Source organism: Acipenser ruthenus, chromosome 42, assembly GCF_902713425.1.
Source record: "Acipenser ruthenus chromosome 42, fAciRut3.2 maternal haplotype, whole genome shotgun sequence".
NCBI classification, from domain to species: domain Eukaryota; kingdom Metazoa; phylum Chordata; class Actinopteri; order Acipenseriformes; family Acipenseridae; genus Acipenser; species Acipenser ruthenus.
In genome coordinates this window covers 1,749,265-1,817,500 of record NC_081230.1, presented here as the reverse complement: position 1 = coordinate 1,817,500, position 68,236 = coordinate 1,749,265, and the positions used below count along the sequence as shown (strand labels likewise).

General features: G+C 39.4%; 2 protein-coding genes across 3 annotated transcripts; one reads left to right on the top strand and one right to left on the bottom strand.

Moving 5' to 3' along the window:
• The first annotated feature begins 8,664 nt into the window (after positions 1 to 8,664).
• On the top strand, positions 8,665 to 17,142 carry LOC131709272 (zinc finger protein 239-like). Its single transcript, XM_059011661.1, has 3 exons — positions 8,665 to 9,177; positions 9,873 to 10,295; positions 14,111 to 17,142. Exons 2-3 carry the CDS (start codon positions 10,238 to 10,240, stop codon positions 15,208 to 15,210), a joined length of 1,158 nt encoding a protein of 385 aa, XP_058867644.1. The 5' UTR covers positions 8,665 to 9,177; positions 9,873 to 10,237; the 3' UTR covers positions 15,211 to 17,142.
• LOC131709282 (phospholipase A and acyltransferase 4-like) lies at positions 17,136 to 39,433 on the bottom strand. 2 transcript variants are annotated; one of them, XM_059011686.1, is made up of 6 exons: positions 39,327 to 39,433; positions 38,791 to 38,833; positions 18,730 to 18,773; positions 18,431 to 18,539; positions 17,942 to 18,189; positions 17,136 to 17,403 (listed from the first exon to the last, which is right to left on the bottom strand). In XM_059011686.1, the coding sequence occupies exons 3-6, from the start codon at positions 18,745 to 18,747 to the stop codon at positions 17,326 to 17,328; spliced, it is 453 nt and encodes a 150-aa protein (XP_058867669.1). In that variant the 5' UTR covers positions 18,748 to 18,773; positions 38,791 to 38,833; positions 39,327 to 39,433; the 3' UTR covers positions 17,136 to 17,325. The 2 variants fall into 2 exon arrangements, with proteins under 2 accessions (XP_058867669.1, XP_058867670.1); XM_059011687.1 differs by lacking the exons at positions 38,791 to 38,833; positions 39,327 to 39,433 and adding an exon at positions 18,994 to 19,159.
• Positions 39,434 to 68,236: the final 28,803 nt, after the last annotated feature.

Sequence of the window (68,236 nt, the reverse complement as noted above, 5' to 3'; positions counted from 1 at the left end):
AAAAAGCTGTATTTATTTTCTCCTCATTTCTGGCAGCCCATACTAACGGCGCTCGGAACTTTGGCATTTTTAAATCCTAACGGTCTCTGCTCAGCGGAGTGGAATGTTCAGGAGCCGGTTGCCTAGCAGCGTCTCCGCCTCCTTCTCTGCCCCGCCCCCTCTCTCCCTCTCTCGTTGCTCCAGCTAGGAGTTCACATTCAGCTTCCTTAGATTATATAGCGCCATTCTTTACTAACTTTTACAAATGAGCTTATTGGAGGCTTCGTGTTTTTAAGATGGTTCAGGTGCAGTCCGGGCAGACTGACTGCAGCATCATTACAGTATACCGCACTGCGCTCGGCTTTGTGTGGAGGCTGATGCACAAAATAATGAACGACTGGTAAAGAAATCACATGGATTGCTTTTTAATGGTAAATGTGTATCTGGTATTCTAAGTATTACCTACAATTAATAACTCAGCTATATTCATATTCAGAATGTGATAGAGTATTAAGTTCCTGGTTAACCTGTGATCTTTGAAATTGACGAGGAAATCAGTTTATGGGAAAGTAATCAAGCACTTTGTTTTTAAGGAAGTCTCTCGGAAGTGGTGTTTTGGGATTGCAATTAACCAGTCGGTCTGGAGTAGAGACGGTCCGAATCTGTGGAGGAGTGAATTCCTGGGAATTCGCACTCCTCCAGGGAGCCGCCATCTTCCTCAGCGACATCGTCATCGGAATTGTCACAAACGGACCGCTAAAGTGACCTGGAATACATGAACTCAGCTGCTCGGTTCTAGTTTTGTGAAATCGACAGACGTTGTGTCTCCTTTTAAGAAGTAGGAGTTCATAAAGGCTGGAGTTGAGGGTTTGAAAACGTGACCCAATGAGAAGTCTTGTTTTTGTTTGACAGCGTATAAAGATTTTACTGACAAAAAGGCCTGATATGTTACATTGGAAGTGCTTCGCATGTAAAGAGTTTGATAGTATGTTTACATGATTTCCATTTTTATCATTCAAATTCTAAACAGGTAAGATGCTCCCTCTGCAGATTACAGATTCTCTTCAGATTTCCGTGGTTCTGTGCAGTTTGGGACGGCCTCTAGGCTTGAGGTTTGCAGACATGTGATAGACAGTCTCTGGGTTCGGGCAGCGATGCACATTTTAATTTGAGCTGCTGTGCTGTTATAGATTCATCTGATAGAGACACAGGGATATCTTCAGACGGCACGGTTCAGGTGTTTTGAGACTTGTGGAAAGGATGGAAGTTTTACAAATATTATTCTTTTTTTTTTAATCAATAACTAGAGTAAATTATCAAAATCTATTGTTCTGTATATGACTGGTTGTATGTTAACCTTACAGAGGATTCTATGAAGAGAAATGTAATAAATGAATTTTCAAATTTGACAGGCCCTCGATGTGCGTCTCTTGTTTTGTGTTTTGTTGTTCTTCAGAGCCGGGCTCGCTGACAGGTTTAAAACACAACGCGTCGCTTTCCCTGGCGTTCTGCTGCCTGGACTTATTCCTGCGATATCTTTATCAACACAATCGCCATGGTTTATGTTTTTCTTAACATGTCCCTCGTCATGAATAGTTCTGAGGAGTTGTTTTAGTTTTCCATCAGTTATGAACGGAGCGCGGGAGGGGACTTGAGACAAAAAATATATCTCCCAGAGACACACAGGTACTGACGCACGCATGCGCACACGCAAACACACAAACAGATACACACAGGTAATGACACAAACACGCACACACACAGGTAGTGACCTGCGCACACACACACACACACAGGTACTGACACACAGACACAGGTACTGAAATACACACAGAGGTACTAACCTGCGCACACACAGGTACTGACACGCACACACACACAGGTACTGACACGCACACACACACAGGTACTGACACGCACACACACAGGTACTGACAAACAGACACACACACTGAGACACACACACACAGATAGTGACACACACACTGATACACACAGGTACACACACACACACACACTGAGACACTAAGACACACACACACAGATAGTGACACACACAGGTACTGTCACACACGCACACACACACACACACAGATAGTGACACATACACACAGGTACTGACACAGACACAGGTACAGACAAGGAAACACAGGTACTGACACACACACGCACACATACACTTAAGGTATGCACTATAGCTGCCAGTTAAATATTTAACTAAATGTTAAATCTACCTAAGAGATTTAAGATTTATTTAAATATTTAGCTAAATGTTAAATCTAATTAAGAGATTTAAGATGTATTTAAATATTTAGCTAACTGTTAAATGTTGTAACTAGATTTCTAAATGATATCTGAATGCACACATTTCTAAAAAGCTGTATTTATTTTCTCCTCATTTCTGGCAGCCCATACTAACGGCGCTCGGAACTTTGGCATTTTTAAATCCTAACGGTCTCTGCTCAGCGGAGTGGAATGTTCAGGAGCCGGTTGCCTAGCAGCGTCTCCGCCTCCTTCTCTGCCCCGCCCCCTCTCTCCCTCTCTCGTTGCTCCAGCTAGGAGTTCACATTCAGCTTCCTTAGATTATATAGCGCCATTCTTTACTAACTTTTACAAATGAGCTTATTGGAGGCTTCGTGTTTTTAAGATGGTTCAGGTGCAGTCCGGGCAGACTGACTGCAGCATCATTACAGTATACCGCACTGCGCTCGGCTTTGTGTGGAGGCTGATACACAAAATAATGAACGACTGGTAAAGAAATCACATGGATTGCTTTTTAATGCTAAATGTGTATCTGGTATTCTAAGTATTACCTACAATTAATAACTCAGCTATATTCATATTCAGAATGTGATACAGTATTAAGACAGGGTCCAGTATTAGAAATAAATAAACACGCTTTAAGAGAAACAGCAGAGATGATGTTTATTGACCATTCCCATCCATTCTCTAGATGTCTTGATAAACATTACCTTGTTATAATACAAGTTGCTACAGACAGCACAGTGAGTCTTTAGCGCAAGGGAAATTCTAGCACATCATGATAATACAATCCACACATCTGTGTTTTGTTTCCCCAGAGTTGGAGAGTAATTCATTAGTAGCAGTGAAAGATGAGAGATGCTCCGGGTTCGATAACCAGTTTAATTGAGGGAGCACACAATAAAGGAAAAGCAGGGTTTGCCACAACGCCTCCAGCATCCCATCATGCCTCTTGGTTTACCCAAAATATGCAAATGACCTGGGAAAGAGCGGCGTGCTTCTGAGCGGCTAAACACTCTGCTTGTTCTCATCCAGTTGAAATGTCCCGGCCCGAATATCATGCATGCTGTGACTTGGATGTTGTTTTTTTTTTAAATGTATTCATGATCAATGCATTGCTGAGTTTGTTGCGCTCGCATATCAGGTGGTGTCTGGAATGATCCAAATGCAATTAAAACAGCAAGTGGAGGCGTGAAATAAATCCATCTCTAACTTCTCTTATTCAATTATTTCAATAGCGATTAATAACCCTTTGCGGTCCGTTTATTCAGCGCGCTTCAGGCGCGTCAGGTCCAATTTATTTTCACACGCGCTGTTAAAAAGTATTTTCTTTCACAGTTAAACAGGTTTAAAAGTCTCTGCATATCAACAGGACTCTCAGTACTGCATCTCCAGCCCCGCTCCTTGTTCACTGTATTCATCACATACCTCTTCATAGTCGTGCATACCGATAAATCATGTCCTGATCACTCTCTTTATCACCAAACTCCTCGATCACGCGATCCGAGTCGTTATTTTATTACTGTAACATCTCAAAACGCTCTGCAGATGTCTGTGATGTTCTTTGAGCGCTGGATGCAGAAGCAGCTGTCTTGTTTGTTTATGTCCGTGTTATCTCTGTGGTGTTGAACAGCAGTGAGTAGCCGGCGAGCCCAGCGACCCGGGAATCTTTAAGGCGAGCAAAGCGAGGTGGGAATTATTTAAGACGAGCGCAGCGAGCTGGCAGCAATACATTAAAAGTAAATCAGCTCATTTTTGCTGTTTAATCTACTATTTGTTAATTAAACAAGTACAACTTCAAAGAAAAGTGTTTAGTACCTGGTATTGCCAAACAGTCTCCTATCCAAGTACAAAACAAACACACATATTATTATTAGGATTTGTTTTTTGTTTTTTTAGCAGACACACTTGTCAATCTGACATATATGATCTGATTTCATTATTCATTCAATACATTTAGTTTATTAACCTGCTCTGTCACTCCACTGGGTAGTTATTCATATAATAAAAAGCATTTCATTCAAAGAGCTTTAGTTTTCTAACACCTCTCAGGTGTAGGACAGATATTGGCATGTACTGATGAACATATTGATGAAGGTGCCAGAGCTAACTTGCAGATAATTCGCCATCAAATTCTACGCAGTACCAGTGACGACAGTATAGCAGAAGAGTCTGAGCGGTAGTCAGATGTGGGACGGGGAAATCTGGACGTCCCAAGATATTTTTACGAAGGGAGTCCTCTCCGCACTAGTGATGGGCAGTTCGCGAATGAATCGTTCTTTTTGAATGGCTCACTGAGGTGAACGATGGGAATCGGATCAGAGTCCCCATTGAATGGGTTCTTTTGATTCACCCCAAGAACAAGCTGCGTGGCGCACAGGAGTCGAGTTACCAGCCTATCAAAACTCATGAAGTGATTCCTTACCTCTCGAGTCTGGCTGATTTGTTTGTTGTAACAAGGAAACCGGGTTGTCTCTCAGCTCGTTGAGTGTTATGAAACTGAAGACCGTATGTGCCATGTTGGATCCAAATTCCCACTTACTTAGTGCAGGATAAGAACTCTGTGTGAGCCAAAATGGCGCCCGTTACAGCCTCCAAACCAGAGCTATATAGCTATTATTATTATTTATTTCTTAGCAGACGCCCTTATCCAGGGCGACTTACAATTGTTACAAGATATCACATTATTTTTACATACAATTACCCATTCATACAGTTGGGTTTTTACTGGAGCAATCTAGGTAAAGTACCTTGCTCAAGGGTACAGCAGCAGTGTCCCCCATCGGGGATTGAACCCACGACCCTCCGGTCAAGAGTCCAGAGCCCTAACCACTACTCCAGACAGTGTGTACTTTCTAGAGAGCTGCTTCACGCTGTAAGGAACTCAGATTACAAGTTTGTGCACCATCATTTCTTACAGTTCTTAGTTTACTGTGTACGTAACCTTGTGTCAGTCTGCCAAACAAATAAATAATACAATGAATCACTACTAGTTGTAGCCTATGTGTGTTTGTTATTTTTTATACACATACAAAATGAATCACATCTATAGTTAACTATTTTGCACAAATTATGATTAATACTTCTAAGTCATCTTGAGTAAAGTCAGCCAAATTACTAAAAAAAATAATAATAAAAAAAAAATGTTATTTTATCCGCTCCACAAAGGGTTAACTCTCTCAAGATCCCCTCGTTGCTCCTCCCTACTCCAAAAAACAAACAAAAAAAAACACGCTAATTTGATTGGCTTAGGCACTAGGTTCTCAACCGGGCGGTGAACGTTTGCATAATAACGTACTAGTAATAATAACAGTGACGTGCCAACCGATGCTCCCGATTTCGCCCTTTGAGTGCAGCGAGTTATTAAAGAGAGAAAAAGAGATAGCTTTAAAAAGAATGGCACCCTGGCATTTGTAGGTGTTTGGTGGGGTTTTGGGGTGTAATCAGCAGACAAGAAAACTACAAATTCCATAATGCATCACTGTAACACGAACTCAGTGCGCGGCTGACGTCAGGGATATAAACATAAATTTCAGTGGGGCGTGAGTAAAAAAGGTTGAGACCCGCTGGCTTAGGCTGGACTCTGGAAAGACGCTCATCTGAAGCTGCCGCTTGCCGGTCAGTCTGATAGGAGTGTGAGCCACTGACTGAATGAAAGCCAGGTACCGGGGCTGAAGGTATTGTCAGCTCGTCAGCAACATAGTTAGAGAATAAACCTACCGACCTACCTAATGGGTAGGTAAGTAGGTTTATTACGTTAGCGACCCATTGCTAGCTGCTAACCCCACGTCCTTGGTGGCTAGCTAGCTTGTTTCACAGCTAATCATTGTGTGTGTGTGTGTGTGTGTGTGAGTGTGTGAGTGTGTGAGTGTGTGTGTGTGAGTGAGAGAGAGAGAGAGAGAGAGAGAGAGAGAGAGAGAGAGAGAGAATGTTTTGATATCGTCAACCAACTAACGTTAGCGAATCACTTCAATTTGGCTTTAGGTGACTAAAGCATAATGGCAGCCAAAAAAATAAAGATGGACATAAGGAAGTTTTTTTTACAAAAAGTCAAAGTGTAAGTAGGAAGATGTTGTTAAAGTAATAAACACAATTGATAATGATTCTCATAGCAAATGAAAAAATAATTTACTAATGAAGTTAGCAGAGTCATACTTTCTCTCTAAACAGCATGCATCAATTTATCATTTTATCAGGCGAGTGAAGCAGTGCAACCTGGTAAAAGCAGTACAGAGGCAGGTGAAGCAACAGGGTCGCAGGTGAGGTCTGTAATGGCTTAGTGATTATAACAGTGAAAGTGTTAGACTCAGTTTTGAGATATGTTATTGTTTGAGGCACATTGTGATATGATAGTAGGCTAATGCTGTATAGTAATACTCAGCAAATAAAGTTAGCATAGCCATATATTTTCTCTCTATATGACATGCATCAATTTATTATTTTATCAGGTGAATGAAGCAATGCACCCAGGTTCGAGCAGCAGCACAGACACAGGAGAGGCAGGCAGAGCACGTGAGCGTGCATGTGCTCATGCTTGTAATGGTAGCTTACAGTAAGGCTGGGATAGGTTATAATTCAGGTTATTAGTAATTCTATAGCAGGGATGTCAAACCAGCTTCCAGGAGGGACACTTTATCATAGTGTTTTAAGTGTATACCAGCCAACTTCATGTCAATCAGATTATCCTCGATTCATTCATTTCAAGCCACCAGAAGTGACCATTTAACAGCTGTCTCCTAAAAAATGTCTTCCCGGGGGGGCACGCCCCTGAACCCCCCTAGCGACCGTGACTCCGCCCCCCTAAAAAATTGTGTCCCCACCAATGTTCAAACCAAACCTACGCCCTTGAAGCTGATTTATTATTATTATTATTATTATTATTATTATTATTATTATTATTATTATTATTTATTGGATGGTTCAAGAACAGCAGTGTTTTGGATTCCTTGGATATTTTTTGTTTTATTTTGCTTCCTGTTTTTTTGTGGATTACAAATACGTTTGGTTATTTTTTTGTATCTTAACAATACGTTTATTTTCTGTGTTGGCCTGTTTTTTGATGAGCAGGGTACGAGACTGTTATATTCGAGGCATTGGATTTGTTTTGAAACGCTATTGCCTTATTGATTGCATATACGCATTACTGTATGTAGCGTGGCTGAAGTCATTTAGCAAATATTGTTTTTTCTTTTTCTTTTGTTCTTACCTGTGCCACAATCTTAGTGGTTAATTTCAACCCTCTCCTATTGCGATCTGGTTTATTAGTCTCCATGGTTACTGGCGCTTCTTGGGTGCTTATTGAGTGTTCCATTCGTGTGTATGCTTGTGCGTGCAACAGAAATTAAACTGTTTGCAACCAGCGAGCCCAGCAATCCTATTACTGCTGTCAAACTGCCTTCCTGCCATCTACGTTATACAGTATTATTTAAAGGGTCTTTCGTAGAAACCTGTTCTTATTCTGGGAATACCGGGTTGGCCTGGTGCTCAAAGGTTGATTGTTCCAGTGTAACGTTACAAGCGATCCTTTTAGTGGTAGTAATGAAAGCATATATGCTATTTTAAACTGTAAATGTTATTGTATTGTAGTCTGTGCTTGGCATATATAATGAGTGTGTGTATATATGTGTGTGTGTATATATATATTAATTTCCTACAATAACATGTTTTTTTAACTTTGTCAACATCTCATCTGCTTGTATTTCCAGTTTTTTTGTCACTGTAAGTGATACATTATTCTCTATTGATTTATCCAATTACAAACCCCCTTCTCAAAACACTAACAAAGATGCATTCTCATCCAATTACAAACCAAGATGAATCCCCCTTTCTCAAAAAACTAATAAAGATGCATTCTCATCCAATTACAAACCAAGATGAATCTCTCTACTCAGAACACTAACAAAGATGCATTCTCATCAATTACAAACAAAGAATCCCCCTTTCTCAAAAAACTAATAAAGATGCATTCTCATCCAATTACAAACCAAGATGAATCTCTCTTCTCAAAACACTAACAAAGATGCATTCTCATCAATTACAAACAAAGATGAATCCCCCTTTCTCAAAAAACTAATAAAGATGCATTCTCATCCAATTACAAACCAAGATGAATCTCTCTTCTCAAAACACTAACAAAGATGCATTCTCATCAAATTACAAACCAAGATGAATCCCCCTTTCTCAAAAAACTAACAAAGATGCATTCTCATCAAATTACAAACCAAGATGAATCTCTCTTCTCAGAACACTAACAAAGATGCATTCTCATCAATTACAAACAAAGATGAATCCCCCTTTCTCAAAAAACTAACAAAGATGCATTCTCATCAAATTACAAACCAAGATGGCGGTGGTATGGTCTAGGATTGTTAAAAGGGGCGGCACTTCTGGTAAAATACAAATATGATTGGTTTAAAAGAGTAGCCAGTTAAAGTTCAAAATACTGCATTCTGATTGGCTACTTGAGAGAATGGTGCCACTTAATATGGTTATTGACTACTTCCACCACATAGGGAGCACAGAGTTGCTGCTGAACCTCTGCAAACTTTACCTGCAACCCAAGTTCAGTTCTCACTTCCTTCAATACTAAAGACACCCTGCTAGTAAGATTTTGTGAATCCCTTAAATGTCTTTGATTTGATTAATTTTACTCATTTCATTATTATTTTTTTGCTGCAGCTACTCAGCAGAACCCCCGTGTCTGATGCCAGGGATAGTGTGAAGATGGAATCTGTCCCCATTAAAGAGGAGCTCCCTGAGCTTGAACTCGTCCCCATTAGACTGGTTTTCTCCGGATTGCCTTCCCTCCCCATGAAACAGGAGATGCCATGTGACAGCATCAAGTCAGAGGTGCCTGGTATTAAAGATGAGAGCAATGAACTGGAGATCCCCCAGACAGCAGGACCAGGTCCCATAAAAGAAGAGGTGCTGGAAATGGTATGTATGAAATATATTGTATTGTGTAGATGCCATTAACCTAGTAATGATGTCAAACCCACAAACTTTGCTTCTTTCCTTTGTGCTGTTAACATGCAGAGATGTGTTTCTTAAGTGCCGTCCTCATCAAAAAATGAATAGACTCTCCTCTGTGAGAAATCCGTTTTCAAGCCGGCTCCAGCCTGGAAAGGACCTGGTGTTTGAGGATCCCATTTCTTTACTTCAATGCCTCATTTATAGGTGATGGATATTATTTATCACACGTAAGCACTTCATTTCTCTGGCAGGTTTGTCATTGCTCTCCATAATTGCAATCTTTTTAAATAATGCTAAAATCAAATCTCTTCTACAGTACATTTTTTAAAGTTTGCATTCTGTCTGTCTTGCTGCTTGTCTGTGTTCTCTCTGTGTCTTTCTGTATGTTTGTCTAATGAGGTAAAACACAAAAAATCAAAACTCGAATTGGCTCTCGGTATTGGCCAAGGCAATCTTATCAGGGCACCTTTAATTTCTTTTCCTTTTTTTGAAGTATGAAAACTTGTCTGGATATTAACACTGGGGGTGAAAATTGCATGAATGTTACTCAGCAACAACATGCAGGGACTGAGAACTTCATCTTTTTAAAAACCCAGATAGCCGCTCTTTTTAAACAGCTTTCATAGCATTTTGAATCATTTTTCATTTTCTTCTTGCAGCAGCCACTAAGCAGAAGCATGTGTGATGCCATGGACAGTGTGAAGACTGAATCTGACCTGATTTAAAGAGGAGCTCCCTGAACTTGAAGTGGTCCCCATTGCACTGTTATCTGCACTGGCTTCCCTCCCCATTAAACAGGAGCTCTGTGAGATCATGCCATGCAGTGGCATCAAGCCAGAGGGGTGTGCTGGGATTAAAGCTGAACACAGTGAATTGGAGATCTGCCAGACAGAAGAACCCGTTTCCTTGAAAGCAGCCCCCCCCTGCGCTGGGTCCTGTACGCCTGCGGGCGTGTAGCGTGGTGCTGAAGAGAATCTGCCTGAGAGTGCAGGGTGCTGGAGAGGGAGCCAGCTCTCCCAACAGCATGCGAGGATGTGGAAAGGAAGACGGGGGGAGCTCCCATTCAGAGTGCAGTCCAGCAGGTGAGTAACTCTGAGTAGCTGTGACGACGTCATTCTACTGTGTCATATTATCCACAGCAGGACTGAGAGGCAGGAAGCAGATGGGTTATGCTACAAGCTACTTAATATCACTCCTGTTAATGTCGCACTCCCATTATCATTCAATTACATTGCCCCCAGTATGATTACTGTTATTTTCTTAGATGCCCTTACATTATTTTTACATACAATTACCCTTTTTGTACTGCTGGGTTTTTACTTGAGCAATCTATGTAAAGTACCTTGTTGAAGTGTACAATAGCAGTGTCCCCCATCTCGGATTGAACCCACAACCCTCCAGTGAACAGTCCAGAGCCCTGCTGCCCTATAGTGTGATGTAAGTCAATGGAAACTGAGTCCTGTTTAATCACTTCTTGGTCCGGTCACTGCAGGTAGAAACCTTTTCTATTGACTAACCATAATCGAATTAAACAAAAAACACTCAGTTCAACTATTTGCCTTATCAAAGCTGTTGAATGATTTGAAAGAGATGGATATTTCAGGTTCTGTATGAAAATGAATAGAACTTGAAATCTAATCAACTACTTATGAGCTGAAAAATAGTTTAAAAATGTGATCGACCAAATTGTAAGTTCACTTGAGTGTTCATTTAAGTAACTGAGAGCTCAGTTGGAACAAAACCCAGCAGACACAAGGGGTCCCCAGGACCAGGCTGTGAACCACTGCTTTAGAAGTGAAGAAAGGTCACTGTTTTTTGTGACTAAAAGCATTGACATGTGAATTGTAAAAGATAATCAGAACAATTAGAATATGAACACCTGTGAAGTGAGACCATGGCCATGTTTACATGCAGAAAGTGAAAAACGGGGTCCCTTTTAACTTGCTCTCTTTTGCTAATGACTTCCCTACAGTGCCGTTTGCATGAGAGTTAATTTTATCGAGAGAAATTGTCCTTCCAAATGCAAACGACCCCAAGCCGAAATACCACAGAATGAGCTGAAGCATAGTACTGAGTGACAAGTGAACTCGTTATAAATTTGATATATGTGGCACAGTGATGAGACCATTGAAAGGAGATAAGATACTGTCGCTGGGTTTGTTTCCTTGATTTTTAACTGAAGAGATTCATGTTTATTTTTTGTTGGTTTAGCAATAACAGACTTGAATGTGAACAGACCTTGAATGTGTGTGTAGGTTGCCACAGAATGGTCATCTTTGGATTGGAAATGATCGTTCTGTAATGTTGTTCCTAATGAACAGACACAATTTCACTGGAATACTTGAATGAAGAGCTTAAACAGTCACATTGTCAACAGTCATTAATGCAGTTGTTTTGGTTTTAATCAGTGACTCTTCAAAGCTTCTGAAGGATATCTCCTGGATTGGGCTGTTTCAGAGAGCTTTTCAATCCTCAGCAACCCACTGCCCTGCCCAGTGCTGGTGGTTTGCTATGTTTTCTGAAGTGAACCCGCCTCCTGCACCAGTTGAGCAATGGAAAGTACATCCCTTTTTCCCCTCTGTAGGCCTGTGAGTTTTAGGTTTGCTGTTTTTTGCGAGCCACCTTGGTATTTTGAACATCCTCTATTATTAAAGCAAACCTTTCCGAGTATGATCACATTTGAAATGCATTCTGCACTTGCACATAGACTTCTCATTAATACACAGGGGATTTGCATTGTCTGTTTGCTTATGTGGCGTCTAATGCGTTTGTGACATTTACGTGAGCAGCGCAGCGCCATGTGGGATATCGAGCTTTCTTAAACAGAACTGGGTCACTGCTAATAAAAAGGGGATCGCTAGTCTTGTACATCTGAGTTTTAGAATCGCACTAAAGGGCCGTTCCGCAGTAAAGCAGACATGACTAATAATAAAAAAAAAAAATTCTAACGAATTAGAATTTTGTATTTTGATTATAAAAAAGAATGTATTCTTATTTGAGTTTATTTAGATATGTGTAATTATTATTATTATTATTATTATTATTATTATTATTATTATTATTATTATTATTATTATTACTGTTTCTAGATTGGTATGTGCTCCTTTTCTATGCACTGCGCCCTCAAGTGGTAGTTTTGTTTATAGCTAATGACGCTATTTTAGAATTCGGTTTTGAAAGTAAACGAGTTTTTGTAAGCGGAGGAGCGAATACAGTTTTTGACCGTTGATACCGTTTGATACGTATATAGATTAATAACAAGACTGTATACATAGAAATCATAATGACACTATCCTTCAGTCCTTTTACATTCTTAAAGGATGTAAAGACCTAATGATAAGAAAATAGTTACACTGAAGAATATTCATTTGTGCTTGGATGGAGTTACTGGCACAAGACATATTGCTGTATTTGAAGGGTTCTCCACTCGTCTGACTATTATTGGATGTAAGTAAAGACAAGCTTATTGTTTTCTGAAGATTGGGAAGTCTGTACGCTGGAATTATTCTTTAAGTTAAGAGTTGGAAGTGATGTGTGGAGCACAGTGACTGGATGACGAGTCGTAATGTTTAGGATACCTAGCTTACAAAAACAAGTGGTAAAATTTACTAAAATCCCAAGTATTTACTATCCCAAGGGTTCAATATTAATCGGAAGGCAAGCTAAAGATTCAAAACAGTGAAAAAAAAATTGAATTCTGTCAACATTGATATCCGTTGCCTAAATATCCTAAGAGACATCGGCCCAGACCAAATCAAAACCTGCGTAAGCTGCTCATCTCACTTTATAGAAACAGTGTTTAACAGCATTTATAGCAGTTTGTTTTTTAAAGTGTGATTAGCAGATTGTGCAGGTTTTGGTTTGGTCTGGGCCATGTTCTGCTTTATTTTGACAGTTGAAAGTATGCTTGTTAAAATGTAGGTATGCTTGTTCGAAGATCAGTTAGTTGGTTCTCAACCTGTTTAACATGGTGGGCCTCATATGCAGCTCTCTGTTGTGTGGGCTGTACTTATTACTCACTACCCACACAATAGTACTTATTACCTGTGTCTCAAAACAAAATGTTATCTATTATCTCAGCAGTGCCATACAAATCAATATAATACCTCTCATTGCTACACTGGCAAATGTCGACCAAGGGCATTTAAAATGAGCTGTTAAAATTGAACTTCTGCTTACTCTCCTAATATCTGTGAAGGTATTCATAAAAAGAAGCCAAGTTAGAAACAACAGTTGTGTTAATCCTGGCCCCAGCACCATTCCAGTTGTGCCTATTTGCTTGATGCTTGATAAGATCGGGGGGGGGGGGGGGGGGGGTTTATAACATTCTGCTACCCAGCTGCTGTAGCCTGCCACCCTGGAGACTGAAAACTCCTGGGGGGGAACCCTGTATCATTCATGTGTAATTGTTTGGTGGCTGTTAAGTGAGAGATTGCATTTTAGTGTCTTTATTGAGCTCATGTTTTTGCCTACATGTGTTTTATTTATTTATGTATTTATTGCTTTTGTTTTATTCTTTGTATATTGTGGTTACAGAAGTTTGTGTTTGTTGTAAACTAGAAACCTATTTAAACATACTGAAAGACAAGTTCAACAATATATAGCTTTCAACCATTTCTTATGACAAAACGGGTACAATCTGGAACAAAAGAGATGATAATCTGTACATTTCCTGATTTCTTTTACTCATAGCTTTCCTATTGGCTGAAGTATAATCCTGGCTCCAGAAATCCGCCTGCTGTAATTGCAACCTCCCTGGTGGAGACTACGCTACAGTTCTGTGTTTGCTAATAACCCAATGTAGAAAAAGGTTATGAAACAACAAAATGAGGAAGATACAATTGCAGCATTCCCTACTTGAAACAGTCTGACTTTCTCTCCTGTTTGTATTTTCCAGGTTCCAGAACAGCAGCTAAAGCAAGGGCGAGCAGTGACTGTGGGAATGGTGTCACCAAGTCAGGAGGTTTTAGAATACTCCAGCGAACGCGCAGAGGAAAGAAACCGTATCTCTGCTCTGACTGTGGGAAGAGTTTCAGTTGGTCAGAAAACCTTGCAACACACCAGCGAATTCATACAGGAGAAAAACCGTATCTCTGCTCTGACTGTGGGAAGAGTTTCAGTTGGTCAGAAAACCTTGTAATACACCTGCGAATTCACACAGGAGAGAAACCATTTCACTGCTCTGACTGTGGGAAGAGGTTTAGTCATTCAGCAACCCTTGTAATACACCAGCGAATTCATACAGGCGAAAAACCGTATCACTGTTCTGAATGTGGGAAAGGGTTCAGTCACTTGGGAGATCTTGTAAAACACTGGCGTGTTCACACAGGAGAGAAACCGTATCAGTGTTCTGACTGTGGGATGAGGTTTAATCAGTCAGGACACCTTAAAACACACCAGCGAACACACACAGGAGAGAAACCGTATCGCTCTGACTGTGGGCAGAGTTTCAGTCGGTCAGGAAACCTTGCATCTCACCAGCGAATTCACACAGGAGAGAAACCGTATCAGTGTTCTGACTGTGGGATGAGGTTTAATCAGTCAGGACACCTTAAAACACACCAGCGAACACACACAGGAGAGAAACCGTATCACTGTGACTGTGGGAAGACGTTCAGTTCATCAACAAACCTTGTATCACACCAGCGAATTCACACAGGAGACAAACCATATCACTGCTCAGACTGTAAGAAGAGTTTCATTCAGTCAGGAGGTCTTGTAAAACACCAGCGTGTTCACACAGGAGAGAAACCATATCACTGTAATGATTGTGGGAAGGGTTTCAGTTCGTCAAGATACCTTGTTGTACACAAACGACTTCACACAGGAGAGAAACCATATCGCTGTTCTGATTGTGGGACGAGGTTTAATCAGTCAGGACACCTTAAAACACACCAGCGAACTCACACAGGAGTGAAACCGTATCACTGTTCTGATTGCGGGAAGAGTTACAGTGATTCAAGAGACTTTGTAAAACACCAGCGAATTCACACATGATAAAAAATGCATTGCTGCTCTGACTGTGGGAAGAGTTTTTATAAGTCACGACACCTTGTAAGACGCGAGTGAATTCATGCAAGAGAGAAACCAAAAAAAAAAACACCTTTAGATTTCAGTGATGTTCCGTATGAAATAACTTTGGTCTGTTTTGTTCAGAAGAGCCAGCTTCTGTTTCATTGTCACAGAGCTGCCTAGTGTGGGTGCCTGAGCTGTGGAGACAGACCCTGCCAAAAATCTTTAACCCTTTGAGTAGTACGAATGTACCGGTACGTCATTGAATTAATGGTCCCCAGGGAGTATGAATGTACTGGTACGTTATGCAAATTTTGAGCTTTTGAATTTGAATTTTGAACTACAATTACTGGGTCTACAAAACTGCTGATAATCTGATATTGTAACACTAGGTGTCTGTAACACCTTGTAATGGTCTCTTGCGTCATCTGCCAGATACCGACAGAATTACACACACCAAACCCAGTCAAAAAATGTCCACAATGTCTGGAAAACGGTGGGAAATGCTCTGTGGGAAAGAAGTACGAGAAATTATACTGAATTCCGATTTAAATTCTTCTACTGAATCAGGCGTTAGTGAAAATATCAGTGAAGAATATTTACCTTCCTCGAGTGGCCCAAGCTCAGACAATGTGACAGGGATCACTGAGCTACATTTTCCTCACTGCCTTCACCCTCACCACGTGTTTACCCGGACGTGTTGTTGATCCTGATCGTTGTTTATTGAGTACCTGTTACTTTTGTCAAAACCTTTCGCTATGACAAAATAACGATTCAACTTTATTTGTTTTGTTTATTTACTATAAGAAATAGTTGTTTACATATTTTCATTGTGTAATAAATTGCTAATAGGCCTACCAACAGATGTGTCGATGTGAGGAGTGTAAATATGAGAAATTAAAAAAAAAACTCACTCCAGTGGGCCCATCCAAACATTCTAAAACTTACTACTCAAAGGGTTCATTCATATATTTAGGAAAAGTCAAAAACTGGCTGTGGCAGCACGATTGCCCTGCACAATGGGGAATTTAGTGTTGGTGTAATTTGTATGTGGAAGTGGGTTTATTGTGTATCTTTGTGGGAGTTGATTTTCTGTGATTAGATTATTGTTTACAGACGGGCGCTCCATTGAGACTTGCTGCCTGCTAGGTTTGGTTGAGGGGAAGGAGAGGGGAAGGTTTGGTTGACAGCAAGTGATTGGCTGTGCTGTTCCTCAAGCGGCAGGTGCGCGAGTCTTGACCGAGTGTCCGTCAGTTTAAAAACATCCAGTGGCGATCGCTCTGGGCGACTGCAATGCCATACTTCAGAGGGGAGCTGCGTATACTCAGGAAGAGAGCATCTGCTCTGCAGGAACGGGAGCTACGCAACCCTGCAACTGCAAGCAGTGCTTGTGAAGGCAATGCCCAGCCAAGGCCGTGTGAAGCAGCAGGAGTCGTCATCTGAACACCGGCTCATCAGTAGATTAGTTTAGGGGATAGTAATCCCATGTAATGTACAGCGAGGGTTATGTAGTGTAGCCGGTTCCTGGAGCGGGACGCCTCGTTTATAAGGCTAGCACTCGCCCTGTGTGTACCTTTTATTTGTAGTTTTTATACTGTGTTTTATTTTTCCTTTTGCACAGCTTGCTGTATGTGTTCTCTGTGTGTTACCATGGCTGGCAACATCACATGACCCTTTTGTTTACTTTCTGTTTTGTGAATAAATCCTGCGTGCCTGTGCTGGCGTTTAACTCCACCTTCCCATGTCTGTGATGCTTAAACAGTGGTTACCCACACACGGGAGACGAGCGCCCTGTCACACGGACACACACATACGATTTACAGCGGAAGAGTATTTAACATTTTAAATGCAAAATGGGTCAAACTGACCTGCATGGCGGTTCTACTGTTAAATGACTACAGTGAAAGGAATTTGATGCAACTTGAATTTTTATTGATTTCATTTTTACAACAATAGATTCATTTTGCTCACCATAATTAAAGAAGTAAGAATATTTTAACAAGCATTTTCTATTGTACTTTGTAAAGAGAAATTGTGCCCTTTATCAGAAAGGCAAGGAACACCACAAAAGATGAAGAAATTCATCAGGTGAATAAGCTGTTACTTGGCAGAAAAAGGGTCAATTTCTGCACGGAAATCTGACAGGTTTTTGCCCACGGATTTGGCTGCACTTTCCCCCTACAGAAAGAAAAAAGAAAATGATGAATCCAAACTGCAGTTAAAATGAAATCCAAACTGCAGTTAAAATGACTTCAGCACCTGCCACGTGTTTGTTTGCTAGCTTTGTTTCTGACTATTTTGAACATCTAAAGGCCTGGAAGTTTCCAATTGTAAATCCAAGTGAATCTAAATTCAGATCAGATCGACGGTCATGACATAGAAAACATGTTATGGAAATATACAGTCAGTAAAAAGGTCATGTTTCAAGTTAAGGCTTAAATTATACAGTATATCCCTGCAGAGTGGTTTAGTAAATAGACAGATATTCATGTCCCATAACAAGGCATTCATGTGTTACAGTATTGAAAAAACAAAAAGGCATTTTGTTGTATTTGCAGAAACCTTATAAAATGTAGAACCTTCATTGGGTAAATACGGCTATATGGGGGCATAATTAGTTTCGGGAGTTAAATAATACATTATTCTGCTTATTGACCATGACAGGCATTAATACATTATCTAAAAATAAATACATAAAAACATGAACAAATATTACCTCGGGAGATATTTCCTTGCCGTACCGTATTTGTGTAGCAAAGTGTTGACAGTTCTTTCCAAAGGGATCATACTTTATTTTGGTACCAATCATTTTGTCCATGTCTGCTTTCATCTGCTCAGGACTTCTTGGTTTATTATGTGTGTCCAGTTCTTTGTACACAGAGTAGGCACTTTTTCCAGCCACCTTGTTAAGTTCTTCCTTCACCAATTTAGAAGTAATGGCCAAAGGCTTGCTGTTGGACTCTCCTATATAATAATTGTAATGTTGGTATATGAGCATTACATTATGAGAAAAAAATCAATAGACACTGGGAGAAAGCATCTAGGATATTCAAGTTCTAATGATTCCCAACAAGTTTAAAACATGTAAATATAACAAATATATCAATTATGCCATAAAAGAAATGAGAAAAATCAATATAAAACACAGCATACTGCTATTTAGATCATATAGCTGAAGACAAACAAACCAAAACACATGTTCTACCTCCTGAAACGTTGACAACGTAATGTTTTCCATGTTCCTGTCCGTAATAAACCCCCCAGTGATGATAGAGTCCACGGCTAAAGGAGATTATGTCTCCCACATTAAATTTCTGTGGGAAAAAATAAACAGCTATGGTTATGAGAAAAGATAAGACACACCGAATACAAAGTGTGGATAATGCATTGTGTGACCACGAAGAGCTAAACAAGATCAACTAAAAGTTGGAGACAAAGATAGTTGATAGTTGTATATTTGAACACAATTCCTGTATTTCAAGAAAGCATAGTACCATTACTTACTGGGTTTTCCTTAGACATCTTGGCAGCGTCTCTCTGTAGATTAACTGAATAGAAACGAACAGAAATTCAAGTTTTGGTTTTAGTTTTTATGACAGAATTTGTTCAAACAAAATAGGAAGTGCAACTCTCCACCTAAATGTCTCTCCAGAAGCAATTAGGGGGTGATTCACACTAGCTGTCAAAGCCACATGTACTTTGTTAGTATTACAGTTCAGTTTCTTTCTAATGCAGTTAATGACATCATAATCATCATCATAAACTCACCCCAGTGTAATTCCTTCTTTCCTGAAGCACTGTTATGTTTGTAACATAACGTCAGTCTTTTATATATGCCCTGCTTTTGGGGAAGTTATTGCCCCTTGGGAACTTATTTGCATACAGTCTGACTGCAGAAATACAAAGGAAACCAAAGGAGAATGACAAATGTTTAAGATCAGTTTCGTTACACAACAATGTAGGTTTTGCTCAAGTTCATGCTGAAACTGACAAATGGAGAAAATAAAACGTGTCCAGCAGGTTTCGATGCTTCTATAAATCACCCAGAGAGCTGGGAAAATTGTTCAACTGATCCAATTAAGACAATAACTAGCGTGCTAGCAAGTATAAAGGCTTCCAAAGAAAACATGGTTCAATCATCACAAATAAATCGCTGATACAGCTCGCTACGTTTCCTATAATTAGTTAGTTAATGGGCTATTAAATTGTATCGCGTACAGAGCACAATCTCACGCTGAAGCGCACTGATCTGTGTTGGATACAGCTGACTGTCAATTCCGGCAAAAATCTTGGAATCGTGGGTTAGCAGCCAATTAAAATGTGGTTCTGATACAAACAGTATTATAAGTGGTCTGTAGTCTGGCTGAAGACAGAAACGCAGTACTGTGACTGCAACGCTGAAAGCCATGGATGAAACAAGGCTGGCATGGTTTAAAGGTTACTGTTATAAACAGTTACTGATACACTGATTTCTGTATAGGGCATAATGTAATGGAGAAGTTTAAGAACACGGATCTGTTGCCATTGCATAGTTTCTAACGGGGGATGATCCCGTGGTCAGTACGCAGCTCCCTACTGAACGAGTACGCAAGTTAAATACCAATTGCAACCAACTTGGCCGCTGAAGTTAGTCCCCAGCTACTAAAAAAAGGTCTGAATTGCAACGAACCCAAAAAATAACTGCTGCTGCCCTCTAGAGCAGGGGTGCACAATTCCGGTCCTGGAGGGCCGGTGTCCCTCCTGGCTTTTGTTCCAACCTTGCCCTAAATTACTTAATTGGACCAATTATTACCAATTATTGGTCTAATTAAGTAATTTAGAACACAGTTGGAACAAAAGCCAGGAGGGATCCGGCCCTCCAGGACCGGAATTGTGCACCCCTGCTCTAGAGGATACTAAGTACGAGACTAAAGTAGTCTAATCCTTTCTATAGACTAACGATTTATAGTACCGTACTAAGTGGAACAAATGTGAAAACCCCCAAAATGTATTTTTGTAACTGAACAATTCATAATCGCAAATCCACGTACCTATATTTTACATATAAAAAGACATATTTACTTGTATATAATTTTTTACATATATATATAAGGGATGCCATTACAATATATTCGTGTAGCGTTGTAATGAGTTTCGTGATATTATAACAATACTGAAAACAATACCCCCACACTGATCAAATCACTTCCACAGCGAAAAAATGATCTAACGCCAAAATATTACAATTACAGTTGAGAGAATTTATTAAAACTATCATGAAATAATTGATAATATATTTAAAGCCGTACAGTAAATATGTATTACCCACATGGAACGGAAATGCAATATTTAATATGAGTAATATATATATATATATATATATATATATATATATATATATATATATATATATATATATATATATATATATATATATATATATATATATTTATGTGATATATAACATATGTATACTTGTCTCAAAGTATGTTTTTAGTAGCCAATGCTACATATTAGTAAGCTGTAGCATGCATGGGGTAGTGGTCAGGACTGGTAGGTGATGCAACACAAGAATATTGATTCACTCATAAGGGGTCGCGGCTCTCTTGTATAGCGGATCGGCGCTGTACTGGAGGTGCCGGGTTCAATCTGTGCATTGCATTTTCATTTATTTTTCTTTTTTAATATATATATATATATATTGAATTCAATGTTTAGACTACATACAACACCAAACAATTTGGTCGGTGCTTGCGGGGGGAGGTCTCATTGGGTCAATTGCAACGAACTTGCAAAGTTATTACTGTAATAAAGCCTAAGAGATGTCTCGTCATGTTTTAATAATAATCTCTTTCTGCAATGCGCACATTCTGCAGGCTACTTATCTGCCGTTACAGTATTTCTGATGATCACATCACTGAAACACAAAATAATCCCAATGCAAATGTATATCATGTAAACACATATAATCTACAGTACTATACAATAGTGTCGAAGCATTTCAAAGAAATAATTACAATGTGCCCCACACTGTACCGCCCCTTTGTTTTTTCTGCTTCTTGTCGGCGCTCTCAGCTCCGCTCCTTTGGTGAGTCAGTATTGTGTGTTTGTATGCATTTGTTGTAGAATTTGCTGTTTTGTTATTGTCTATTTTTGTTTCATGAGACGAGATGCTAACTGTATTCAGCGACTGAACCTATTTTTTACTGTGCTCTACTAAGTCAACTCGCTGCCCATACGGAAAGGAAATATGTTTAATATATGAAATGTATATATGAAAGAATTTTTATATATGAATAATACATTTTTGAACTTGTAACATATAAAAATACATGGCTCACCGATTTAATTATGATGTTAGGGATTTTGATGAAGACACATTTGAAGAAAATGGAGACATGGATTCGAGAAGTTATGTAGGAGAATGGAGGTCAGGGAAGAAAACCCCGCGTGGAGGCAGTCCTGTGTGACTGCGAGGTCCACAATGTCAGGTATGTCTTTCATTAATGATACATTGTGTGAGGTTTTTTTCAAGCTAATTTATCACTTGCACTGAAAGAACATTTGCAGCCGTTTTATGTTTGTTTTTTTACTTTTGTGTGCGTGTACACCAAAAGAATCTGACCTGAAAGTAAATGAGGAGGACCGAACTGAGAACAAAACGCCAGCCTCTAAAGATTCATAATGCGGAATAAGATACATGGATGATTTGTCAAGTGACTCCGAACCAATCCAGGTAACTTTACACAAATGATTTCCAAATGGTAGCTGATGGCGACTGTGCCTTGTGTAACATTGAGTTAGAGCATTAAACTAAGTACATTTTGAAAAGCCTGGGCGGTACCCTTCTGTTTTGGTTTCAGCTCAAAGTGAGACATTTCCTGTTTTTAGGTTTTATTATGATTATAACGTTATTTGTGTTTATTTTATTTAACCTTTATTTAGTCAGGTATGTTAAGTGAGAACTTTTATTTTTCATTAATGACCTGGGAACATACCTAAAGCTAATTGATTCTCTATTGCTCTGACGTTTGCTGAAAAGCCAATACTGTAAAGTATGGGGAGACATGCCAATGTCATGAGTGAAATATGATTGCTTACATTTAGCTGTAGAATTGTTTTGTAGTGATAGTAATTTGTGAATTGCAAGTTTGCATTTTGTATGTAATGTTTTTGTTTACAAAATGTTGAAATGTGGTTTAATTTTTATTTTGAAATGTTGTTGAACAATGGCCGTGGAATAGTTGAAAAACTGGAGGAAGAAAACAATTCACTCAAGCACAAGGTAAGTAGAAATGCAAGAACAAGTTGAGCCCTCTAGCATTATTACACCTTTTTATACAAGTAATTAACACTGCCGTTGCCAAGATTGCATTAGTCACAATATAAGATATAGAAAGTAACTTACTCTATCTTCTAGAATGTCTGTAGTTCATCTGACATATACAAGCATACCCTTGAAATGCTCATTTAAATATTATACTAATAGTTTAATGAACTTTAATAAACTTGTGAAAAGATGTATGTGCGGTTTCTCATTCTGTAAAGATGTCTCATTTAAAATAGCACAATTACAATTAAGTAAGGTGGCCCCCTAAGAGAAACTTTGCAGATTAAAGCAGGGAACATGGGGGCCCAATTTCAAAACTGTATATGAACTTTGGTAAAAAAAAAAAAAAAAAAAAGTGGATTTCTATCTGTTCATGAAATTGTTTTTTTTTTCTTACTTTTTTAGCAATACTCCAAAAACTCGAGTGCTTGAACAGAAATCATGTGTGCAAATCTATTCCTGATTCTGATTTAGTCACGTTATGGAACGCCTAACCGTTCCACTGGGAATTCAACAGAAGCCTCAGCTGCTTCAATATCTGTATTATTATTATTATTATTATTATTATTTATTTCTTAGCAGACGCCCTTATCCAGGGCGACTTACAATTGTTACAAGATATCACATTATACATTATTTCACATTATATAGATATCACATTATTTTACATACAATTACCCATTTATACAGTTGGGTTTTTACTGGAGCAATCTAGGTAAAGTACCTTGCTCAAGGGTACAACAGCAGTGTCCCCCACTGGGGATTGAACCCACAACCCTCCGGTCAAGAGTCCAGAGCCCTAACCACTACTCCACACTTATCAGCACCTGTGCTGCCTCCTCCCATGAAAGCTGCTGGAAAGGTAAAACTTATCTGTTTAATCTTCATTGTGACAAATTAAATTTGAAGACTGAAATAACTGACATTTGTTTTAATTTCTACCTCAATTTCAGTTTCAATACACTTTGCAAAATCTATTGTCCTCATACATTGTGTTCCATATATTAATCCACCCTGGAAAAAGTGTGACTTGAAACTACACTACAGTTTTAGTAAAGTCTGATAAAGAATGGGCAGATATGACCAGATGAGCACATGGAAAAATTCAACTTATTACTATTATTGCACTTAAAATGTACTGAGTGCATTTCGTATAGTATTGCACTCCCAGAAAAGGATAGGATTGTCTATGTAACTGCACTATTGCAATTCAGGCAGACCACCTTCAGTTTATGTGACCCTTCGAGCAAATTCCACTTGGATATAAACACTGCCAATGTTGCAGCTTCACTATACTGCCAAATTTGTATTTCTGAGGTGGGATAAAATGCTTTTGTCCTTAAGGTTTAGCTGTAAGTTTGACATTCAGTATGCAAATTGACAGGTAATTCGGAGGAGCATTCTGTGATTCTTGAAATTTTAGTCTACCACATTTGCGTGGAAGGGTTGTTCTAACAGTGTGTTGATTAAAATGGGTTTTACTTCAGGTTCATTTTTTTTTTCTATTTTTATTTTTACAGGTGGAAATCCATCCAGGAAGCAATGTTTTTGTTGAGGAATTGTCTTGGACTCTAACAAATAAAGCAACTTCCTGTTCTTCATTTGTGCGCTCTCTAACGCTGGCTGTGTTTGACGTTGAGACGCTTGTCAGAAGCAATCTTCGTGGAGGCTGTAACAAGCAGCAGCAAGATGGGGAGAGAAGATGCGCTTGACTCTACTAAAGATCATGCTGTATACGGTAATCCTGATTTTTATTTACAAAGGTACTGTTTTTAACATGTATCGCCAATCGTGGCTATACAAACTGATCTCTTGTTGATGGACCATTTGCAGAGGTGTCAGCCCCCACCCCCCAAATTTTGTGAACAAAGGCTTGCATGAAGTAATGTATGGTACTGTGGGATTGGAGATGATGTAGTTTTAGTATCTTGCTTCATTTAGGCATGGTTTTTAGTTTTAAAATCCAGTGTTTAGATATTTGGCTAACCATCTATTAATGATGCTAATCTGCAAACAACTTATGCTTTGTGTGTGTATTCCAAATGCAACAAAGTCAGATTGGTTCAACAATCAACAGAAAAATCTCTGAACTAAGACACAAACTCAGAAAACAAAATACGGATAAGTCTTCTGACTAGGTACTCATTTCAAAAAGCAAATTTGTAAATCTGACCCACAGAGCCTTTGTCTTTTTTGAGCCAATTGAGTCCTTAATCACACAGGCCTATTGAATTCTTAAATTCAATTACTGTACTTGCTTGGTGAGACACTGCTTGACTTAAATGTGGAAATCTGTTAGTAATTGGCATACACCATGTAGCAAGATGGTTTTGAACTGCAGAATTGTTGTAATAACCGCATGTCTAGAGTGTAAGATTTGGCTCATGTGGGGGAAAATGGCTCCAGTTCTGATGAGTTTGTTGGGGATCATAGATGGACTGCAATCTTCAAGTCTCTCCATAAATTTTAGATTGGGTTTAAGTCAGGACTTTGACTGGCCCATCCAGAACATTTAATTCTCTTGTTGTTCAACCACTTCGCGTCATTGTCCTGCTGAAATGTGAATTTCTTCCCTAGTTTCAGAGTCTTGGCTGACTCAAACAGGTTTTCCTCAAGGATTTGCCTGTACTTTGCACCATACATTCTCCCCTCTATCCTGACAAGCTTCCCCATCCCTGCTGAAGAGAAGAATCCCCATAACATGATGCTGCCACCACCATGCTTGACAGTTGGGATGGTGTTGACTGGGTGATGTGCAGTGTTGGCCTTGCACCAGACGTAACGTTTGGAATTTAGACTGAAAAGTTCAAACTGTCTCGTCTGACCGCAAAACCTTTTTCCACATGTCTGCAGTATCATCTCCATGCTTTTTCACAAACTCCATATGTGCTTTAAGATGATGCTTTTTGAGTAATGGCTTCTTTCTTGCCACCCGTCCATACAGGCCAGCTTTGTGTAGGGACCATCTTATTGTTGATGTGTGAACACTGACTCCCATCTGAGACTCAGAACTTTGCAGATCTCTCAAGGTTGTTGGCTTCAGAGTGACATACCAAACCAGTTTCCTGCTTTCCCAGCTGCTCAGTTTTGGGAGGGCGACCTGATCTGGGTGGTATGATGCATCTTCCACTTCTTAATGATGGACTTCATTGTGCTGAGAGGAATAATCAGCGTCTTTGAAATGTTCTTGTACCCTTCTCCTGCTCTGTGCTTCTCTACCACTTTATCCCTGACTTGTTTTGGTCTTTATCGTTGCTTTGTTGGATCACTATGTGAGTTCCAGCTTAAGTCTTTATATACCCGAGGGAAATTATGTACACGTTAAACCACTTTTGAGTACACACCGGCTGAAAACATTTCATTAATTTTGTGACCTTTCAAACAAATCACTTGCTCCTGAGCTGATTTGGGGCTGCAGTAGAAAAGGGGTTGAATACTTATGCAACTGAGATTAATCTGTTTTTCTCTTATATGCTATTCTTTTTTTATATATTATATTTTTTAACTTTATCAATGTGGAGTAGTTTGTGTAGGTTCTACATGTAAAGTCTAATTTGAAAGCGTCGTGGAGTACACTCAGGTTCCAAACATCGTTATGGGATACACTCCTGCCTATTGGTAGGTGTCACTGAGGTCTATCAAAGCTGCCAATAGGCCCCCTCCCCTTGGTGACTTCCTCGGTCCCGCCTCCCGAGGGTACTTAACCGTCACGCCGGGGAGGTTCGTTCTCTTTCGCGTTGAAACCGTGATGTCGACCGATGCGACCTCGCAGTTGGTGGCCATCGTCTCTTTCAGGGAACCAGGTTTACGGTAGGTAAACTAACGTTCCCTTTCAATTCAAAGATGGCCACCAAACATCGTTATGGGAAACTTGTACTAGAGCCATCGCGAGGGAGAAAAGAACGGCAGCATATGAGGGCGCCAAGTCCTGCCTGACCAAGGTCAGCAACATGAGCGTGCAATCTCAAGGACCCTAGTGGCCACAGAGGGCAATGAGGGATCGACCACATTCAGACGGTAGGACCTGGCAAAGGTATGCGGGGTAGCCCAGCTAGCCGCATCACAAATCTCAGCCATGGAGGCACCTCGGAAGAGGGCCCATGACGTAGCCACACCTCTCGTGGAATGTGCGGCTATCCGCCCAGATGGGGGTAAGCCAGCACCATCATACGCAGTCGAGACTGTGTCCGCAATCCAATGCGACAGCCGCTGCTTGGAGAGGAGCTGTCCCAGGGTCCGTGATCCATGGCAGACGAAGAGCTGGTCAGACTGACGCAGCGCTCTCGTCCTATCTACATAACATCTCAATGCCTGAACTGGGCAGAGAAGGTTCAACTTCTTATCCTCCTCCGATACAAACGGTGGAGGATGAAAGGACTCAATTTCCACGGACTGATTCAGGTGGAAGGCTGTAACACCTTGGGGAGAAAAGCAGAGTTTGCACGCAGTGACACTCTGCTATCATCATCCCAAATATGCATACAGGAGCTATGCACAGACAGCGCCTGCAGCTCACTAACCTGCTTTGCAGAGGTGATAGCAAGGAGGAAGGCTGTCTTCATGGACAGGTGCTTCAACTCGATGGAGTATATAGGCTCAAACTGGGCCTGCGTGAGAGCCTCCAGTACAATCTCAAGGCTCCTTTCGGGGAGAGTGGCCCTCCTGGGAGGGTGCAATTGCTGAGCGCCTCGGAGAAACCAGGTAGCCAAAAAATGTGCGCCCGGGGACACTGAGTCAATGGGGGCATGGCAAGCAGAAATAGCCGCTAGGTAAACCTTCAGAAACTGCAAGATGGCAGTCATGGGATAGGAGATTGGATCATGACCATTTGTCGGCACCAATCTTGAAAACATTTCCAGTTATAGGCATAGAATGACCTAGTGGAATGCACCCTAGCATTCTGCAACGTACCCATGACTGTGTCAGACAGCCCTAAGGCTGACCAGCGGTCCCTTTCAGGGGCCAGACCCATAGCTGGAGCCTGCCCGGCTCCGGGTGTCAGTGTTCCTCTCGCCTGACTGAGAAGATCCTGGTGAAGCGGGATCTCCCAGGACGGGACGTTCAATAGCTGGCACAGGGATGAAAACCAGATTCTCCTGGGCCACTAGGAGAACTGACGCCTTCTCCGACCGGACCTTCTCGAGAAAGGCCGGGAGCAATGGCAGAGGTGGGAACGTGTAAAGGAGGAGAGGACGGAGCAAGCGAGAGCGCGAGGAGTTTAAAAAATATAGGAACAGTGAAGGCGATTACCCAGCCTGACCTATATGGTTTAGTGATCGTGACTATTTTGTGTGGCTGCTTTGTTTTTGTTTGAATAGTTTATTTTTGTTGTTCAAAATAAAATGGTGCAAGCGCAATTACACACAGCAGGGGGTCCCCAGGACCAGGATTGAGAACCACCGATGTACACAGAACTGCTATACTGGCTGTGCCTAACAAGTTGTATAGCAGCTCTGCTGTGCACATGCTCTATAGGAGCTCTGCTGTGTAGAACACTATCGCAGCTCTGCTGTGCACAACACTCTGTATAGCAGCTCTGCTGTGTAGAACACTATCGCAGCTCTGCTGTGCACAACACTCTGTATAGCAGCTCTGCTGTGTAGAACACTATCGCAGCTCTGCTGTGCACAACACTCTGTATAGCAGCTCTGCTGTGTAGAACACTATAGCAGATCTGCTGTGCACAACACTCTGTATAGCAGCTCTGCTGGTATTTTATATTGCACTGTCACAAAGACGGCCAGAGTGGGTGGCGTCAGACCAGAAGCAGGAAGGAATACAGAGAGACTTGGGGTTTTGGTATAGCTGAGCGCGTGATCGCACTCAGCATTTAATAAACAGAACAGAAAATAAAAAGGTTGTAACAAAAACACAGGACACGGCACTTGTAGCCAAAATAAACAGACAGACAAAACGGACTAACACTAAACAAACGGTGCACGGAGAGACAAACAAACACGGTGAGAACAAACACTTTACGTTTACGATTTTACTTTGCTTTTCTTTCTCCTTCTCCTTCTCTCTCTCTCTCTCCCGTTCTCCTCTTCCGAACACCCAACCCCGAGTGACAGAAACGTGCATCTATATATACTGTTGTGCTGGGATTCAATTACTAATTAATTACTCACTTGAATCCCAGCACGTGAATTCATTACGTGAAACCCCGTGTTCACATATTATATTTTAAATGCACGTGCGTGATGTGCAATCCCGTGCCTAAATACAAATATACAATTTAAACACACGTGAAACACAGACCCGTTTATATCCCGTGTACCAATCTATACACCAACATTAACATACTCACCATACATACAACAAAGAACACACAAATGCACACAGGGGCGGGGCACTTTGCCACATGCACCCTTAAAGAAACTTGCACCAGTCCATTCTCTTCTTTCGATTACAACTTGGTTTTGGCACAGTCCCAGTTTGAATCTTTTCAATAAAGCAAGCGGTATCTCTTTACATTTAAACGATGTTCTGATTTCTACTCAGCAGCAGGTAGGTTGGAGCAATGTGTGGAAAGAAACTTTCTTCTTGAATCCTGATTTTACACGCCTTCTACTTTCTCAACTCTGCTTCTGTGACCTTCCACACTTCCTTCCATTCATGAATGTCTTAAAGACAGTCTCTATCTTACTTGAGTAAATGTAAACAAACTGGAATATCAATAAAAATTGCACACAAGTTGTAGCTACTTTAACATTAACTTTTAGTTTCTAGTAATTACTTTAAACTAAATTACATTAAAATAATTAAAATCAATCAAACTCAGTTCCTGGAGGGCCAATGCTGCAGTGTCTCTGCTGGTATATATATCAAATACAAAACTGAAAGATCATAATTGGTTAAGTCTCCACCCCCCTGAGTTAATACTTGGTGGAAGCACCTTTGGCAGCAATTACAGCTGTGAGTCTGTTGGGATAGGTCTACCAACTTTGCACACACCTAGATTTGACCATTCTTCTTTACAAAACTGTCCAAGCTCTGTCAAGTTCCTTGGGGATTGTTGATGAACAGCAATCTTCAGGTCATGCCACAAATTTTCGATTGGATTTAGGTCGGGGCTCTGACTGGGCCACTCAAGGACATTTACCTTTTTGTTCCTTAGCCACTCCAGTGTAGCTTTGGCTGTATGCTTTGGGTCATTGTCATGCTGAAAGATGAACTTCCATCCCAGTTTCAGCTTTCTTACAGAGGGCAACAGGTTTTCCTCAAGGACTTCTCTGTACTTTGCTCCATTCATTTTTCCCTTCAATCCTGACAAGTGCCCCAGTCCCTGCTGATGAGAAACATCCCCATAACATGATGCTGCCACCACCATGCTTCACAGTAGGGATGGTGTTCTTTGGTTGATGCACCGTGTTAGGTTTGCACCAAAAATAACGCTTTGCATTTAGGCCAAAAAGTTCAATTTTAATAGCAGACTTCTGAGATAGTGATCAGTATTCATAAATCGTTTTACACCAATTCGCAATTAGCAACACTTTCTAAAAAGAATAAATGTGCTTGTACTGCTATGCAGTAAACTGTCATAAAGACTGTTCAACATTTTACTTCAGCATGTGCTGGATCACAAAGGCAGTTTTCGCCACAGTCAGCTGAGCAGTGTGTCCTATCAAACAAACCGTACAGTGCATATAAATGAATGAAAAGTGACAAAACGTATGTGTGTTAACTTGAATTTGTATTTTATTTAATATGTAAAAAGTGTCGGTAATTTCGAATTGATATTAAACCCTTGATGAGTGTTGGCCAGTATCTCGGAATTGTGACCAAACCAAACCCCGATCCAATGTTCATGTGGAAATATCGGCCGGTCCCACAACGCATTTTTCTATCCCAAAGCCAAACGAGGCATTTAGAACATGCAAATGGAGGAGACTCCTTCTCTGCCCCGCCCCCTCTCTCCCTCTCTCGTTGCTCCAGCTAGGAGTTCACATTCAGCTTCCTTAGATTATATAGCGCCATTCTTTACTAACTTTTACAAATGAGCTTATTGGAGGCTTCGTGTTTTTAAGATGGTTCAGGTGCAGTCCGGGCAGACTGACTGGCTGTTAAAGAAATCACATGGATTGCTTTTTAATGCTAAATGTGTATCTGGTATTATAAGTATTATCTACAGTTAATAACTCAGCTATATTCATATTCAGAATGTAATACAGTATTAAGACAGGGTCCAGTATTAGAAATCAGTGTTCATTGGCCATTCCCATACATTCTCTATATGTTTCCACATTGTGGTTGCAATCCACAGGCACAAGGGGCTCAGTGATGTTAACAACTAGAGCCCACAATTAACCAATATATTTAATGGAAAGAAATGGTTCATGTCTTTATTTCTCATAGCTGCTTCTGTGTGTGTACACCAGTGCTATTTATTGTGAGTAATTATCCGTCTTGTCTAAGAATTTGCAGATTATAATTAAAAAAAAAATTAAAAAAAGATATTTGAGAGAGTGCCCGGCGATGAGGGCTCTACCGTGATAGTTGACCGCGACGGGAGTTATATTATCAGCCGTGACTGAAGCAGCACCGATGCAGCGAGTTTTTCGCAGATAAATAGTCTGTGTTTTGTGTGTCAATATTTATATTTTCTGCCCTCTTCTTCAGAACGAAATGTTCAAACACTAACGCTATACCCCTGATAATGTTTTTTAGAAGTATATCAGGTTAATTCAAGTTGAGCGCTGTTGTCACAAACAGATCCACAATGGCGTAGGCATGGGCGCAGTTTCATAGCTTTCTCTTCGCTAGTCTTGGAGGGTCAGGGCGTGTGAACTTGTTTTTGGTAAATACAGCACAGGGGAGCAGAAAGGTCATTCTTTACGAGTAAACTTCCAGGCAGTAACCTCTGCTATTTCTACCACATGCTTTTATTTAGTTTCTCTTAAACTGTATTATTGTATCCTATTCTTTATACAGGACAGTATTCCTCCCTGCTGTCCAGCGGCACAGATTTAGACTCTTCCTCAGACTGCGCTGCGAACTAAACCAGGCAACAGAGCCGCGTCCACAGCAGCAGAAGAGTCACCAGCAATGAGACACGCCAAGGAGTGCGCTGCTCTGTGAGACTCGAGGGGACGCATTATCAAAGCGCTTCCTCCAGGCTTTAATTAACTGCTATTGATTTAAAAAAGGACAAGACATCATGTTAATGTTACAACATGAAAAACTAAACACACTGAGAGTGCTGAAGAGGGCTTGAAATACAGTGTATCACTCAGCTGTGTGGTTCTAGTTTTGTAAAATGAACAGGTGGTTTACCTCTTTAAAATAAATAGGAGTTAATTAAAGACTGGCATAAAAGCTTTGAAAAGATGTCCTGAGGCGTCTTATTGTGATTAAAAAGCGTCCCATTCCACAAGAAAACCCTGAGAGGTGTTAGAAAACTAAAGCTCTTTGAATGAAATGCTTTTTATTATATGAATAACTACCCAGTGGAGTGACAGAGCAGGTTAATAAACTAAATGTATTGAATGAATAATGAAATCAGATCATATCTGTCAGAGAGTGAGCGGTTTGTATTAAACAGTCCAGTTACAATATCCTTTAAAAGGGTTAAGAAAGTTTAACCTGAGAAATCATTTCAATTAACTGAAAAGGATGAAAGAAAGCTAAAGAAGTGCTGATTTCTTAAGTTGTTGTAAAAAGTCATTCTCTTTTGTATTGTTTAATTAATAAAAAGGTATCACCAATATAAACCTTGTTCACACACATTGAATGAAAGCAGTGAAGCAGCACAGCAGATCTGCACGCTGGGTAGAAGGGCATCACTGGTATGCAGAGCAGAGAAAGACCAGCAAAAGCAACAGGACCAGCTTGCATTGTAGATATTTCAAATGATAATTATTCACTGTATTGAAGAAGACTGGCCCCTCCCCCTGCATAGATGTGTTCTACCTGTTTGCTCATGTTATTGTATATGTATTAATCACTGTTTCTTTCTAATCTCATTCACATGGATTGTCTTTATTCTGTATTAGATGTGTACTGTCTGTTTTCTCATATTATTGGATATGTATTAATCACTGTTTCTAATCTCATACACATGGATTGTCTTTATTCTGCATTAGATGTGTACTGTCTGTTTGCTCATGTTATTGTATATGTATTAATCACTGTTTCTTTCTAATCTCATTCACATGGATTGTCTTTATTCTGTATTAGATGTGTTCTACCTGTTTTCTCATGTTATTGTATATGTATTAATCACTGTTTCTAATCTCATTCACATGGATTGTCTTTATTCTGTATTAGATGTGTTCTACCTGTTTGCTCATGTTATTGTATATGTATTAATAACTGTTTCTTTCTTTCTAATCTCATTCACATGGATTGTCTTTATTCTGTATTAGATGTGTTCTACCTGTTTGCTCATGTTATTGTATATGTATTAATCACTGTTTCTAATCTCATTCACATGGATTGTCTTTATTCTGTATTAGATGTGTTCTACCTGTTTGCTCATGTTATTGTATATGTATTAATAACTGTTTCTTTCTTTCTAATCTCATTCACATGGATTGTCTTTATTCTGTATTAGATGTGTTCTACCTGTTTGCTCATGTTATTGTATATGTATTAATCACTGTTTCTTTCTAATCTCATTCACATGGATTGTCTTTATTCTGTATTAGATGTGTTCTACCTGTTTTCTCATATTATTGTATATGTATTAATCACTGTTTCTTTCTTTCTAATCTCATTCACATGGATTGTCTTTATTCTGTATTAGATGAGTTCTACCTGTTTTCTCATGTTATTGTATATGTATTAATCACTGTTTCTAATCTCATTCACATGGATTGTCTTTATTCTGTATTAGATGTGTTCTACCTGTTTGCTCATGTTATTGTATATGTATTAATCACTGTTTCTTTCTTTCTAATCTCATTCACATGGATTGTCTTTATTCTGTATTAGATGTGTTCTACCTGTTTGCTCATGTTATTGTATATGTATTAATCACTGTTTCTAATCTCATTCACATGGATTGTCTTTATTCTGTATTAGATATGTACTGCCTGTTTGCTCATGTTATTGTATATGTATTAATCACTGTTTCTTTCTAATCTCATTCACATGGATTGTCTTTATTCTGTATTAGATATGTACTGCCTGTTTGCTCATGTTATTGTATATGTATTAATCACTGTTTCTTTCTAATCTCATACACATGGATTGTCTTTATTCTGTATTAGATATGCACTCTGTTTTCTCATGTTATTGTATATGTGTGTGTGTGGGATTTGTTCTTCACATCTGATCCCTCCTCATTTCATTGTCCAGTGAATTCTCATCCTCAGCAGTTTCATTTCTATACACTTTATAAACTCATCTTCCAGATTCTTTTTTCAGTGCAGGGCAAGAAACCGGAATAAGATCTTCATGTCTTTAGTTTCTTTACCCATGAATGATATGTTTTGATATATAATGTATTCCTTCCCCTAACCCTAACCAACACATTTTTAAACAAAATCTACATGATCTCTACTCCCTGTCATGCAGTTTGACCAAAGACATAAAAGCCTGGTTATTGATTTAGATGCAACAAGAAACAATACTGCTGTGTTTAATTTTTGCACAAACTGGATTCATTCTGAAAACCGAGTCGTGAGAAAAATTAAAATCAATAGAAGGATTTTACATGGAGTGCAGATGAGGCACTATTAAGGGGGTGCAGAACTCAGCTCTCGCTATTCCTTATCCAATGCTGCCATAGTGTGGTCATTTAGTAGAACTGTTGGTTTTAATAAAACTACTTTTTTTTTTTTTATCTGAACACAGCTCAGTGACAAGCCATTGCTCTGCTGTTTGCAATGGGGAGTACAGGTAGTGATATTCAACAATTACTTTATTCTTTCTTTCTTTCTAGACATCCTTATCCAGGGCGACTTACACTTGTTACAAGTTCTCACAGTACAAAGCATCTCATTAGAAAATATCACATTAGAGAACACCACAATACAAGAGCAGTTATAAAAGAACAATAAGAGCAATTCAAGAAAGAGCAAAACAAAGCACACAGTTAATTATAAGAGCGAATTCGACTAAGAGCAGCTAAACCTGATAGTAACTATTTGCTTATATGAGTCCAGTAAGAACACGTAGCAAGCATGATAAATGCATGAGAATGATTTCAAATAAGAGCAATTACACAAAACTGTATTATTTATACACAGTACTCTCCTGCTTAGCCTGTAAATATTCATTTTGCTGTATTTTAAGAATGTATCTGAAATGTCTGTTTTTGCACAGAGGTTAAGGTTAATTTGAGTCATTTCAAAAGGACAACTGAGCTGTGTTCATATATATATATCTCACAGAGCCAGCTGCCCAGCGTTTCGATATGTTGTACATGTCTTTCTCAAGGGAGCCTGTATATATAATACATGGATGAAGGCTAGATTTGCATCCCGAGCCATTCCAAAAAAACGCATAATAACACAGCAGTGACGTCAAAAAGTGATCATTCCTCTAGAGGAAAATTCGATTGCTCGAGAACATCACTTTCAATTCAAACACAAAATGACTCGTTTTCAATCACTCTCGACAACACCCACAGTACAGAAATGTTCATTAATTATCAACAAAATGAGAATATGTTCCAAAAAAATTATGTAAAGCTGGTACATTTGTATCTCACAAACTGGAGAGGAACGGGAAATTAAAACAAGGTAAAGGCAATCATCCAAATAAAGCTGAAGCGCACACGGATAACGAGACAGAACGTCTGTACAGCCCTGAAACACGACGCTTAAAAAAACACCCGACTGTACCGCTGAACCTCGTCTTCTTTAATATCAGCATCACAAGGGGATCCGTGGATTATAAAAAATAACAGAGGCGCCTCTTCAGCGAGTTACATGGAAAGAATGCCGTCTCGCGTTTCTGTGACAGCTTAAAAATAAAACACAGTAGTTGTATTGACACGGCTGTTCTACGAAAGGGCCACACGATGGCAGCATTGGATAAGGAATAGCGAGAGCTGCGTTGCAAATCTGTTTGTGCCTCGCAAAACTGCCTGCGTATTCACTACCAATATAGCAACTGCACACAACAGCCAAGCGAGACTGCAGACATTTGCGAATTGTTAAAAAATATGCTATATTCCAATGTCGCTCAACTGCTTTGTGCCATTTTGGAATATCTCTCATTTTGTGCCAAAGCACTATTTTTTCTGCGAGGCACAAATTTAGCGAGGGGATTGCGCGAAGATCGAAGATCTGCTTTCCACTACCTTTCAATTAAAATATAACATCGTATTTTTCTCTACTAATATAACAAACTATGGGTTATTACTTTATATGAATTATCATGTTGTGCACGAATATAAGAATTGTTTTTTTCTGTAGTGGTGTACACTGTTCTTTCAAACAGCATTTACCTATAATCGTTTGCGCAATGTATTTTAATACCAAATATATACACTATTGCAGTTTTGTTACAGGATACATTAGTTTATTTCAAATGTAATCACACTTTTAAATATAGGCTGCCCCTGTTTTCATTTACATCCCAAATTCCGGGCCGCTTTGCTTTTGATAATGTCCCAAATTCTGGGCCGATTTGGTTTGCAGATAATGTCTCAAATTCCGGGCCGCTCTGATAACGTCCCAAATTCTGTATTTTCGAATTCAGCCCAGTTTTTGGGATATTCTGCTCAGCTGACAACCGAGTTTCTAAGTCATGCATGCGCAGTTTACCATAAACTGGATCGTGAATTCATTTGAGAGTAACCCTGAGTACATGAATCAAAGCTAATGTATGTTTTACTCTTCCAAGAAAACTTTTTTTCTTGTGAAGAAACATAAATAAAATGTAAATGTTAAAGTATTTCTTATTACAATGAAGAAACTTGAAATATACATGAACATGAATTAAAGCAGACGTTTTCCTTTATTAAAGGCTAATATTAAAACACTTTTGAGAAGGAACATTGTATTCCAAAACAAACAAACAAAAAAAAAGACATTTCATTTGCTTATATAATGCCCATCAGTATATAGATCTGCGTAGGGGTTTATCAGAGCTTCTGGGTTTAAGAGACTTTCAACAACTTCAAATAAATCTTATTGTATTGTATTAGTCAACATTTCCCTTATCTATTCCTGATAGTTTATACTCTAGGCCAGAGTGTTTCAATCTTATTTTGAAACTGTACCCCTTCTACCTGGAGGTTTCAGCTCAGGTACCCCTTTACAATTTTCATTCAACTGAACGGTACCTCAGTTACAATAAAATGGAGAATAATCTGATGACCCCCCCCCCCCCATATTTATTTAATAAATAATTTAATGTCACAACAGTTTAGGTACAAACTGCTGGTTTAGGACAGAATAACAAACAGTAGCTTTAATTCTTAAACCTTTTATTTTAATTACAAGTATTTGGATGCACAGAATTAAAAAGACAAGTATTTGGTATCTCTTTGGAAACATTCGTATTTGCTTTATATTCGGCAAAGTTAGTATGAATAATACACAATAGTGTGCAATGGAGATTTTTTTTTTTTACGGTAACATTTACTTCCCATCTCCGTATAATTGTGTGACATTGAAAATGTTTACCTCAAGATAAAACCTCAAGACACTTCACATGGACTTAATCGGTGCTCCTGTTGCATGAATACACTATAATATGTGCATGTTTCAGGTTGCATATATAATGCACATTTTTCACACAAATCCTCGCCAATGAACTCGCTAGTACTCTCTTTAGATGCACAACAGTCTTAGCTAAAGAAATTGGGTTCCTTTAAGTTCGTACGACCCAAGACCGCCATTTGCCGAGCCTTACCCCGATGGTGTTTTTATAATGGGATTTGCCATAGGGAGGGGGTGGTCTCTTATCGTACCTCATATCTCCACGACCCCTGGGGCAACGAAGTAGGGAGCAATCTCTTCATGTGCACATGACTCTCAGCTAAAGAAAATCGCCGACCACGGGTTCCTACGCAACCCCGGCGCCAGATGGCGGGCTTCGCCCCAAAGGTGTTTTATAATGGGATTTCCCCATAGACATTTTTCAGGGTGCTATATCTCGGGTTTCGGGGGTCCCCGAGACTTGAAAATTGGTACGGTGGGTCCAAAATGTGAAAAATTTCCAAAAATGACCATTCTCAGGGTCATATATCAATGATCCCATGGCCTAGAAGCCGGGTTGAACTTCCTAGAGTCATGTCTGTGGCCCCTCTTTCAAAGGGAGCCATCCGTTTTCAAATGCTACATTTTCAACAGTTTTCCATTCCTCTATCTTGTTTATTTATGATGATATATAAACTCAGTTTAAAGGCAGAAGTGTTTTAAAATAGTTTATTTTGTTTCAATGATGTGTTTGCTTTTCTAAAAACGCAGAACACTGATAACAGTTTTAATTCAGTGTAGGGTAGAATTCATTAGCTCAAGCTATACTGCCAACAGTGCTGATAATGAATCAAGAACACGTAGAAAGAACTGGACCTGCTCACACAATTCCTTCTCAGCATTTTAATTAAAAACTTGTTTAATAGCATTAATAGATGGAAGGCATGGTAGGCTAATGGAAAATAAAGCAGCAATGTTCACATGACTGTAATATACCATGTACTATTGGATCATTCATGACTTAAAACCCTTCATCTTAAAAGCATGCAGATAACATTAACAAAGAAGTATGGTGTCGATCGCAAGGTGTGTCTTTAGTGTTAATAATAAGATTTTTATACCATCTCCATTTCTTTTAGTTATTTACAATTATTTGATAAGCGATACATTATATTGTATAGGATCTGATCCCTTTTCATGTATGTTTGAGTATTTTACTTTTGAAGGAATCCAGAAGATTTTTTTTTAATTTACTGTGACCAATTATTTTTCTATTTTCTCCCCTCCCAGTTTGAATTATTGCACCACTTCACAAAGACTCCCTTAGTGTCAGTGAAGAGGCCCAGAGGATAATGCAGGTTCCCTCCAGCCTCCACTCTCTGAACAGTGTTTCCCTTTTACACCAGCCAGTATCATGCCAGAGAAGCTCTTTCCAGGAGTCGATCTCCTGACTATAGAGGGAGAGGCTGGCTTCAGATCTGAAACCATTCAGCCCTGTGCACCACCGCGAGACAGTGTCCAGCCGTGGCAGAACAACCCTCCTCTCCAATTCACATCATCCATACGACTCCCCCTCTAGTTCTCTACATTTCTTAGTCCGTTTGTCTTTAAAATAACCTTTACAGTGTTACAGGAATAAATGAAGACATTTAATCAACTTACCTGTTGGGTGGCTTTTGGAATTCCTGATTCGGAGCTGCACAAGCTGGTAGGGAAAACAAGAGCATTAGTGAAGGTTCAGCTGACTCTTAAATGACTTCACTGTGCTGTGTGGAGCATCCTGAGGAGTGTACACTCTGCTGGTCTTTCATGACTGGACTGCTGTCTATACCTCTGTCTGTCTCTCTTTATCTCTGTCTTGGACTGCTGTCTATACCTCCGTCTCTGTCTCTTTAGTAGAAGGATGTTAATATTTCATGGTAACACAGACATTCACTGAATTATTGTTCAGTCATGTATTTGGACTATTGCTGTACCCTTTGTTCTTTACAATGACTAGAAGAGCTCTGATTACTGTAACAAAACTTGTACGACTGCCATGAATCAATTAGAATTAGTAACAAACGTATTTACATATCCTGCATTGTGCTACAAAGCAATTCAACACACACCTGGATATTAAATGCTCAAAATATTTTCTAAAGCAGAAACATTCCATCATCACATACAATAAAATCTGCAGTATCAAGAATACTTACAGGACAATTGCGAGCAACAAGTTGCTGTAGTTTCTTCAGAAGAGATATGCTACCTGTTAACAGCTAGTTAAACAGATGACTGCCAGGGAATGTGTGCTTTCTTAAATAATCCTCTCATGTGGGCGTGTAGATCTGCAAAATACACCCATCTACCAATACAGGGGGGGGGGCGGTGCTAGTAATTACAATGTATCCTCCCTCATTTCAACAACAGGTATCGCCATTGTCTTAACTATGTTTAAAAAATAAAACTGTTGAATTAAAATCACCTTCCTAACTTTGTTCCCCCTCGTAACTGTGTTTGCATTGCGGCTGGTACGAGGCTCTGTTTTATGTTTCGTCACTGAATAAATTAGATTTTTTTTTTTAATGAATGTGTTTATTGTTTTTTAAAGATTTCAGTTTGCATAACTGAGTTACTAGCACCACATGTGTCAATTCTACACATTAGTTGGTTGCAGAACATTGATGCAAAAGTGTTTCTGAAAGGCCAATAATGTGAACGAGGTTGGTTGGTCACTTGCCATCTTTAAAATAATTGTAATTGTAAAATTAAAGAATAGAACACAAACACCCACAGCAAACATTTCTTTCTTTTTTTCTTAATTTCAGTGCTTTCAAGACTTTAGCTTTCCTTTTCAGGAACTTTGAGGTGGAGTTCCTCTGTCAAAGAGGTTATGCAGCATATTTTGCAGAATGTGATTAAGTGGCTGCAAGACTCCCCAGATAAGGCAGCGCTCACCAACAGTTGCCGGTTATCTTAATCAGGGCCGCAGCCAGGAATTTTGGGGCCTGGGACAGGTCCTATGAGACGCTCCCCAGTCATTCAGCCCATCTTGCTCGTTTGGTTGTTAGTAGCTTATTGATGCCAGAATCTCATCAAGCAGCTTCTTGAAGGATCCCAGGGTGTCGGCTTCAACAACATTACTGGGGAGTTGGTTCCAGACCCTCACAATTCTCTGTGTAAAAAAGTGCCTCCTATTTTCTGTTCTGAATGCCCCTTTATCTAATTTCTATTTGTGACCCCTGGTCCTTGTTTCTTTTTTCAGGTCGAAAAAGTCCTCTGGGTCGACACTGTTAATACCACTTAGAATTTTGAATGCTTCAATCAGATCTTGTTGACCTTTTTTTATAGCTTCCCCACATTGTCTAGATGAAGACATTTCTGAGTCAACATAAACTCCTAGGTCTTTTTCATAGATTCCTTCTTCAATTTCAGTATCTCCCATATGATATTTATAATGCACATTTTTATTGCCTGTGTGCAGTACCTTACACTTTTCTCTATTAAATGTCATTTGCCATGTGTCTGCCCAGTTCTGAATGCTGATAGACTCCAACAGAATGTTGACGGACTGCACGAGGATCGCTGCTGTGTATTATGATCTAGTACAGGTGTAGTACGCTCAAAACTACTAGTCACTTTCAAAACACTCAGGTCACGTTCATAGCACTCTACTAGTCACTTTCTATGCTCAAAACACTCTCAAGTACTTTCAAAACACTCTCAAGCTCAAAACACTTTACTGTACATTAAGTTAAAAGCATTTACATATATGTTTACAGTTATGTTATTACATTTGTATTTCCCCAAACGTTTTTCAGCTAAAGCTAACTGAAAAATACCAAAATGAACTATATACACGTGTCACAAAGACGGCCGGAGTGGGTGACGTCCGACCAGATACAGGAAAATAAACAAAGAGAGAGGTGGAGTTTGATGGAGCTGAGCGAATGGTCTCAATCAGCATTTAATGAATGAACAGACAGACAGAAAATAAACGGTTGTAACAATACAAAAACAGGACACGGCACATTCGCCAAAATAAATAGACAAACAAAACGGACTACACAGACAAACACGATGAGCTTCTATTTTTCTTACAATTATCACAATTACCTCCGTCTCCAATCCCGTTCTCCACTCACCGAACACACAACCCCGAGAGGGTGAAAACATGCTGCTTTTATGCAGCTGTACCGAGACTCGACTGCTAATCAATCATTCAATTGGAGTTGCGGTACAACTGCACGTGAATTAATAAAGTGCAATTCCCCGACGGGCTCCCGAGTGGCGCATCCAGTAAAGGCGCTCCTCGCAGGATGTGCTCTATAGCCTGGAGATCGCTGGTTCGAATCCAGGCTATGTCACAGCTGACCGTGACCGAGAGTTCCTAGGGGGCGGCGCACAATTGGCTGAGCGCTGCCCGTGTAGGGAGGGCTTAGGTCGGCAGGGGAATCCACGGCTCACCGCGCATCAGCGACCCCTGTGGCCGATAGGGTGCCTGTGGCTCTGCCAGATCTGTGTTGTCCTGTGGCACTATAGGTCTGGTAGCATTGCTGTGGATCTGCAGTGCGAAAAATGACGGCTTGGAAGGAGCACGTTTCGGAGGACTCTGTTTCCTGAGTCGGCGGGGGGGTTGCGAGCGGTGAGCCGGGGATACAGATAATAATTGGGCATGCTAAATTGGGGTGAAAACCGGGGTAAAAATAATTGGCGACGACTAAATTTATAAAAGAAAAGAAAAAAAAAAAAAAAAAAAAAGTGCAATTCCCCGTGCTCACATATTATTACTTTTTACCTGACAGTGGGGCAAATCTCTCCTCCCACTGTACCACTGGCGTGCTGACGTGCTGACAGCTCCCAGACTGACTCCTTCAGCCGGGGCAAGTCCAGCAGCGGAAAAGCTGCTGGGGTTGGTGGTCTCCAGACCTCCCCCAAGATCTCCGGCAGCGAAACTGCTGTGGGGGAAGGTGGTCTCCTGACCTCTCCCCCCTTTATAGCCGGCAGCTCCCTCTGGGGGGACTCCAGCCCCCAGAACTCCTGCAGCAAAACTGCTGTGGGGGAAGGTGGACTCCTGACCTCTCCCCCCTTTTTCATAGCCAGCAGCTCCCTCTGGTGGGGCTCCAGCCACACTGACCCCTGCGGCCAAGCAGAGCTGACTGCAACCCCTGGCGAAGCAGTTCCAGTGACCCCAGGCGATGTGGAGTGGCTGGCAACCCCAGGCGATGCGATGCGGCTGGCAACCCCAGGCGATGCGATGCGGCTGGCAACCCCAGGCGATGCGGAGCGGCTGGCAACCCCAGGCGATGCGATGCGGCTGGCAACCCCAGGCGATGCGGAGCGGCTGGCAACCCCAGCAGATGCCAGGCAGGCATCCTTGGGCGAAGCGAGGCAGGCATCCTTGGGCGAAGCGAAGCAGGGAGTCAGGACAAGCTGGGGTGCAGGTTTTGGCCCTCTTCTCGGCCACTGCGGCCAGGCGGTTCTTCCCCATGCTTTCCTCAGCAGCCTATGCAAGGGCTGCTAAGGACCACCAGCATCTAGTCCTGGTCCTTCTGGTGAAGGGAGAGGCAGCTCCTGCTCCTCTCCCCCTGATGGTGATGGAGGCAGAGGCAGCTCCCGCTCCTCTCCTCGTGATGGTGGGGAAAGTGATACCAGCAGGCATTCATCCTCTGCTGGTGGGGGAAGTGATACCAGCAGGCATTCATCCTCTGCTGGTGGGGGAAGTGATACCAGCAGGTATTCATCCTCTGCTGGTGGGGGAAGTGATACCAGCAGGCATTCATCCTCTGCTGGTGGAAAGGGACCCAGCAGGCATTCACCCTCTGCTGGTGGACGGGAACCCAGCAGGCATTCACCCTCTGCTGGTGGACAGGGACCCAGCAGGCATTCACCCTCTGCTGGTGGAGGTGGCGGAGGCAGAGGCAGCTCCTGCTGCACTGCTCCTGGCGGTGGAGGTGGCGGAGGCGTGTAGTGTCCTGCCGGTGAAGGTGGCGGAGGCCCTCAAACAAACCAAAATAACATGCCTAGCTCTTTTCCGGGCCTAACTGACTTTCTTCTTTGTCCCTCACTACACAGAGAAACAAACAAACAAACAAACAAACAAACACGGCTTGAGTCTGTAGTCAAGTATTTCCCCCATTCACCAACAGGGTAGTATGGATTTGTGTAAGGTGAGTGGAGACTCAGTCGCGCCACGTGCGCTTCAGTCATTCAGTTCTTTTCTTGCTTTTCCCTATTTCAGTTCCCTCTTCATTCCTTTTACTTCAGGTCCGAGCGGTTTGCCCCCAGGTGAGTATCAGGACACTTTGGGTGGAACCGCTCCAAAAGGTCAGACGCTTCCTACATGGCCGAGATGTCCGATCAAAAACTCCCGGGTGTGAAGAGGGCGGAATTTCTGGTTTCCCCACAGAAATAGTGTTCAACAAATAAAGTTTTTTTTGTATGTTGTTTGTTTTTTACGTTTCTCACGAGTGTGTGGTTACTTTTATAATAAATTACAGAGTCACATGTCTTCAGGCTTACCCCTCACTCTCAGGTTCCCTATTTGGCTGGTAATATAATTATTTGTTTGATTTTCCCCTACTTTAGCAAATTAACCTCGGCGATTTTACTCACCCACAGATTTAACTATAAACGTAATTCCATAGACAACGGCAGTCCTGAATCACACACCCCTTTCAAGCTTGTAACAGGTTTTGGTATTCCAGTATTAATCCAAGCGATCTGGAGTCTGTTCCCTGTGGCAACATCCCACGAACTGCCTTGACTCTCTCAGCTTGCTTCCTTATATACCCAGGAGTCCCCGCCCATCCTGTCTCTGCCGCGGAGGATCCTGGGACATGTAGTTTTTACTCTCAGACGGCCATTTCTTAAAGTGATGAATGCTGTCAAACGATAAAAAAAAATTATCTCGATTAATTGTGCGATTAAAAAAATGAATCTATATTAAATCACACTTTTAATCACATTTTTAAACAGCAAGAGAATACAACTTTAATTAAAGCTATGTTTAGGAAAACCCCAAATCCCCCTTTAAATAAACTTGTTTTTTTTTTTAGAAAGAGTTCATTATGAAGTAAAAACCTCTCAAGAAAGGACCATCCCAGCTCTTTTCCAAGTTGCTCTTTATTAGGATGCATAGAAAGATGTATTTTTTACCACTTTAAATATATTGGTTTCAGTAGCGATACAGAATACAGGGTATACCATGCTCAATTTACTTTTGATCACAAATGTTTGCATTGTCAAACCCCCCCCATTCACTTTATACATGCAGATCTTGCTTATATCTCATGTAAACACAGCAGACACACTTTAATTCGTGCAGATAGGGACCGAAGTGTGCCAGAATAAGTGAAAAACACAGATTAGTATGCATAAAAATATATCCCTGTGCCGACAGCCAACAAAGTGACATTACACGCCTACCAGTATATTATATCCATTGTTCAGGGGCGGAGGAAGCTGGTTTAAGAAAGTCACTGATGTTGCTTTGAGTTTTTAATTTGTAACCACTTTCTAACACAGAATGCCAGGCGAGAGTTAAGTCTGCTTTCTGATCACTTGTCACTGGTTTCCAAAGCAGTGACAGTCATGGGGTTTCAGTGCGGGTCAATTTACACGTGAAATGGCGATGCGCGTGCACGTTTGGGAGAATTCCTCGTGTAAATCAGGTTTGTGGTTGAAAAAAACGACCAAAGAGAGGGATAGGGTAAATCTCATTTACTCGTGTGAATGAAGAAACACATGGGAAATTCCACACCCAGTTTGACATGGAAACCCAATTTCACGTTTAAATGTTAACGAGCGTGTTTATTCTTAACTATAAATATTGCAAAGCGGAGGGGGTGGGGGTCACGTGATGCAGCCGACCATGAAGGACGTGTTTCTGTGAGCTCTGTTGTTGGGGATCCTTGTCTGAATTAATTCTACAATTATACTCGACATCCACTGTTTAAATGGTGTAATATAACATGAGTAGCCTAAAGTTTCATGGCACACTGCAATTTGCGAAGAAATAAAAGATCCACAGCAAAAAATAAATCTCGTTCTCCAGCACATGTACAGGCCGCATCATCCCCGCTGAAAACTACCATGGAAGAGCAGGATCGGATAACTCTAGAAGCGCTGTGGAAAGCAATTAAACAATCGAAATCAGATTTATTCCAACATATTGACACCAAAACAGCAGACATACAAATTAAACTGACACACATACAAGGCTCGCTTTCAACTCTGGCAGAACAGGTAGCGGAGGTTGAAAACAGAGTAAGCTCCAACGAAGACAACCTACAAGACGCTGCAGGCTGAATTACACGTCTGGAGAAAGAAATATCGTCTCTTAAAGACAAAATAGGAGAACAGAAGAAGAAGATCAAACATTCGCCTTGTCAGTCTTCCGGAAGGCTCCGAGGGGCGAGACACAGTAGATTTCGTTGCCTAACTAATACCTCAGCTGGTGGGACAAGACCACTTTAAAGATCCCCTCATTATAGAGAGAGCGCCCAAGCCAGCGAATGCGGATAGACCGAGATCCATCATCATGAAACTTTTAAATTTCAGAGACAAAGAAAGAATCCTCCACTTAGCCAGAGAGATAGGTGAGCTTTACTACAACGGCAAAAGGATCTTTCTCTTTCCAGATTTCAGCATTGAGGAAGCTTAACGGAAAGGGACTGAAATATGCATTGATGTACCCGGCTAAACTCAGGGTGGAGTACAAGGCACGAAGAGGTTCTTCATTTCACCACATGAAGCTGAAAAATGTGTTCGGGGGATGGAAAAGAACTGACAACCTGAGGGGGTATAGCCGAAGATTTTCTCCCTGACGTTTGTTTTTTAAATAGCAGACTTTTGTGTTGGACTGGAGTTGGACTCATTCAGCTATGTTGCCACGATCAGCAGATAAGTAACCCAAGACAAGAGACACTCACACTGCTGTTTTTTTTTACTTAGCTTTACTATACTTCTAAAGTATAATTCTTGGACACTTAGAATATTAGAATATTGTGTTTATTTTGTATTTACTTCTTCCTCTGCCGCTACACTAACTACGCAGGTGAGTAATTTAAGTGTGGAGGGAGGTCTATCTAGATAAATTCACTCTAATATGAGCAACCTTAAATTATGCTGTAAAATATGAAAAAGCAGCCATTGTCCCTAATGGTAAGATTATTATTTGGTAGTGAATCTCGAGTTGGAATATAATGAGTGAGAAACAAGAGACATGCTTTTGCAACTGGTGGATGGTTTGAATGTAAACTCCAATAGCATCGGGTTATATAGTTAAGAAGGAGACACACTTCTTTCTTCTTAGTGTTACTATTACTCTGAACTGTGCTGAAATGATTCAGATCCAAGTCGCTTTGTAGTACAGCATTGGAATTGGAAGCATTTATTTTAAGCAGACTTGGTCCCCAGCAGGAATGAAAGCAGGGTTGTTTAGTTTAAATGCGGAGGGTATGTTGGGAACTAATAACTATTATTTGCTCTCTGCCCATACGGAAAGAACACATATTTTCAATATTATAAATATAGTCATTGTACACTGTTTTATATGTTACCTATATGCAGCACATATCCGTATATTTATGTAAAAAAAAAAAGCAAACTGTGAACATATATGTTTAAAAATATGATGTAACTTGATTTGTATGCCATAAATATATTCTACACATTTATTTACAAAAATGTGAGTTATTGCACTTATTCCAAATAAAAACAATGAAAATAAGAAAATTACAATATTTTTGATGTTTATTAAGTAAATGAAAGTATCAGTATTTTTATCACACACCACATTTTCATAACTCGTGTAAAATCACATCTGCTAATCTAAAAAGCATATATCAAATACATACAGGTTACATAAGATACAAGATACCTTAGTTACACAAGACACAATTAAAGCTACCTTAACACCAACATAATTTAATGTTAACATTTTACTAAAGATCAATCCTCAATAACTATGAGATTTTCTATCAGTTGCTCCAATCTTTTGGGGCATATTTTCAACCTGTTTACTCTAGTCTTTAACTCTAATTATAAATGTCTGCTAATTTATCTAAACTAAAACCACCTAATATAATTTTGTTCAAATACGTTATTTGGTTTATTCTTTAATTTGTCAATTTTTAGACATGTTTACAGAGCAAGTACTTTTTCAAACCTGACTTTTTGTAACTCACATTTTCATCTACACAAAAGAAGCCCTGCTGCTTTCACCACAGACTGCATCCCCCATTGCAATTGTTACATAACAGTAATCCTTGAGAATAAAAAATGCTGCACATAATTTACTGCAACACATTTACAAAAAAAGAACATTCTATACCCCAACAAAAATAGTAACCCTGTCAGGTGTGGCAGAAATACCTGGGTTACGCATTGTGAACAGTTACTGTATTTTGGATTGTTACTGTTTCATTCATCTAGATGACAAAGATGGAAATAAGACTCCCACTGCACAGCAGTTGGAGCCATTTTGTGTTTTATGAGCTGCAGACTCTTGTTTTTTCTGCTTCTTCAGTACAGTTTATACAAGGACCTGCAGTCAGTAAAACCTAAAATGGACCAAACAAGTATGCATTAGGGGTCTTATTTCCACCTCTGATCAGATGTATAATTATATTTTATTATATCTCCAGTTTGAACATATTTTCATGAAATGACACAAATTGAAACTAGTTGAAACCTATCTGCACAGTTCAAAACGGTTTGGCTGTTTGCAAACAAAAGCAACAGTTTGGCCAGGTATATATACAAAAACACACTTCTGCTGTATAACACAACTGTCCACTGCAACAAGATGGCCCAACTCAGGAGAAACTGGGAAAATGTGACTTAATCCTATGTTTAGTGCATTATCAGAACATATTTTAAAATTCCTGTTCTGAAAGAACCTTCCTAATGCATAGCATTTTCTGCCGCAGCCACGATCCAAAATTACAAATGTTTCTATTGAGAAAAAAGAAGAATCTTTCAATATAACAGTATAGCCGTTTCTCTTCTTTGCCTTTCTGTATAGTTTTGTGTGAACAATTTCTTTTCCAATAACAATTCTGTCATTATAAGTTGCAATTATTGTTGGATCCACTTCATTAACAAAGCTGTGCAGTGCAAGATAAGGCTCCCTTTTAAGAACTCTCTGACAAGATCGTCCCAAAGCAGCTCCACCTTCAATTTCCTCAGCAAGCTTAATCTTTCTGTTTGTGCCTATGAAGTAGTTGAGTAACTCCCCTTTAGGTGTCCCAGCCATTTCAGTAGCATGCAAAGGCAAAGCCTTTTCAATCAGAAATTTCTTACAAATTTGCAAAGGCACTCCCTGTGTTCCTTTAATCATCTTGAGTAAACAGCCATTGTAGAATTCATATAAAAAAGCTGAATGTGCCCATAATGGACCCCAGTCTTTGACACTTTTCACCAGATGTAACAGTAAATGTACATTGTAGCTCACATGCTGAACTCCATAGAGTTTTTCGAGTAAAAAAACAAACCGAACTAGTACATCACCACAGTAGTCAAGCTGGTTCGTAAAAATGCTTTTACCAAGCATAATTGAAACTGCCTCTACTAGTAAACACCAATGATTAAAGTACTTTTGAGGTTGAATTCCTTTAAGTACTGGAACACTATAAAAAATCAACCATGCATACCATTCATGGGCTTTCCAATATTTACGCAATGTTACTGAACGTGGCACCCGAGATATGTTACAAGGAGGTTTAATAGATAGAAGTCTAAAATCTAGGTTGTCTATGTGAGCTGCCAAGTAATATCTTTCTGTGTGATACTGTGAATCCAACCATAGGGCCATCATTTGTCTCACTACACCTAGGAGCACACAATGCATGTAGTCTGGTACAAAGTTCTCCACAATATCAAATTTTGGTATGTTGTACAGAACACTTGGACCTTTCACACCACAGATTGGTTGTTGAGAGTCTAGTGCTTGTTCAGCACATTCAACTGTTTCTATGTAGTTCCTCAAAGTAGATTCTCTCCGATAAGGATATACACGGACAAATCCTCTACCTTTTGAAACAGTGACACCAGGATTTTTGCAAAATCCACACCCCTGGTACCCATTAAACTGCATCATATTGTGCATTAGAGGTCGAGCTACAGAATCACAGACTGCACAAGTTGTGTATATCTTTGATATACGGTCATTACCACTAAGTGGATCTACCCATTGAACTCATCTGACCATAAACTACGACACTCTTCTACAAAAGGCTCTAAATACACATTCATGTCAGGCTTGCACTTCCCAAACCACAAGGAAGCCATTAATATGTTCTTCAGTCTTTCAGTGGGCGTAGCTCATTTAAAGAACACAACACTGGTGAAGAAGACTTGAAGACTGGCGCTCCATCGCAATTAAAACTCAAAGATAATCGGTCAAGTGGTCCTTCTTGGCTGCCTTGATCAACTAACAACCGTTTATATAGTACTCCATCATGTTTATCTGAAAGCACATCAGTTTCACTGCAGACACTTCTTAAAAAACTGTTGTGCACAGCTAAGTCATTTAAAAGATTCTGAAGTTGGTGTCTTAGTGGAATGTAAAAGAAAAAATTCCCTTTTTCAATACAATCTTTTGATGTCCATACTTCATCACAAACACTGCAAATTCCTGATGTAACACAGCTATCTAAATTAGAGCCACAGTTCATACATATATAACAAACACGAATGACTTCTTTAACATCTGAAATCTGCTTCTCAAATAAGTATTTTGAAGTTGCAATCACATTTTCTACACATATTACATTTATAACTTTCATAATGACGGTTAAAGCTTCACTGGTTAATTGATGTTTAGCTTTCAGGGCAAGAAGTAGGAGTTGGTTCTGTTCAAGAGATGATTCTGTGATTTTGAGAATGTCTGAAGATACCTGGAAACAAGCAAAAGTAATATTACTATTAAGAATACAATTAAGGTGTAAAAATGTGGTGTTTTATTTATATATAAGAAAGTAAAGTCAGACTATTATGATAACAAGAAGTACCCTATGAAGACGGAAGGCACAAAAATGGTTTCAAAAATTTGCAGAACTGTTAGATGTTTTATGATGTTAATATGCAGAGACAAGCTACCTATCGCTTACGTGACTGTCTGTAATGCTTTCTTCAACTCTAGCATCTTTAAGCTCTAAAGGTATGCTTCTCTAAAAACAAGAACAATAAAGTCTTAAATACATATATACACACACAAGATACATATATATATATACACACAAGATAATTCAAACTTTGATTGAAAAATCAAACTTTATTGAAAGTTGTAACAAATTCACAATCATTTTCAAAAGAAATGTATTATTTCTATTTGGCTGAAAGGGTAATCATAACATGTAATACCATAATTTTCCCTAGAAACATACTTTCCTTTTTAATTTAACTTCAGGTGTGAATTATCCTCACTTTCTGATGTATCCTAGTTTGCAATAGGTACCTGGGTGTGGATTTTGCAAAGATCCTGACATTACTGTTTCAAAAGGCAAACAATTTCTAGTGTATATCCTTACTACTGTAGATGGAAAGTAATTTTAGGAATCACAAAGAAACAGTTGAAAGTGCTAAATAAGTATTTTGATACACCATTTTAATTTAGGAAACTTACATGTTGTCTTTCGTCAGCTTCTGTATCTGATGGCTCCACATCACTGGCTGCATTAACAGCAATGACACTCTACAAAAAAGAAGCGTTCAATTTGAGCATTCAGGACTTGTTTTGAATATCCTGAATATCACTAGTCCACAACTACTTTATCTATGAAACTATGGGTTAATCTCCATATACAAAATACTTTTCACACACACACTTCAAATTTACAACTAAACTTACATGTTGATGTCTTTCGTCAGCTTCTGTTTCTGATGGCTCCACATAACTGGTTGCATTAACAGCAACGGCACACTACAAGAAAATAACATTATATTTAAACATTCAGGACTGGTTTAGCATCACCTCGAATATCACTAGCCTTTGAGGTCGATTGTTATTGTTGTCTTCAAGACCAGTTCTTCTCAACCTTGGTCCTGGAGGAGGCCCACTGTGTCTGCTGATTTTCGTTACAACAACATTGTCAGTTACGTCAGTGACTGTGGTCCTAAAGTACCCCTATGCCTGCTGGTTTTTGTTCCCGTTGAGCTCTTAATTACCTAATTGGCTTAACTGAAGCCATTTAAACCTTTTCCCAGGTCTTTTGTTGTTGATGAGTTACAAAGAGCTGGATTGTGGCCCTCCAGGACTGGAAGTGAAGAACACTGATCACTCTAGCCTTTAACTTAATCTTCATATGTAGGGGCCTATCCATCCGAATTTTTTTTAGCACATTTATTAACAGAAAAATTGATGGTATGTGAAATCATTTGAGCTGAATAAAAATATAATGTTCCACCGTAAAATAATAAAATAAATGTATTTATTAAAATTATAGAGATAATTGAATGTTCACAGATTATTAGTTCAGAAAAAAATGTTTTTTTTTTTTTTATCTCTTAAATAGAATTAACACTCAAACTCAGTTGTAGGTAAACAAGGTCTATTTTTTGATTTTATAATTATACGTGTATGGCTGCATGAAGCTTACCTGAGAATCTGATATTTTAGTAACTTTGTTGCTTCTTGCTGGGTAGTCCACGTTTCCCGCCGTTCTTTTTCTGTAAATGTAAATCAAAAGGCAATAATGACATACTGTAATTAAAATATTTTAAAAAGCATAAACATCTTATTATTATTGTTTTACCTGTTTCTCCATCTCGATGCTGTTCTTTTTGGAATTGCATATCTAGGTTTACTTAAATACTGTTTATAAGATTGTAAACTCATCATCCAAATCTCTTCATTTGCAAAACTTTATGCAGTGCGCTTGCAGTTTCAGAAGAAGGAAAAAAACTGTAACTGATGGGATATGTAGTACTTTATACTTCGGTGGTCTATGCGATTACACCCTGTTGGTGTTATTAAGAACGCCAAGTACCAGAATGCAGAGCGGGACTGTTTTTGTGCAGTGACCTGTTGGGGGGAAAAAAACGCGCAGAAAATTTAAAAACGGACCAGAAGGTGAAGGTAGTATGGTGGTGATGCACGCGTTGGTGAAGTGGGAAAGCGGGGTCGACAAAGACTCTTACAGCGTGATTCCAACTGCTTGGATTCGAAATTTTGATTTATTCAGCATTGCTGATGATGTCGAAGAGACTACTCGAAGCTTCAGAGCAGAGTGGAGAGACACGAACAAACCTCCAAAAGGTGGATGGCCTGTCCATGAAGCGCAGATCATTATGACTGGTAAGTATGTTTTAAAAAAAAAAAAAAAAAAGTCTTTACACGGTATTTGATATATATATATATATATATATATATATATATATATATAATATCACAGTATATTTGAAATGAAGGTTTATTTCATTAATTTGTTGTACTTCGTTCATACTGTTATAACATGGTAGGTGGTGCTGAGGGCGCTAAGAACTCGTCACACTTGACGACTGGCCTTTGTAAGAACTATTTACTGTGTGCTGTGCTTTACAATAAAATCCCCAAACCCACAAAATAAATTAAACCAGATTTAATTTAACTTCGGTTTTGATTCAGTGTTGGCTGTCCATCTTAATTTGTATGGTCAAAGCGCAGTATTTTTATGACAAATAAATATAATCCCCAAATATCTGGACATAATGCAGGGTTTTACTTATTTTATTTTTATTTTAGGAAAAGAAGGCGAGCTAAGAAGAAAAACTTAATGACCTAACGGAAATGCCCCCTCCTAAAAAGAGAGTACCTAAAGAAAACAAAAAAACTTCAAATTTCAGATGATAGTGACCTTGATGAACCGCAGTTACCGGTGAGATGTAATGTACTTCAAATATTAAATAAATGTATTGCAGTATTTTTTTTTTTGTCTTTTGTTTTTAATAATGATACTGAGTGGCTGACAGAGCCTTGTTTAAACCCCATTTTCCCAGGTTTCGTGCTTCTTCCCGTCACTTCAAGCTTAGTCTTTTGTTTTTAATAATGATACTGAGTGGCTGACAGAGCCTTGTTTAAACCCCATTTTCCCAGGTTTCGTGCTTCTTCCCGTCACTTCAAGCTTAGTCTTTTGTTTTTAATAATGATACTGAGTGGCTGACAGAGCCTTGTTTAAACCCCATTTTCCCAGGTTTCGTGCTTCTTCCCGTCACTTCAAGCTTAGTCTTTTGTTTTTAATAATGATACTGAGTGGCTGACAGAGCCTTGTTTAAACCCCATTTTCCCAGGTTTCGTGCTTCTTCCCGTCACTTCAAGCTTAGTCTTTTGTTTTTAATAATGATACTGAGTGGCTGACAGAGCCTTGTTTAAACCCCATTTTCCCAGGTTTCGTGCTTCTTCCCGTCACTTCAAGCTTAGTCTTTTGTTTTTAATAATGATACTGAGTGGCTGACAGAGCCTTGTTTAAACCCCATTTTCCCAGGTTTCGTGCTTCTTCCCGTCACTTCAAGCTTAGTCTTTTGTTTTTAATAATGATACTGAGTGGCTGACAGAGCCTTGTTTAAACCCCATTTTCCCAGGTTTCGTGCTTCTTCCCGTCACTTCAAACTTAGTCTTTTGTTTTTAATAATGATACTGAGTGGCTGACAGAGTCTTGTTTAAACCCCATTTTCCCAGGTTTCGTGCTTCTTCCCGTCACTTCAAGCTTAGTCTTTTGTTTTTAATAATGATACTGAGTGGCTGACAGAGCCTTGTTTAAACCCCATTTTCCCAGGTTTCGTGCTTCTTCCCGTCACTTCAAGCTTAGTCTTTTGTTTTTAATAATGATACTGAGTGGCTGACAGAGCCTTGTTTAAACCCCATTTTCCCAGGTTTCGTGCTTCTTCCCGTCACTTCAAGCTTAGTCTTTTGTTTTTAATAATGATACTGAGTGGCTGACAGAGCCTTGTTTAAACCCCATTTTCCCAGGTTTCGTGCTTCTTCCCGTCACTTCAAGCTTAGTCTTTTGTTTTTAATAATGATACTGAGTGGCTGACAGAGTCTTGTTTAAACCCCATTTTCCCAGGTTCTGTGCTTCTTACCGTCACTTCAAGCTTAGTCTTTTGTTTTTAATAATGATACTGAGTGGCTGACAGAGTCTTGTTTAAACCCCATTTTCCCAGGTTTCGTGCTTCTTCCCGTCACTTCAAGCTTAGTCTTTTGTTTTTAATAATGATACTGAGTGGCTGACAGAGCCTTGTTTAAACCCCATTTTCCCAGGTTTCGTGCTTCTTCCCGTCACTTCAAGCTTAGTCTTTTGTTTTTAATAATGATACTGAGTGGCTGACAGAGCCTTGTTTAAACCCCATTTTCCCAGGTTTCGTGCTTCTTCCCGTCACTTCAAGCTTAGTCTTTTGTTTTTAATAATGATACTGAGTGGCTGACAGAGCCTTGTTTAAACCCCATTTTCCCAGGTTTCGTGAAAATCCGTTCGGTAGTTTAAAAGTGACAGAATTGCGGAAAAAAATGTTTTCAAATTATTCACACTTTTTTTTTGTTTTAAAATTGCTAAAAAAACCGGCTGTGTTTTTAAACCCCGTATTTGGCAGGCAGGGACTCATTGCCTTTTTCTGGAACCGAAGAAATCGATAAAGTAATTTAGGAGCTACAGTATTTTAATTTTTCTTCAGGCATGCGCAGCGTATTTTCTGCTGTGTTGCCAGACGTCGCCCTAAAAAAACCTCTAGATGAACGCAAGAAAACCTTTAGAATTACCCCAATACCTCTCGATGAACACAAGAAAACCTTTAGAATTACCCCAATACCTCTAGATGTACACAAGAAAACCTTTAGAATTACCCCAATACCTCTAGATGAACACAAGAAAACCTTTAGAATTACCCCAATACCTCTAGATGAATGCAAGAAAACCTTTAGAATTACCCCAATACCTCTAGATGAACACAAGAAAACCTTTAGAATTACCCCCAATACCTCTAGATGAACGCAAGAAAACCTTTAGAATTACCCCCAATACCTCTAGATGAACGCAAGAAAACCTTTAGAATTACCCCGAATACCTCTAGATGAATGCAAGAAAACCTTTAGAATTACCCCAATACCTCTAGATGATTGCAAGAAAACCTTTAGAATTACCCCCAATACCTCTAGATGTACACAAGAAAACCTTTAGAATTACCCCAATACCTCTAGATGAACACAAGAAAACCTTTAGAATTACCCCCAATACCTCTAGATGATTGCAAGAAAACCTTTAGAATTACCCCCAATACCTCTAGATGTACACAAGAAAACCTTTAGAATTACCCCCAATACCTCTAGATGAACACAAGAAAACCTTTAGAATTACCCCAATACCTCTAGATGAACACAAGAAAACCTTTAGAATTACCCCAATACCTCTAGATGTACACAAGAAAACCTTTAGAATTACCCCCAATACCTCTAGATGATTGCAAGAAAACCTTTAGAATTACCCCCAATACCTCTTGATGTACACAAGAAAACCTTTAGAATTACCCCAATACCTCTAGATGTACACAAGAAAACATTTAGAATTACCCCCAATACCTCTAGATGAACGCAAGAAAACCTTTAGAATTACCCCCAATACCTCTAGATGTACACAAGAAAACCTTTAGAATTACCCCCAATACCTCTCGATGAACACAAGAAAACCTTTAGAATTACCCCCAATACCTCTAGATGAACGCAAGAAAACCTTTAGAATTACCCCCAATACCTCTAGATGAACACAAGAAAACCTTTAGAATTACCCCAATACCTCTAGATGATTGCAAGAAAACCTTTAGAATTACCCCCAATACCTCTAGATGTACACAAGAAAACCTTTAGAATTACCCCCAATACCTCTAGATGAACACAAGAAAACCTTTAGAATTACCCCCAATACCTCTAGATGTACACAAGAAAACCTTTAGAATTACCCCGAATACCTCTAGATGTACACAAGAAAACCTTTAGAATTACCCCAATACCTCTAGATGATTGCAAGAAAACCTTTAGAATTACCCCCAATACCTCTAGATGTACACAAGAAAACCTTTAGAATTACCCCCAATACCGCTAGATGAACACAAGAAAACCTTTAGAATTACCCCCAATACCTCTAGATGAACGCAAGAAAACCTTTAGAATTACCCCCAATACCTCTAGATGTACACAAGAAAACCTTTAGAATTACCCCGAATACCTCTAGATGAATGCAAGAAAACCTTTAGAATTACCCCAATACCTCTAGATGAACGCAAGAAAACCTTTAGAATTACCCCAATACCTCTATATGAACACAAGAAAACCTTTAGAATTACCCCAATACCTCTAGATGAACACAAGAAAACCTTTAGAATTACCCCAATACCTCTAGATGAACACAAGAAAACCTTTAGAATTACCCTCAATACCTCTAGATGTACACAAGAAAACCTTTAGAATTACCCCCAATACCTCTAGATGAACACAAGAAAACCTTTAGAATTACCCTCAATACCTCTAGATGAACGCAAGAAAACCTTTAGAATTACCCCCAATACCTCTTGATGTACACAAGAAAACCTTTAGAATTACCCCAATACCTCTAGATGTACACAAGAAAACCTTTAGAATTACCCCCAATACCTCTAGATGAACGCAAGAAAACCTTTAGAATTACCCCCAATACCTCTAGATGAACACAAGAAAATCTTTAGAATTACCCCCAATACCTCTAGATGAACGCAAGAAAACCTTTAGAATTACCCCCAATACCTCTAGATGAACGCAAGAAAACCTTTAGAATTACCCCCAGTACCTCTAGATGTACACAAGAAAACCTTTAGAATTACCCCCAATATCTCTAGATGAACACAAGAAAACCTTTAGAATTACCCCCAATACCTCTAGATGATTGCAAGAAAACCTTTAGAATTACCCCCAATACCTCTAGATGTACACAAGAAAACCTTTAGAATTACCCCCAATACCTCTAGATGTACACAAGAAAACCTTTAGAATTACCCCCAATACCTCTAGATGTACACAAGAAAACCTTTAGAATTACCCCGAATACCTCTAGATGTACACAAGAAAACCTTTAGAATTACCCCCAATACCTCTAGATGAACGCAAGAAAACCTTTAGAATTACCCCAATACCTCTTGATGTACACAAGAAAACCTTTAGAATTACCCCGAATACCTCTAGATGAACACAAGAAAACCTTTAGAATTACCCCCAATACCTCTAGATGAACGCAAGAAAACCTTTAGAATTACCCCAATACCTCTAGATGAACACAAGAAAACCTTTAGAATTACCCCAATACCTCTAGATGAACGCAAGAAAACCTTTAGAATTACCCCCAATACCTCTAGATGATTGCAAGAAAACCTTTAGAATTACCCCAATACCTCTTGAATGCAAGAAAACCTTTAGAATTACCCCGAATACCTCTAGATGAACACAAGAAAACCTTTAGAATTACCCCAATACCTCTAGATGAACGCAAGAAAACCTTTAGAATTACCCCCAATACCTCTAGATGAATGCAAGAAAACCTTTAGAATTACCCCCAATACCTCTAGATGAACACAAGAAAACCTTTAGAATTACCCCCAATACCTCTAGATGAACGCAAGAAAACCTTTAGAATTACCCCAATACCTCTAGATGAACACAAGAAAACCTTTAGAATTACCCCAATACCTCTAGATGAACGCAAGAAAACCTTTAGAATTACCCCCAATACCTCTAGATGATTGCAAGAAAACCTTTAGAATTACCCCAATACCTCTTGAATGCAAGAAAACCTTTAGAATTACCCCGAATACCTCTAAATGAACACAAGAAAACCTTTAGAATTACCCCAATACCTCTAGATGAACGCAAGAAAACCTTTAGAATTACCCCAATACCTCTAGATGAACACAAGAAAACCTTTAGAATTACCCCCAATACCTCTAGATGAACGCAAGAAAACCTTTAGAATTACCCCAATACCTCTAGATGTACACAAGAAAACCTTTAGAATTACCCCAATACCTCTAGATGTACACAAGAAAACCTTTAGAATTACCCCCAATACCTCTAGATGAACACAAGAAAACCTTTAGAATTACCCCCAATACCTCTTGATGTACACAAGAAAACCTTTAGAATTACCCCAATACCTCTAGATGTACACAAGAAAACCTTTAGAATTACCCCCAATACCTCTAGATGAACGCAAGAAAACCTTTAGAATTACCCCCAATACCTCTAGATGAACACAAGAAAATCTTTAGAATTACCCCCAATACCTCTAGATGAACGCAAGAAAACCTTTAGAATTACCCCCAATACCTCTAGATGAACGCAAGAAAACCTTTAGAATTACCCCCAATACCTCTAGATGTACACAAGAAAACCTTTAGAATTACCCCCAATATCTCTAGATGAACACAAGAAAACCTTTAGAATTACCCCCAATACCTCTAGATGATTGCAAGAAAACCTTTAGAATTACCCCCAATACCTCTAGATGTACACAAGAAAACCTTTAGAATTACCCCCAATACCTCTAGATGTACACAAGAAAACCTTTAGAATTACCCCCAATACCTCTAGATGTACACAAGAAAACCTTTAGAATTACCCCGAATACCTCTAGATGTACACAAGAAAACCTTTAGAATTACCCCCAATACCTCTAGATGTACACAAGAAAACCTTTAGAATTACCCCGAATACCTCTAGATGTACACAAGAAAACCTTTAGAATTACCCCCAATATCTCTAGATGAACACAAGAAAACCTTTAGAATTACCCCCAATACCTCTAGATGATTGCAAGAAAACCTTTAGAATTACCCCCAATACCTCTAGATGTATACAAGAAAACCTTTAGAATTACCCCCAATACCTCTAGATGTACACAAGAAAACCTTTAGAATTACCCCCAATACCTCTAGATGTACACAAGAAAACCTTTAGAATTACCCCGAATACCTCTAGATGTACACAAGAAAACCTTTAGAATTACCCCCAATACCTCTAGATGAACGCAAGAAAACCTTTAGAATTACCCCAATACCTCTTGATGTACACAAGAAAACCTTTAGAATTACCCCGAATACCTCTAGATGAACGCAAGAAAACCTTTAGAATTACCCCAATACCTCTAGATGAACACAAGAAAACCTTTAGAATTACCCCAATACCTCTAGATGAACGCAAGAAAACCTTTAGAATTACCCCCAATACCTCTAGATGATTGCAAGAAAACCTTTAGAATTACCCCAATACCTCTTGAATGCAAGAAAACCTTTAGAATTACCCCGAATACCTCTAAATGAACACAAGAAAACCTTTAGAATTACCCCAATACCTCTAGATGAACGCAAGAAAACCTTTAGAATTACCCCAATACCTCTAGATGAACACAAGAAAACCTTTAGAATTACCCCCAATACCTCTAGATGAACGCAAGAAAACCTTTAGAATTACCCCAATACCTCTAGATGTACACAAGAAAACCTTTAGAATTACCCCAATACCTCTAGATGTACACAAGAAAACCTTTAGAATTACCCCCAATACCTCTAGATGAACACAAGAAAACCTTTAGAATTACCCCAATACCTCTAGATGAACACAAGAAAACCTTTAGAATTACCCCAATACCTCTAGATGTACACAAGAAAACCTTTAGAATTACCCCAATACCTCTAGATGAACGCAAGAAAACCTTTAGAATTACCCCAATACCTCTAGATGAACACAAGAAAACCTTTAGAATTACCCCCAATACCTCTAGATGAACACACGAAAACCTTTAGAATTACCCCCAATACCTCTAGATGAACACAAGAAAACCTTTAGAATTACCCCAATACCTCTAGATGAACACAAGAAAACCTTTAGAATTACCCCCAATACCTCTAGATGACTGCAAGAAAACCTTTAGAATTACCCCAATACCTCTAGATGATTGCAAGAAAACTTTTAGAATTACCCCAATACCTCTAGATGAATGCAAGAAAACCTTTAGAATTACCCCCAATACCTCTAGATGAACGCAAGAAAACCTTTAGAATTACCCCAATACCTCTAGATGAACACAAGAAAACCTTTAGAATTACCCCCAATACCTCTAGATGAACACACGAAAACCTTTAGAATTACCCCCAATACCTCTAGATGAACGCAAGAAAACCTTTAGAATTACCCCAATACCTCTAGATGAACACAAGAAAACCTTTAGAATTACCCCCAATACCTCTAGATGAACACAAGAAAACCTTTAGAATTACCCCCAATACCTCTAGATGAACACAAGAAAACCTTTAGAATTACCCCCAATACCTCTAGATGAACACAAGAAAACCTTTAGAATTACCCCAATACCTCTAGATGTACACAAGAAAACCTTTAGAATTACCCCCAATACCTCTAGATGAACACAAGAAAACCTTTAGAATTACCCCCAATACCTCTAGATGAACGCAAGAAAACCTTTAGAATTACCCCCAATACCTCTAGATGAACACAAGAAAACCTTTAGAATTACCCCCAATACCTCTAGATGAACGCAAGAAAACCTTTAGAATTACCCCAATACCTCTAGATGAATGCAAGAAAACCTTTAGAATTACCCCCAATACCTCTAGATGAACACAAGAAAACCTTTAGAATTACCCCCAATACCTCTAGATGAACACAAGAAAACCTTTAGAATTACCCCCAATACCTCTAGATGAATGCAAGAAAACCTTTAGAATTACCCCCAATACCTCTAGATGTACACAAGAAAACCTTTAGAATTGCCCCGAATACCTCTAGATGAACACAAGAAAACCTTTAGAATTACCCCGAATACCTCTAGATGATTGCAAGAAAACCTTTAGAATTACCCCCAATACCTCTAGATGTACACAAGAAAACCTTTAGAATTACCCCCAATACCTCTAGATGTACACAAGAAAACCTTTAGAATTACCCCAATACCTCTAGATGAATGCAAGAAAACCTTTAGAATTACCCCAATACCTCTAGATGATTGCAAGAAAACCTTTAGAATTACCCCCAATACCTCTAGATGTACACAAGAAAACCTTTAGAATTACCCCAATACCTCTAGATGAACACAAGAAAACCTTTAGAATTACCCCAATACCTCTAGATGAACACAAGAAAACCTTTAGAATTACCCCCAATACCTCTAGATGAATGGAAGAAAACCTTTAGAATTACCCCAATACCTCTAGATGAACACAAGAAAACCTTTAGAATTACCCCAATACCTCTAGATGAACACAAGAAAACCTTTAGAATTACCCCCAATACCTCTAGATGATTGCAAGAAAACCTTTAGAATTACCCCAATACCTCTAGATGAACGCAAGAAAACCTTTAGAATTACCCCCAATACCTCTAGATGAACACAAGAAAACCTTTAGAATTACCCCAATACCTCTAGATGAACGCAAGAAAACCTTTAGAATTACCCCCAATACCTCTAGATGTACACAAGAAAACCTTTAGAATTACCCCCAATACCTCTAGATGAACACAAGAAAACCTTTAGAATTACCCCCAATACCTCTAGATGTACACAAGAAAACCTTTAGAATTACCCCCAATACCTCTAGATGAACACAAGAAAACCTTTAGAATTACCCCCAATACCTCTAGATGTACACAAGAAAACCTTTAGAATTACCCCCAATACCTCTAGATGAACACAAGAAAACCTTTAGAATTACCCCGAATACCTCTAGATGATTGCAAGAAAACCTTTAGAATTACCCCCAATACCTCTAGATGTACACAAGAAAACCTTTAGAATTACCCCCAATACCTCTAGATGTACACAAGAAAACCTTTAGAATTACCCCCAATACCTCTAGATGTACACAAGAAAACCTTTAGAATTACCCCGAATACCTCTAGATGAACACAAGAAAACCTTTAGAATTACCCCAATACCTCTAGATGATTGCAAGAAAACCTTTAGAATTACCCCCAATACCTCTAGATGAACACAAGAAAACCTTTAGAATTACCCCAATACCTCTAGATGATTGCAAGAAAACCTTTAGAATTACCCCCAATACCTCTAGATGAACACAAGAAAACCTTTAGAATTACCCCCAATACCTCTAGATGAACACAAGAAAACCTTTAGAATTACCCCAATACCTCTAGATGAACACAAGAAAACCTATAGAATTACCCCAATACCTCTAGATGTACACAAGAAAACCTTTAGAATTACCCCCAATACCTCTAGATGAACGCAAGAAAACCTTTAGAATTACCCCCAATACCTCTAGATGTACACAAGAAAACCTTTAGAATTACCCCGAATACCTCTAGATGTACACAAGAAAACCTTTAGAATTACCCCCAATACCTCTAGATGAACGCAAGAAAACCTTTAGAATTACCCCCAATACCTCTAGATGTACACAAGAAAACCTTTAGAATTACCCCGAATACCTCTAGATGTACACAAGAAAACCTTTAGAATTACCCCCAATACCTCTAGATGAACACAAGAAAACCTTTAGAATTACCCCAATACCTCTAGATGAACACAAGAAAACCTTTAGAATTACCCCGAATACCTCTAGATGTACACAAGAAAACCTTTAGAATTACCCCCAATACCTCTAGATGTACACAAGAAAACCTTTAGAATTACCCCCAATACCTCTAGATGTACACAAGAAAACCTTTAGAATTACCCCGAATACCTCTAGATGTACACAAGAAAACCTTTAGAATTACCCCCAATACCTCTAGATGAATGCAAGAAAACCTTTAGAATTACCCCCAATACCTCTAGATGTACACAAGAAAACCTTTAGAATTACCCCCAATACCTCTAGATGAACACAAGAAAACCTTTAGAATTACCCCCAATACCTCTAGATGTACACAAGAAAACCTTTAGAATTACCCCCAATACCTCTAGATGTACACAAGAAAACCTTTAGAATTACCCCAATACCTCTAGATGAACACAAGAAAACCTTTAGAATTACCCCGAATACCTCTAGATGTACACAAGAAAACCTTTAGAATTACCCCCAATACCTCTAGATGATTGCAAGAAAACCTTTAGAATTACCCCCAATACCTCTAGATGAACACAAGAAAACCTTTAGAATTACCCCCAATACCTCTAGATGATTGCAAGAAAACCTTTAGAATTACCCCCAATACCTCTAGATGAACACAAGAAAACCTTTAGAATTACCCCAATACCTCTAGATGAACACAAGAAAACCTTTAGAATTACCCCAATACCTCTAGATGAACGCAAGAAAACCTTTAGAATTACCCCAATACCTCTAGATGAACACAAGAAAACCTTTAGAATTACCCCAATACCTCTAGATGAACACAAGAAAACCTTTAGAATTACCCCAATACCTCTAGATGAACACAAGAAAACCTTTAGAATTACCCCAATACCTCTAGATGAACACAAGAAAACCTTTAGAATTACCCCCAATACCTCTAGATGTACACAAGAAAACCTTTAGAATTACCCCAATACCTCTAGATGTACACAAGAAAACCTTTAGAATTACCCCCAATACCTCTAGATGAACGAAAGAAAACCTTTAGAATTACCCCAATACCTCTAGATGAACACAAGAAAACCTTTAGAATTACCCCAATACCTCTAGATGAACACAAGAAACCCTTTAGAATTACCCCCAATACCTCTAGATGAACGCAAGAAAACCTTTAGAATTACCCCAATACCTCTAGATGAACACAAGAAAACCTTTAGAATTACCCCCAATACCTCTAGATGAATGGAAGAAAACCTTTAGAATTACCCCAATACCTCTAGATGAACGCAAGAAAACCTTTAGAATTACCCCAATACCTCTAGATGAACACAAGAAAACCTTTAGAATTACCCCAATACCTCTAGATGAACACAAGAAAACCTTTAGAATTACCCCCAATACCTCTAGATGAATGGAAGAAAACCTTTAGAATTACCCCAATACCTCTAGATGAACACAAGAAAACCTTTAGAATTACCCCAATACCTCTAGATGAACACAAGAAACCCTTTAGAATTACCCCCAATACCTCTAGATGAACGCAAGAAAACCTTTAGAATTACCCCAATACCTCTAGATGAACACAAGAAAACCTTTAGAATTACCCCCAATACCTCTAGATGAATGGAAGAAAACCTTTAGAATTACCCCAATACCTCTAGATGAACACAAGAAAACCTTTAGAATTACCCCCAATACCTCTAGATGAATGGAAGAAAACCTTTAGAATTACCCCAATACCTCTAGATGAATGCAAGAAAACCTTTAGAATTACCCCCAATACCTCTAGATGATTGCAAGAAAACCTTTAGAATTACCCCCAATACCTCTAGATGAACACAAGAAAACCTTTAGAATTACCCCCAATACCTCTAGATGAATGGAAGAAAACCTTTAGAATTACCCCCAATACCTCTAGATGATTGCAAGAAAACCTTTAGAATTACCCCCAATACCTCTAGATGTACACAAGAAAACCTTTAGAATTACCCCAATACCTCTAGATGTACACAAGAAAATCTTTAGAATTACCCCAATACCTCTAGATGAACACAAGAAAACCTTTAGAATTACCCCAATACCTCTAGATGAATGCAAGAAAACCTTTAGAATTACCCCCAATACCTCTAGATGAATGCAAGAAAACCTTTAGAATTACCCCAATACCTCTAGATGAACACAAGAAAACCTTTAGAATTACCCCAATACCTCTAGATGAACACAAGAAAACCTTTAGAATTACCCCCAATACCTCTAGATGATTGCAAGAAAACCTTTAGAATTACCCCCAATACCTCTAGATGTACACAAGAAAACCTTTAGAATTACCCCAATACCTCTAGATGTACACAAGAAAATCTTTAGAATTACCCCAATACCTCTAGATGAACACAAGAAAACCTTTAGAATTACCCCAATACCTCTAGATGTACACAAGAAAACCTTTAGAATTACCCCCAATACCTCTAGATGAACACAAGAAAACCTTTAGAATTACCCCCAATACCTCTAGATGAATGCAAGAAAACCTTTAGAATTACCCCCAATACCTCTAGATGTACACAAGAAAACCTTTAGAATTACCCCAATACCTCTAGATGAACACAAGAAAACCTTTAGAATTACCCCCAATACCTCTAGATGATTGCAAGAAAACCTTTAGAATTACCCCCAATACCTCTAGATGTACACAAGAAAACCTTTAGAATTACCCCCAATACCTCTAGATGAACACAAGAAAACCTTTAGAATTACCCCCAATACCTCTAGATGAACGCAAGAAAACCTTTAGAATTACCCCAATACCTCTAGATGAACACAAGAAAACCTTTAGAATTACCCCCAATACCTCTAGATGATTGCAAGAAAACCTTTAGAATTACCCCCAATACCTCTAGATGAACACAAGAAAACCTTTAGAATTACCCCCAATACCTCTAGATGAACACAAGAAAACCTTTAGAATTACCCCAATACCTCTAGATGAATGCAAGAAAACCTTTAGAATTACCCCCAATACCTCTAGATGAATGCAAGAAAACCTTTAGAATTACCCCAATACCTCTAGATGAACACAAGAAAACCTTTAGAATTACCCCAATACCTCTAGATGAACACAAGAAAACCTTTAGAATTACCCCCAATACCTCTAGATGTACACAAGAAAACCTTTAGAATTACCCCAATACCTCTAGATGTACACAAGAAAATCTTTAGAATTACCCCAATACCTCTAGATGAACACAAGAAAACCTTTAGAATTACCCCAATACCTCTAGATGTACACAAGAAAACCTTTAGAATTACCCCCAATACCTCTAGATGAACACAAGAAAACCTTTAGAATTACCCCAATACCTCTAGATGAACACAAGAAAACCTTTAGAATTACCCCCAATACCTCTAGATGTACACAAGAAAACCTTTAGAATTACCCCCAATACCTCTAGATGAACACAAGAAAACCTTTAGAATTACCCCAATACCTCTAGATGTACACAAGAAAACCTTTAGAATTACCCCCAATACCTCTAGATGAACACAAGAAAACCTTTAGAATTACCCCCAATACCTCTAGATGAATGCAAGAAAACCTTTAGAATTACCCCCAATACCTCTAGATGAACACAAGAAAATCTTTAGAATTACCCCAATACCTCTAGATGAACACAAGAAAACCTTTAGAATTACCCCCAATACCTCTAGATGAACACAAGAAAACCTTTAGAATTACCCCAATACCTCTAGATGAACACAAGAAAACCTTTAGAATTACCCCCAATACCTCGAGGAAAAAAATGTTATTTTGAGATCTCAAGTTCCTGTTTTTCTAATTGTAAACACAACAATTACGCTGGTGAAATGTTCAATATATACTGAATGTATTAAGAGATAATTCATGCAAGTGACACTGAAATCTAACTTTAATATCAGAAGCACATCATATTAAGTCATATTTCATATTCCTGTTAATTGCATAGCCCAGGTACTTACTGTAATATGCAATTAACTAGTGTATACAATTATCAGTAACATATACATTTAATTGTTTAACTGGTAATTGCATACAGTTAAGATTTCTTTTTGAAAATGCATGTTCCTTATTCTGGTTAAATGAGGCATCATAAATTCACTTTCTAAGGAAAAATGACTTGTTAAAACATCTTGTGTAAAAGCATGTGGTCAGGTGTTTTTCTTGAACTTGTTGTCTCTCTTGGCTGTTGACAAACCCTCCCTATCTGGGGTGTATTGCACGCACTTCTTAAGCACATTCTGCTCATATGCTGTGTAACCTCTTTGACAGAGGGGCTCCACCTCAAAGCTCCTGCAAATAAAAATCGATAGGTTGCGGATGCAACCCCGGTTCCCTGAAAGAGAAAATAACCATCAAGGTATGGGATATTGCCGTCAGGCAGTAGCGATTGGCTGAGCTTTTATAGCAAAGCTGCCGATAGGCCTCTGCGCGAGCTGCCACGTAAGCCCGCCCCCTTGGGAGCTTACTATACGCAGCGCGCAGAGACTCACTTCCTCTTTTGCTCTTCAGGCCGTTAAGGCTTCTGAAGCGACCACGCGGCTTGATGGTTATTTTCTCTTTCAGGGAACCGGGGTTGCATCCGCAACCTATCGTTCCCTTTCAAGTCGAAAATAACCATCAAGGTATGGGAACAGTGTACCCAAGCCGTCGCGAGGGAGGATTCTCGGCAGTAGGACAGACTTACGTCATAACGCAACTGCGTAGGCAGTACATCTAGGCATATGCGGAGCTGCGCCTCAGCGTCTATGCTCGTAATGACACCTGTCTTAAAGGTGGAACAGTCAACACCATGCTATCAACCACTCTATACGTCCGCATCCTGAGGCGTCGTAGAGTGTAAAACAGATGCTCCAAACAGTGGAGCAGAGGAATCCAGTACATTTAACCTGTAAAACCTCATGAAAGTATGCGGCGTAGCCCAACTGGCTGCCGCGCAAATATCAGACACCGGCACCCCTCGAAAGAGGGCCCAGGATGTCGCCATACCCCTGGTAGAATGCGCCTTCAACTGCCCTGGTGGTGGAAGGCCTGCAGATTCATACGCTAATTTAATAGCATCCACTATCCAGTGGGAAAGGCGCTGTTTAGACAGCGGCTGACCCAAAGATCTAGAACCATGGCATATGAACAGCTGTTCTGTTTGCCTCACAGTCCTTGTGCGGTCAATATAACACCTCAATGCCCTCACAGGGCAGAGCATGTGTAACCGCTCTTCCTCTGGGGAAGAAAAAGGAGGAGGATGGAACGCCATCAACTCGACTGGTTGGTTCATGTGAAACGGGGATATGACCTTGGGTAAAAAGGCCGGATTTGGACGCATGGAGACCTTAGAACCTTCTCCTGCGAAATGAGTACATGATGAATGCACCGAAAGTGCATGTAACTCGCCCAAGCGTTTTGCTGATACCACTGATAGCAAAAACGCAGTCTTTATAGACACGAACTTCATATCCACACTGTGGAGAGGCTCGAACGGTGCCTTGGTAAGGGCTTCTAGCACCACATCAAGGCTCCATGACGGTAAACTGGTCGTCCTTGGAGGCC

What these genes read in the sequence shown, in the direction of transcription:
- LOC131709272 (XM_059011661.1), top strand. Translation starts at nt 10,238, where the DNA reads ATGCGAGGATGTGGAAAGGAAGACGGGGGGAGCTCCCATTCAGAGTGC. An exon ending in TTCAGAGTGCAGTCCAGCAG is followed by an intron (nt 10,296 to 14,110) that starts GTGAGTAACTCT and finishes TGTATTTTCCAG; the next exon opens with GTTCCAGAACAGCAGCTAAA.
- LOC131709282 (XM_059011686.1), bottom strand. An exon ending in CGTTGTCAACGTTTCAGGAG is followed by an intron (nt 18,190 to 18,430) that starts GTAGAACATGTG and finishes ATTATTATATAG; the next exon opens with GAGAGTCCAACAGCAAGCCT. An exon ending in GCAAGGAAATATCTCCCGAG is followed by an intron (nt 17,404 to 17,941) that starts GTAATATTTGTT and finishes TTCTTTCTGTAG; the next exon opens with GGGGAAAGTGCAGCCAAATC.